We start from the raw sequence: 72089 nt of genomic DNA, 5'->3' as shown, positions 1-72089 counted from the left end.
CCGTCGGCAGGATGTACCCTCTAACACGTCGATAGTGCTACCTGATAAGAGTTCGGTATCGTGACGTTTAACAAACGCCGCTATGCCTCAGGTCCTTGTACAATAACTGTAACTAGGATAATTCGCTGTACTAATTTCTAGCGGTATTCAAGAGGTAGCACTTCCAGAAAAATTCGAGTTGCCACTAAAGTATTGTAGTGAGATGATTGTGTGGAAACTGACTAAAGTGAGTACCATGCTTACCATTAGTGCGGATAAAAATATTACTTTCGTTATACCCAGAGCACTGCAACTTACATGTGGTCCAAGAGAACAAACTGCGCCGGTACAAAGCTTTGTAAGCGCAGTAAACTTGTATGCAAATATTGTGCAGCCATGTGGGCTAAGGAGAATAAAAAACCTGAAACATATGTTACCCCTGCCAATCCTTTGGATCGTTTCACGATTACTGCGACACGCTCTTCACGCATGTTATCAGCAGGAACTGAGATTTTCTGTGCTCAGCATTTACAATAACGTATGATTTCATCGGCTTCATTGCTTTGCCTAAAGAAGAATATTTTTGTCTATAGACAATAAAAGGTCATAAAAATTTCATTAATAAATAAATCTCACACTTATGTTGCACTTTCATGGATTTTAGAACGCTGAATACTATAAGCTACGCTCTTTCATCATCTACAGTGTTTCATTCCGGTGCCCCAGGTGGCAAGTCCTGCATTCAGCAAAATTTTAAGAAGCTTTTGTTCCACGTAAAATATGAATGATTTTATGGGCAGCCCTTCAAAACATATTGCACCTCGGCTTCGCTGTGAAACATTTGCCACACCGAGTGCAGCTGACGCGCAAGAAAGAGTCTATGCGGATCAAGGAGAAAAAAGCGAGGATAAGTGGCTGAATGGTCAGGAACGTGATTTTAGCTCGTGGGCGCACGTGTAGGCTGCCTGTGTATAAGGCCAAACAGACGCTCATGTTTACCATCGTCCGTGCTGTAGTCAGTTCGTAGACTCAGCGATATACGTACTGACAGCTCAAGCATGAAGCAATTACACAGAACTCTTGCATAGACGTCTGATGAGTTCCCTGCAAAGGCGTTGGTTTGATGTAGGAAGGAACGCTTTCCCCTCTAGCATAAAAATTAGTGGAGGAGCAGACTTCTGATAATCGACTACTGATCAGACATTGTGCAGGCATGATCATTCATCTATACTCATAGTGAATAAATGAATGCGCGCGCATGCGGCACACGCACACTATATATATATATTTATATATATATATATATATATATATATATATATATATATATATATATATATAGTCAAACCGATTTACAAGACTGTTTTAATAATGTTTCCGTTATAACAAGGACAAGATAAAAAAACTGTGAAAATGACGGTGTTCCAAGCTTATGGCCGTCAAAGTGACCAAAGGCCGTCATTTTGAAATCGCAGCACAATTTTATCATTTTCATGTGTTTCCCATCATTTCAAAATATAAGCGAATTGTCAAATTGACATCATTTACATCAAAATAACCACATGCCGTTATGTTCCAATGAAGGCACAATTTTAATATTCGATGTGTTTCCCGTCATTTCAAAATAAAAGCAAACTATAAAGTTAACAATTTCGTCAAAATAACTAAAGGTCGTCATTTGCTAATTACGGTACTCTTTCATATTGACGTTTTTTTAGTGAACTTCACACACAACTGGACTGTCGGATCGACAACCTTTGATCGTCAAAACTTGTCACGTTTAGATGAAAGTAATTACTGATTAGTGACATTTAACATGTCTTTGTCGCTTAAAACTATTATTAGACCATCAATGTAGCATTTTCTTTGTAAGGTGACAGCAGGCACTCAATGTATTGTCGATAATGGCTCAAGAAAACAAGTGTATTCTGTGTCATTATGAATTGTAGTGTAGTCTACGTCGCCACGCCACTGTCATTCGCCATGAGTAGCACTGCATAAAATATGCAACGAAAGATTTTGTGAATACTTGCACACTCATTCTTCAAAGTATTTTGAGAAGGCTGAGCACCCTTCGAGCTAGTCCACTGACTCTGCCTTTAACACATAGTTTAGTCGGGATGATCTGCCCCTTGTACCTGGGAATGAAAATAGAATGACCAAATAAATCCGCGCTCCACAAATTGTGCCAATCACATACTTGGGCTTCAGAAGTGAAACACCGGAAATGTGTCAACTGCACTAACTTGTGTGATACAGACACTGCATTATGAAATTACTGAACACCAGACAGAAATTTTGTGCAGCAAATGTAATGGTTTTTGTCATATGCTGAAAATATGGGAACATATAAAACAGAAAACAATATTGCATTACGTATTGCAAAAATGTTGTGCTTTCTATAAAAAACGCTAAACATGCAGCATATTGCAGCTTTTTGTCTAGGCAAAAAAAAAAGAGAAAATGAGTAACCTATCAGAGTCTTGAAAGAGTTGCACCTTGACATTAACGAAAACACTATCATTAAAATTGATCGAACCAGCAATATTACATAAACTATTTTGTGTGACACAGTTTCACTTGGGTGCCTAAAGTTTGAAGTGCCATCTACTAGGCAACACAAAATTTTTTTGCAAAGTATAATGGATAAATAACTACTACTCACATTCACATATACCTGCACAATTCTTTTTTTAGCAAGATCGGAGATGTTCGTAAATTGACCGGGTACGCTTGATATGAAATGACCGAATACATTTGGCATGGCCATCGAATTGGTTTGGACACTTGGCTTAGAATTACCCAGGTGTTACCCTTAGATAAACACATAACACCTGTTAGGGGTAATAGCTTTACAAAGAGATGTTACACAAGAAATAAAAAGAGAACGATGTTGAGCAGCAACAAACTACATATCATTTGCTTCTTGAAAAAGACATCTTTATTAGGAAAGGAAATAGGAATGCAGAATGTAGTTCAAGTTTGCTAGCATGGGCACAATGTTATGAGACAAGTGATTCAAGCGTTAAAAGGCACAATTTAAAGGTGAACGTATTCGACAGAAATCTGTCTGGCTGGGTCTTAAGACCTCAAGTGGCTGGTGAACCTATTTATTCAGATAAGTGGAAAAACACTGAATTTTTGCATTTTGAGGTAGCCTCATTCTCAAATTTTAAGTGCACCCTACCTGTGATACATTAGTGGAGCAGGTTGGGACTGCCTAAAGTCCCTCTCACTATCAGCATATAACACAGTTTACAGATCAAGTCAGGCCATTGAAAAACAATATTTTGGTTGGAAACTTCATCGTCATGCATTGTCGCTTGAGACGGCCTTTCCACAAGCGTATTTGTCAAAACGTTTGCTCCAGTGACACTCCACGTTCTCGAATTTTCGATCTGTATCTTTCCAAAAACTTTTGTTTTGAATAACAAGCTAAGCTACATAAGTCATGTTTTGAGAAAAAAATTTCTATGCGACATACTCACCAAAAACAGCTAGATGAGGTGTTGCTGGCATCCTCTCCAGGATTTCTTCACCTGCATGCTGGGAATTAACAAGCAAAAAAATCAGTTAGACTCAGGAGAACAATTGTAATAACCAGACATACCTATCTAAACCGCACATCATAACCCAACTTCTAAGGGCCGTCTTGCATTGTTTAACATAAGCAGCTGATAATGCAGTTATTATTATAAGCCTACACACTGTTCAAAGGGAGACAATACATGACAAAGTAAAAGACAAAAAGACGACATTTCGACTTCCATAAAGGCCTCCTTCACAATGAGGCCAAGCAACTGTGGCTTGGGTGCATGGGGAGAGTTGGCCTGGACATCAAATTTCAGGTATTAATTTAGAAGACATAATTTAGGATCTGGTCTGCCTTTACAAATGAAATGCACATGCAACCAGAAATGGTAAAACAAATAGACTAAATAAAAAATTGTTAGGTATGGAGTACATACCTCGCTTGGCAGTGTGAAAGTTGCAGTGACATCCATGACCTAATATGCTTGAAGTTGACCCATCTACGCCAGAAGGTGTCTGTTGACCCTTCAAACCAGGCTTGTGAACCAAAGACGATTGAAGCTATTAGCAGTCAGTGAATGATGTCTATTAGACAGTTGCATGCAGGAACTTGCATACAAATTTGCAAGTACTTGACACATCTCCTAGAGTTCTCCTAAACCTACTGCGTTTTAAGTGCTTGTACATGTCGATAACGCTGCACTGAACTCCAGTTTGTCAATTTATACGAAGTGATTTCTGCAGGTTTCATAAGCACTAAATTTTCTTTTAAATAATTCAGTCAGCCCACGCGCATGATTGCTCTTGGTACAATATTTCTCAAAATACACTTTGTTTTTCCCATCTTGGTCTTTTTTCCGCGACGTACTTAGGCTTGCGTGTGCACTTACAAGCTAATGTCACTTTCGATTGCGATTAGCGAATCAGCGTAGATTTGCGCGATCGCAATAAGATACAAACTTCTGCCTTTTATGCCGGGTAGCGGCCATGAACCAGAGTAAGAAATTTCGGAAGAGGTGCAGTTTTCGGCCACAGTACTACACAAAAAACAAAAACTATTTCTTGTTGACGTATAATTTTACGGATTCGCGGCTGTATCGTCCACAGTATTTGGTTCCTCAGAAAAGTGATGACATCATCAGGTATTATAACGCAGGTATGATAAGGAACAGATGAAAAGGAAGAACAAAAAGTGCTTACGAAACATCTTCATCAGGTACTCTCAATGTATCCAGCGGTACGTAAGATGATAACGCGCTTGACCAATCGAGTCTGGTCCTTGCACCATTAAGCACTTTCAATCACGATCGAAAGTGCGCGATAAGTGCAATAAACACGCTAATGCTCCTCGTACTCTCACGTTTTTTTTCTTTTTTTTTTCACAGAAAGTTGAATTTTCTTTTTTTTTCCTTAGACACAAGCTGACGCCTGAAAATCGCTACACGTGGTTCAGCCTCGGTGCGAAAGCACCTCCCAGGGCGGCAGTGTCGGGCTAACTCCAACGGTGCATGCACGTCTCTCGAATGCATACTGCAAGGAGAGAATTCGCACAGACGCGCGAAAGCAAGTGAACTCCGCAACCCGCAAAAACAAGCGCTTGCTTCTTCGCTACTCGCAAACTAGGTGACGTGTTAAAACCATGAACAGCCGAAGGATGCAAACAGACGAAAGAAGTATATAAGCACACTCACCTTGCACCTGAGTTTAGGCTGGAGCGTCGAGCAGAACGCGTGTTACACGGACCCTCGGTCTTTCCAGTACATCACGCAAGAAATAAGACAAAATGGCGCACCAAGCTGCAGGTTTCTTCCCTACGCGGAAAAGAAACCCACACAAAGTTGGTAGGGTGGTGGTAGTGGTTAGAAGATGAGAAAAGGCACGTAATTTCTGCAACCCGGTCGGGAGCACGGCGCAGTGCCTTATTGTATCGTAGGAACAGGTTGGCAATGCATGCACCAACTTCCTTGGCTGTCCCTCTCTCTCTTTCTTGTGCAGCAGTGGCGACATCCTTTCCACTGTCTCGTGGATGGGTGACCTCAAAGGGGCGCGAAAAGAGTGAGGTTCCCCATGACGTGTGGTAGCCAACGGAAGCGCACTGGAAGCTTTTCTCCCTTTTAGTCTCTCATCCCTGCTTCTCTCCGCTCGCTAAATGACGGCGGAGCCCCCGTCTTTTGCGTTTGACGCTGACGATTCGTCAAAATAGATGAAGAGATGGTTGTCAATATGACGGCCCATTGTTACAGTGTTTGTTTTTTTACGCTAAAATAGCAAGCCTACAGCAATAATGCCCGCTTGCCACCCTATCTGTCATAACCATGCGCTCTGGTGGTAGGTTATTCAAGCTGCAACATAATGGAACGCGAAATCCTTGGAAAGAAAGAAGATTATGCGAAGGGGCCTAAACCCAGCCTACAACCCAGCGCCCCTTTGGTTTTGTGGTAAGCTATACCGCATAGTGGTGTGGTACTTCGGTAAAGCTCAATTTCGCCATCCGCTCTGGTGCGAGAACAGCAGTGGCTTCTGCAAATTCTGTTACGTTTGGCCCGGCCATTCGTCTCATCAGACGCCATTGTGAGTGAGCCGGTCCGCGAGAAGGCTTTCTCCCTATCGGCGCCCAGTCGGCTAGACGCTTTCCTGTAGAGGTTCCCGGTAGTGGTCGGGCCTCGCCGAAAGCTTTGTGAGACAACCCTTTTGTTTAACGGGCTCAAACAGCGTGGGACGGCGCCAATGTGGCGGTTCCCTTGGAGTCAACCTCTCGACTCGGCTGTCGTCGCCGACGCGAATTGCCACAAAAGCACCGACAGCCCGGAAGCGTGTGAACGCGTCGAAGAAGCTGTTCTCAGAAATGGAGCGTTTGGACTGCCATGTTCGAGAGAGTTCTGGAAGCCTGTAGCTGAAAGGTGGCGGTGGTAGTGGTTAGAAGTGAGAAAAGGCACCTAATTTCTGCAACCCGGTCGGGAGCACGGTGCAGTGCCTAGCTGAAAGCAGCCATGGACTGCTGCTGACGTTCGGGTCAGCGGCCATTCCCCGGAGGAGCTCAACTTCCCCTCTCTGGACTCTACCTCCTCGCTCTGCGCTGCCTTCAAGGCGTGGGCTGGGTGCGTCATTGTGTGGTGCGCTCGTGCTACCATTGGACCTTTTCGCTCAGCCGAGTAGTGCAATATCTGCACCCTTTCGGTGGATGGACCACTGAGACTGCGTCATCTGATTTGGGGCAAGAGTGGTCACCTCCTTCTCCGGACTGCCGTGTGAAGAATCGACGGGCTATAAAAGCCGAAGCATTTTGTTATTAAGAGCTGAATCATGAACTGAATCTCCGATGTACGTAATGCGGGATCTTCTGAATTTCTGCACAGTTCCTATCTTTCAGCTTTCATGTAACTAAATCTTCGTTTTAGCTCTTTTACGAATGCGTCTCCTCACTGGCGAAGATTGGCTATGCGGACGACGGCGGGAAGCCAGCTACCCCGAAGAAACCCACCATATCTACCTGCTATCTACCTCGAGCCCTTGACATCTGGTAGCAGCGGTGGGATGCCATCATCAACTTCCTATCCTTTACAACTGATTGGCAGCGGTGGGATGGACTTCGCGACATGGTGCTGTGTTGCGGTGAGTTCTTGGTCCTTCCTTTGACTTTCCAGAACTCATTTCGCGAGTGAGTTGAGTATAAGCTGGATTGTTTGATTGTGAGATAGAGAGATCACATAATTTCACTATTGAGTGAGTAGTAGGGATCACCTTAATATGTGTGAGACGCCGGATCAAAGTAAAGCAGCAATCATGGGGTGGAAGTCAATGCTGAGATATGAACTTTTGACTGTGAGTAAGCATCTAGGCATTGAAGTAGTGGAAGGAATGAGCAGGACACCGATTGTGAGGCTGATTTTGCAAAAAGCCAGTGAGGAGGAGATAAAAACGCGGGGGAGACTTTCGAGAAACAGAAAAATGAAAGAGAAGAAAATGAACGAAGGGAAAGAGAAAAGCGTGAGTGAAATAGCGAATATCGTGGGTGAGCACTCGACCTAGAGATTGAACTATTGGAACAGATGGTCAAGGCAATGAGACGGAAGATTCAGCCATCCATAGGTGTAGCGCACAAGAAGTGTGAGGAAAAAATAAGTGCGGTGCAGTTCAGAGCCGTAGAAAAGGCTAGCACGTGTAAAGGCAGCAGCAGGTTCAAAGAAGAACCAAATGCGAGAGCTGCGAAAGATTCTGCTCTAATGAGAGATGCCACTGAAAGTCAGAGCGAGTGTGATGAGGTGCTGCGCCAGTTAAATGTTAGCGAAACAGCTGGAATAGCTGTAGAAAAGCTGGTACAGGCCTCAACTGTGGTTGTCGATGGATCTTGCAAACGAGGTCGAAGAGATCAAGAATATTGGAGAGAGCTCACGAGAAGAAGCGATTGCAGAGAGTAGGGGAAACAGCGTGGTTGTAGTCAGCTCCCATCAATGTGAGCTATATTGTTCGAAGGAAAACAGCGGCACAGTTCCTAAGCGCGTTAAGCTGTCCGCCAGTCAAGAGTGTGAAAGACGTGATTTTTTTGAGGATCATTTAGACTGCGCGGGTGAGACATCTGACGAAGCTGTGAGAGGGTTCACGAGTGTGAGATGCGATCGGGATGCTCGGAAACGAGCTGAAAGAAGCGGCGCAGACGCAAGAGACGTTGGAGAGCCGCGAGCGAGACAAAAGGCACTTCGCATGTTGCGGAAAGCTCGAAACATTTGAGCGTGGCAGGCAAAATGAGGCGTTTCGCAACGGCATCAAAGTTGCTCTGCATGTGTCCGAGCCGCCGGACGAAAAAGAAAAGCGGGTTTTTCGCAAATGCATTCCCGTGTAAGTCGTCGCTACTTCAGTTCTATCGACAACAGAGTTTAGGGCGCGCGCGAGGGCAGGTTCAGCACAGGTGAGTCGGCCCGACATGAAAACAATGCCAAGAAATCGATCTGTCGCTGTGCTATGGAAGGTAGTGCAGAAGCGCCCTTAGGTTTTAATTCCACTGATGACGCAACTCGAGACTCACTTCCTAATATGAAGGAAAATGTTGGTCGCAAACGTCGCCGTAAAAGAGTGAAGCGTACGCGCGACAAAGCGAAGGCATAAAAGAGATGGCAAGCAGCCGGAAAACAGAAAAGAGGGTCGCTCATCGGCCAGATCAACGAAGAGGCCTTTGTGGCGTGAAGTAAGGCGCCAGCGGCGAAAGGGTAGGCCACAGCGCGCATCCTTGCGACAGAATGCACGCCGGAGATTTAAAGCTTCGAGGGCACAGGAGTGTCAAAGGGGTCCTAGAAGAAAAGCCACAGTAGCTAAGCAGCGTACGGGAACAAGCCCAAAGAAGGCATGACCACTCCTTCCCGCGCATAGCTCCGGTCCCATCCGCGAGATTGACAGAAGTCGGCCGAAATCGCGAATGAGGCGTGACGCTGCAGTTCAGCACGTACGTAGTGCAGTCTCGGGCGTTCTCGAAATCCGCCAAGACCGCAATCGCCGTGGGTGCGATTGAAGAGACAGATGTAAGCTGGATAGTGGGACACAGCATTTTTTAAGAAGCATGTGCATTTGTTTATTCTTGGTTTTAAAGTAATATGTCTATGTCATCTCCACGGCTACTTTGTTTAGATACAGTTTTTCCCTTCTAGATTTTTTAAAGCATTGTAAGAGTTTTTAGTTAAGGTGTTAAGCGTTATGCGCAGCACTTACCCGCATGTGTCAACCGACGGCGTGAAATGAGATTTCCTTTGAGATAAGAGCACGTAAGTCGTAACTGCAGTTTGGTACGCCCGCTAGTTTTGAAAGCGCGGTAGCGTTGTCGAGCGGAGCCGGAGTTTGTATGCTTCGTGCCCCTTGGTGTAGCGCAAAAGTTCTATACCGCCTTAAAGGAGTAAATGAGCATTTCAATGAAGGCTTTAGAATAAAACGATGTGCGATTTTTGAAAAACTCATGTTTGAAAAACATTCGGTACAGGGTTTTTAGCGCAAAACATAGGCATGTTTTGTTAGGTGCTCATGACATGTACGGCATCTGCGTTATTTTTTATTGCGTGTTGTTCTATGCAAGCATTTACGTTCAGATGCGTGTTTAGTGGTGCCTAGGTTGTAAGAATATGGCCTTTGGTTATGTGTGTGTGTTAGTATGCTAGCGTTATTTGGATGGGAGTAAGATGTTGAGCTAGGGCGCATAGCTGAGCCCTGTGCCTTCTTTAAAAACATGGGCTGACAAGAGGCTACATTCAATAAATGAGCGTGTAGTATGAGAGGTTTATACTCTTCATTTTGTTATTTTAGTGATTGCTTATAGAGATCATAACATCTCTTGAGCTGAGCGTTACGTTTACCGAATGATGGGGTTAGGGGTAGTTAGGTTTGTTGTGAGAGTTTTATTTGGCGTGAGGGTGTCTTCCAAGTAGGTAATCACGAATACGTTGTGAAAGTATGTTAAGAGAGAATGAAGAATGCGCCCAGTTACCTTGTGTAGGTTCAGGCAGCGTTCCTGTGAAACCATTGTAGTTGGTTGTGTTTCATGAAGTGAGTCATAAAGTTAGCAGATGTAAGTTACAACTCAGTAGTGCGGATGGTAGGAGAAACGTAGTTTTGAAAGAGTGTGTTCATGGTTGTATGTGACCAAACTGTATTTGCCTTTATGTGCTTTTCTCGCACAACAAATTGTTGCATCTTCAATATACATTTCGACATGCATGAATGTTGTAACTTTGGCGGCACAAAATTCTGTCAAAATTTCAGAGTAGAATTTGTTTGTGTTTCTTGAGAAATATGGAGGGTTTTAGGCGAGTCCAATGAGCTTGACTGCAGCATGGTATTGTGTCGTGTGGTTCACCTTGGTGTCGTCGATCATTGTGAGGTGGTTTGGGAGCTAATTATGAGTTCGCAGCTGGAGGTTTCAAGCCAGGCCATCGTCCTCGTCACCAGCCATTCACTTCGTGCCCAGCGGTTGGGAGCGCTGGCCAGCCGAGATTTTTCGGGTGGTGGAGGAGCCGTTACGTTTGGCCCGGCTGTTTGTCTCAGAGACGCCATTGTGCGTGAGCCGGTCTGCGAGAAGGCTTTCTCCTCATGGGTGCCCAGTCGGCTGAACGCTGTCCTGTAGAGGTCCCTGGTAGTGGTCGGGCCTCAACGAAAGCTTTGTAAGACAACCCTATTGTTTAACGGGCTCGAACAGCGTGGGACGGCGCCAATGTGGCGGTTCTCTTTGAGTGAACCTCTCGACTCGGCTGTCGTCGCCGATGCGAAATTGCCACAAAAGCACCGACAGCCCGGAAGCGTGTGAACGCGTCGAAGAAGCTGTTCTCAGAGATGGAGCGTTTGGACTGCCATGTTCGAGAGAGTTCTGGAAGCCTGTGACTGAAAGCAGCCATGGACTGCTGCTGACGTTCCGGTCAGCGGCCTTCTCCCCGGAGGAGCTCAACTTCACTCTCCGGACTCTACCTCCTCGCCTTGCGGTGCCTTCAAGGCGTGGGCCGGGTGGGTCAATGTGTGGTGCGCTCTTGCTACCATTGGACCTTTTCGCGCAGACGAGCAATGCAATATGTGCACCCTTTCCGGTGACTGGACCACTGAGGCTTCATCGTCTTATTTGTGGCAAGAGTGGTCACTGCCTTCTCCGAACTGCCGTGTGAAAATTCAACGGGCTATAAAAGCCGAAACATTTTGTTATTAAGAGCTGAATCATGAACTGAATCTCTGTTGTACATGAACCGGGATCTTCTGAATCTCTGTACAGTTCCTATCTTTCGACTATCATGTAAATAAAGCTTCGTTCCATCTCTCTTAGGAACGCGTCTCCTCACTTGCGAAGATCGGTTATGCGGACGATGGCGGCTACCCTGCTATACTAAAGATACCCACCGTACCTCAATTCTTTCCAACTGGTGGCAGCGGTAAGATGCCATCATGAACTTCCTACCCTTAACAATACGTTTTCGAACATGCAGTTCCTGTAGAGAAAATAAACGATTTTCGTCGTCCGAACCTTCAGACGTTATCTCACGTTGGCTCTATGTGCCTTGTGGCTGCTCGATGAAAGATTCCAAATTTTCAATGATGAACGCAAAATGAGCTGCTTTGTCCCCCCTTATCACTGATGCCCGTTGTCATATCTCATCTGATATATCTTTTTCACTACAGCTGGCTATATTTATTTATTTATTTATTTATTTATTTATTTATTCAATACTACAGACTCGAGATCCAAGCAGGGTGGTAATACACATACGAATAAAATAATTGCAAAACGAAACAATAAAGGGCGAAGAAGGTTGTTTGGTAGGTTAGTTCATTCACCACATGTATTAGTAAGACAGTTCCACTCACACATGGTTCTTGGAAAGTACGAATACTTCAGTAGGTCTGTGCGAGCAAAATATGGGATCAAGGCCTTTGGGTGGTGGTGTCGGGTGAGCCAGCTGCCAAGGGGTGTCAAATAGGGGGATAGGTCTAGAGCTATTTTTTGTTCAAAAGTTGATCAAGGAATTCTAATCTAGCTTTTTGTCTTCGCATCTGCGGTAAGGGAATGTTGTTGACTAGCATTAAATCTGAGGGTGAGTCTTACTTGGAGCACTTGTTGAATATAAATCTAACAGCTTTTCTTTGAATACGCTCAAGGGTGTATATATTACGTTTTGGATAAGGATCCCATACTATGCCCGCGTACTCTAGTTTTGGTCGCACAAGGGCAGTGTAACAAAGTAATTTAATATTCTTGGGAGCACTTTGAAGTTTATGTTTCAGAAGACGTAGTTTGCAAAAGGCAGATGAACAAACATTATCAATATGGAGATTCCATGATAAGTTAGAAGTGAGTGTCACACCAAAGTATTTTTAGGAGTTTACTTGTTGCAGTGGTGAAGACCCTAGTATGTACGTATACGATTGTAGATTCTTTTGGCGAGTCTTTGGAAGGCACATACATTTGTTCGTGTTGAGACACATTCCCCATTTGTTACACCATTCATACATATTGCAAAGACTAGTGCTCAGATTGTTGAAATCGTTAGTGGAACATATTTCTTTCAACAAAACACAATCATCTGCAAACAATCTTATTTCCACACTAGGGTGAATAACATCTAAAATATCATTGATATACAATAGAAAAAGCAAAGGGCCTAACACACTACCCTGTGGTACGCCTGATGTGACCGGAAGACAGTCCGAATATTGGCCCCCTACATCAACGTACTGTTAGCGATTATCTAAATACGCAGAAATCCAACCAACGAATATTTCGAGTGTACCTATTGTTTAAGTTTGGAAATGAGTTTACTAAGAGGAACTTTATAGAATGCTTTGCAGAAATCTAAGAAGAGCATATCTGTCCTACCGTGTCTATCGATGTTTTACGCAAGAGAATCAAACAGTGTGACGAGTTTAGTTACGGTAGATAATCCTTTCCGGAAACCATGTTGATACATGGTTAATATAAAGCGTTTTTCAATACACTAGCGTTTTCAATACAATACTAGTAGCTATGATGTGTTCAATAATTTTACAACATTGTGAAGTTAGTGAGATTGGACGGTAATTTCCTAGTGCTAAGCCGCCCCCCCCCCCTTTTAAAGATAGGTACAATGCAGGCTGTCCTCCAGTCACAGGTCAGCTGGAAAGACAACAAAGAACAGCGAAAAATCATAACAAAACCTTTACTAGAGATAAAGCATACCGTCGTATAAATACGTTAGGTGTGTTATCAGGACCACAGGATGCCTTAGTTTTTAAATTTAGCAACATAGACACCACGTCTGTATAAAAATTAACAGTGCTTCAGCATAAGAAAAGGCTGTAGCATTAGATATACAGTTGAAATCAGAAGTGTTGAACGCACTCTGGAAATATTGATTAAAATACCGGGCAATGTCTCTCTGATCAGTGACGTTGATTCCATCAATCGATATTTGTGATACAGGTTTTTTCGTTTCACTGATAAAATTTCAAAATTTACTGGGGTCATTTGCAATAAAGTTAGGTAATGAGGTTTTAAAGTAATACTCTCTAGAGCTGCGCACTGTTTGAGCGATACTGTTGTGCGCATCATGTATCAAATCAGCTGCTGCCCGCCATTTTTTCAATCGCTTAACTTTGCGCTTCATAAGAATGATGTTTCAATTTATCCATGGTGTTTGTTTGTTAACTTTTTTGTGCTTGGAAGGCACAAAATTATCTAAACAAAAATGACACATTATTTTGAATCGTGTCCAGAGCACGCTAACATTCACGTCATCAAAATTTGATTTGATTGATTTGTGGGGTTTAACGTCCCAAAACCACCATTTGATTATGAGAGACGCCGTAGTGGAGGGCTCCGGAAATTTTGACCACCTGGGGTTCTTTAACGTGCACCCAAATCTGAGTACACGGGCCTACAACATTTCCGCCTCCATCGGAAATGCAGCCGCCGCAGCCGGGAATCGAACTCGCGACCTGCGGGTCAGCAGCCGAGTGCCTTAGCCACTAGACCACCGCGGCGGGGTGCATCAAAATTTGTAAAACATGTTTCTTGGTGTTCAATTATGTCTGCATCATTAGCCCTGGAAAAGTCTTTAAAGCAGCGAAATACTGGGTTTTTATGGCCAGTTACTGGAACAAGAGGAAAGGAAGCGAAGACATAGCTATGATCAGAAAGACCTTGTCCTACTTCTACTGTATATTCGGAGAAATTGTGGTTCAGAAACACAAGGTCTAAAATGGAGGTGGAATCCCTGTGTACGCGCGTAGGCACCTGAGCTACCTGGAATAGGTCATGTATAAGCATAATGTCAAACGCTATGTTAATATGTTTTGAAGTGTTAATGCCGGCGTCAAGGCGCTCCCAGTTTACTCCAGGTATGTTCAGGTCACCAAACAATAATACCTTTTTTACTCTAAAAAATTGGCCATATAATTTTTTTTTCAGTGTGCTAAGGTATTCTGAAGTAACATCTAGGGGTCTGTATAACCCAATTACAACAAGACAATGACTCCAGCATGTAGCCCTAATACATAAGCATTCTATCTCAACAAGATCATCCAACAAAACAGCATCGATACACTGTTTCACCACTATAGCCCCCCCCCCCCCTCCTCCCCTAGTGCGTCTGTTTTTACAAAAAAAAAACTGTGTAGGATGGGAGGAAGACGTCGTCATTTGGCAAATGCTCGTGTACCCAAGTCTCGGTAACAACCATAATATGTGGATCATGTTGCAGCAGAAGCACTGTGAACGCCTCAGTTTTATTCACAATGCTTCGGGTATTAATATTTATTAGCCTTAACTGTTGGTTACATAGTGCTGGAATAAGTCACGAGTGCGGCTTGGAAGATTAACGGTCTCCTGATTTTACTCACCTGTTTTGCAGGTCATCACAATAAATTGTATATTTATCTACTGTCGTGCCTGTCGTGTACTAAGAATACTTTTTTTCCTTGTCGCTTTTCGTTCTTAGCGCTGTCCCACAGCAATTTTCGTTTTTTAAGTGTCAACTGCGAATAATCATTCTGAATAGATACCGTAGATTTTTTCAGTTTTTTAGCATTTTCTAATATTACTTTCTTTTCATTAAAATTTTGGACGTGGAGGATGATAGGTCTTTTACCAGTTTGTTTTCCTAGTCGGTGTATGCGTCCGATGGAATCACATTTCACACCAAGCTTCTCTGTGAATAATTCCTTAACCACTTTTTCCTTCAGGGTTGCATCAGTTTCATTAGGGCACTGAGGAATACCATGAATAATTAAGTTCGACCATCTGGAACGGTCTTCGAGGTCGGTAAGCTTTATGCTTTGCAAGTTTATGATGTGTTCCAGTGATTGTAACGTATTTCCAAACCTTTTCACTGAGAATGCTGCTTCCTTGGAAATTCTTTTGTGTCGCAATGAAATCATGTACCATATTTTTCAATTCAATAAACTGTTTCTTTAGTTCAAGCACTTCATCGTGAATTTTCACTTGGCCGTTGAGCACTTCTTCATATAGTTATTTATGGGTGGGGCCACGGTTTCTTTCCAAGTCACCGCATGAAATCAACCGAAAGGACGAAAACACTCATATGCTATATTCCGACAATGCCGAGGGCACGGCAAGACCAAGATACAGCGATAATCAGTACGGAACGAACCCACGTTGGGACTAACCTGCATGAGGCAGAACATAGACGTAAGTGCCATGGTCGCGCCGGGTCCACCGTGCCCACGAGGGTCGAAGGCTTGTGGTGATCCTTTTATAGCGATGTCCAACGATGAAGTGGCACTGCGCTGTGCACCAGTAGCTACCCATAGGCGGCCTCCTGTGCTGTGCGCAGTAAATGGCGCTGTCGTGCTTGCCGTGTCATTCAGTGGTAATGGCTCCATGCGATGATGCATTGACATCCGTTGGTCCGCATCGCTGATACACAGTTTGCTGATTCGCAGACAGTTGGCTGTTGGGAATATGGCGAATCCTTGAATGCCCTGCATAAGGCAGAACATAGACATAAGTGCCATGGTCGCACCGGGTCCGCCGTGTCTATTTAGATAGTTTTTTTTCATGCACCCGTTTCAGCACTTATTGACTATAACCATGAATTTTTCATAGAACTTTAGTGTCAAATATATACACTACATACGTTCAGGGAATACTGCAAACAGAGGAACTCTTTTAATCTCCCCAGAAGTCTCTAACTCTGTTGGGGAGTAAGGCAGAGTTGGCCGAGAAACTTACACTTTCCTTAAAGGCAGAGTAATGCTCTGCTACTCAGTTGGAGTTCTCAATTTATGCAACTCTCGTGCCGATGAGGCGTGAATAGACTCTGGCAGTCCATCCTTGCTGACGAAGTACAATCTAGTGCTCGCATGTTACCACCGTGACGCCGCAAAGCATTAAACAAATGTATGGTAACTATATGCTTCTGAGCGTAGACGCCCTAGATGTAAGTTTGATGTGTCAAGTCAATATATGAGATAACTTTCAGTGATAACAAAATCATGGTTTTGTTATCATAAATGTTTCGTTCCCGAAGCGCCAACAACAACATTTTCCAAGCAAGAAACAGCGGAAACATCTAACGCGTCGACAAAAGTTAGTTTACGGCACAAACAAATAGCTACTAGAGTAAGGTGTACAGGCTCGACACTTATAGCAAAATAAGTAAAAAAACCTGAATAGTTGGGTTCGTGGTCGCCACCTACGTATGGCGAGTTGGTACTCTACCACTACGCAATGTCATTTTTTTTATTGCAATAGGCTGCTCCGACGCGGTGGTCTATAGTGGCTAAGGTACTCGGCTGCTGACCCGCTAGTCACGGGATCGAATCCCGGTTGAGGCGGTTGCATTTTCGATGGAGGCGAAAATATTGTAGGCCCGTCTGCTCAGATTGAGTGCACGATAAAGAACCCCAGGTGGTCGAAATTTCCCGAGTCCTCCGCTTCGGCATCTCTCATAATCATATGGTTGTTTTGGGACATTAAGCCCCACATATCAAATATTGCACTAGGCCACGTCGTGCTATGCTCGCTGCGTGGTAAAAAACTGGTAGAAGGAAAACACACCATTCTACGTCGTAAGTCAGAGTTTGAACACATACGCGATTTTCGTTTCTAACTAAACACCCGGCCCGTGTGCTCAGATTTGGGTGCACGTTAAAGAACCCCAGGTGGTCGAAATTTCCGGAGTCCTCCACTATGGCGTCTCTCGTAATCATATGGTGGTTTTGGGACGTTAAACCCCACATATCAATCAATCGACTAAACACCCCCTGTCTTCATAATATAAAAACTACTGGCGTCCACGCGTGACATGCTGCTGATTCCAAGACGCCAAGTTTCTGTCAGAATTCAAAAAATGGAAAACATACAAAAGTTACCGAGAACCTGAAGCAGGTTATCAGCTTTTACTGTCGAGTGCAATAATCGTTTCTCACTTTTTCTGCTGGTTGACATGCGAAAAAGTTTATATCAATTGTAATGCTCGATTAGTATGCGCGTAGTTGATTGGACAAGGTGTATTTTCTTGCGCAAGTGACAATATGCTCTAGTGGAGCAGCCGTGTCAGAGTGTATTGATTTGCATCTGTAAACCGAAAGCTAAAACTTCATAGCCGATAGTTAAAAACCAAAGTGCATGTGCACAAACGCGCGTCATCGTGATACTTCATATGCCGACGAGTGCACCTGGTGGCTTTCGGCGGCGGCCAGTGTGCGCTGTGCCACCAGCTGAAGGCGCGTCGCATCGATGCTCATCGCTCCTTGTGCAGACACCGTTCGGAAGAATAAGTTTGCTATTCAAATTACCTGATAGGAAGGCTCTATTGCGCAGTCATTTTTACTCCTCAGCATAGCATAATATTAAACCAAGAAGCGCCGATGACACGTATGACGGACTCGGCCGGTAAGCTGGGCCTACATTCGCTGGGAGTTGTACGGGTCAGACTTAGTTGGACTAACCTTGGTCAAGGTGGCTCGTGAACAGGGGCGTAGCCAGAAATTTTGTTGTGGGGGGGGGGGGGGGTTGGAGGAGGGCTCACACCGATTCGACCTGGGAGGGGGAGGGGGCACATGCATCAGTACAGTTTTCCTGTTTGAGATGACTATCGGCGGTAGTTCGAGCGAATTGTATAAATATATATGAAATTGATGAGACTCCCCCCTTCCCATGCGCATGCTTGTCAAGGGAGAAGAGGAAGTAGAAGTAATCGCAGTAAAATACTGTAAATGATAGGTACAGTGGCCCTTTCGAGCAATGGATTCTCGTCGCGCCACTGAATAGACTAGTCTTCGCCAACGCGTCATTGCGATGAGCCGCCCTATCCGAGAAAACTTTGTTAATCGTGAATCTCTTTGAAGCGTGGACGACGTCCTCGTCGGGCTGAAGGGCGTTTCACTAGTCAAGGACGGCTCCACTTACAACACAGAATCAGAGGTATACACAGCACGTTTTCGTACATTCATAATTACATTTCGGCTTTGCTTACACTGCTAAGCGAATAACTTCTTACTGTTGATGTTTGTGACTGCATGCCGATGAGAATTATTCCAATGTTAAGCTTTATATGTCGAGCAGCCCTGACCCAGTGATTTGTTTTAGTCAATATTATTTACTTCACTGCACGCATCCAAGCATGCTTGCGATACCGAATAAGTAGATTTTTCGTAGGTTACGCTGCACGTTGGCAACAATATTCTGCACGCGTGATTTTTCAGGCGGACTTCCTCGGAACCTTGGTTGACATTACAGTTGCATGGTAATTTTTGATAGAAATGAAGTACTCCAATCGTAAAGGTTTTATCATGCATTCCGCGAAGACAACGTAATGATTGTTGCGAATTGATCACTTGGTCTCAATCAAAAATGCACTTGGCACGAGAGTATACCTGCACACTTGTTTGCTGCGTATATCGGCTAGAAAACTTAAATATCTGCAAAAACGCATAATGCTCTCATTTTTTTATTCCTAGATTTCGTCACTCTGCTCTCTGAAACAATAGCGCTGCGGCAAGGTGTTTTTTGTTGTTTTCAAGCGCGCAGCCGTCATTTCCTTTACGTCAACTGATTAAAAACTGTACAAAATATTTCATGGCGCAGCATAGATAGGCCATGTATACCCTGTTCTGTAACCATAGTACGTGCATTCACGTTTGCAGCACTTACACCAGTGCGAATAGGAGCAGCCTCGTACCAGACAAAATATCAAGTTGTCGGTTCGGTAGTGATGAAGGAATTAATTCCCTTCTTGTTCAGAGCAGAGTTCACCGTAATCAGTTTGTCAGAACGCGTGGACTCCGACGAGAACTGCCAGCGCTTGCAACACGAGTTTACTTACGCTGCATGCACCATCCGTAAATGTCGGTTCTCTGCTCCGGGCATTTTAATGCGAGTCGCTTGAATTTCACTACTGGCATCAACTCCTTCGCGTTCATTCATGTTTTTGGTATGACATCACAATGCAACAGAAACCACCAGCCTTCCGTAGGGGCGCAATCACAAACACGAAACGTTTCGCGCGCAGCCTAAAATAGTGGGCGAGCGCGGCCATACGGACACCTGAAGGGAAGCGGAAGAAATGCATAACCACGAATCTTTCCGCCACTGCGAGCACTAGTGTTTAAGGTGGAACTTTACCAGTCAACATGCAACGTCGGTAAAACTCACCTTTTTCGCATTCGTCACTGCCCGAACTTAGCTCTGCGCGTTGCTTCCTAGCAGGCAGAGCGAAGTCACCCCACTGAATTACGCTGCCTATAGAGGTATTTGCTGAGTAAGTTGTGTTCTGTTTCAATCAGCGCCCTTCTATGAGACTCGATGGCTTCGCCGAAACGCCGTAAGGTAATGGTTGATGAATATTTCTCGAAAGACAACGCTGCTCTTAGTGCACACTCGACAACTGGTGAAATGGCTACTGCAGCCAAAGAAACTATTTCCAGGTTCAGTTCTGCACTGCCTGAATACAACTCGTGTGCCGAAAGAACTTCTGAAAATCAATCAGAGCATAGTGCATGCAAGGAATCTGCGATTCTTGACAACGGCTTTGGTCTTTACGTGTTTAACGGGCCAAGGCGCCAAGAATTGCAAGACGACGTTTGCTAATGACGCCGTAGAAACGAGGCGCTAGCTACAGCTTTCCCTCACTTAGTAAGTGCTAAATGAAGTTCTAACCTCTCTAGCAAGTAATGTTTGCTGGCTATAGTGTATTCCAAACATCAGGAGGGAGCTTTCTGCAAGACATGTGTGCTGTTTCGAAAATAAAGTTCAGGCTATTGGACTGACCAAGTTCTTGGTGCCTTGGTTCTCTCTACGTTTATGTCTTGGAAGAAATCGCTTGAAAATTTCAGAAGCCACAACGAGTGTTACCACCGCAATACCGCGTCTCTATACGCGTGTCAGTAGTCAAATGAAAAAGATAATCAACACTATTTCGCTGTGCCCCGTCTCTGTTTGCTGCGTGAATCATTGCTGCTTGCGCAAAGTTAACTTCATTTATTTATTTTTTATTCTATTCATTTTTACGTACTGCAGCCTCAATGAGGCTAGTGCAAGAGTGGGAAAAACAAAAACAACAGGAACAAACCAACATTCATGAGCAGGCTTCCGAAAATTTTTGAAGTGATAGCGAACGAACACTTCCGGGCAGCATATTCCAAGCTTCTATAGTTGAAGGAAAGAAGCTGTATATTTGACGTATATTTTTCTAGCTTGATGTTCCTTATTTTGGTGCGCTATTTGGTACTGCTTAAAAATAAAACTTGAGCTTACTAGAGCAGCCTGCACTGTATTCCTCCTTATGCTGCTTTAGGTTTATGACCACCATCTTCTTATTTCACAGCCTAAATTACACGATAAGTTCAATAGAAATGTTATTCTCTGACTTGAGTATGTCTTAGCACATGTACGAAGAGTCAAGCTGTAGTATGCGTGAACGTGGCCTATCAGATCTTGGAACTGTGTCTGGCTTTTATCATTAAAGTGAATCGCTGAAGACTATCGTTAAAGATCGACTCGAGGGAGATCTGTTCTAGTGGGTATGACTCCCACTGCAGCATTAATCTTGTCGCCGAGTCAACTTAAAGCGCTCGCGGCTGAGGAACCTCACAAAGTGCCAAAGTCTTTCCAAACACCGCGACACGTTTTTTACGTGTGCAGACATTATTCACCGTAAAAGCACCCAGGAATGACATTGTGATAGTAGCACCACTTAGTTTTTAAATCCTGTCAGCACGAAGCAACAAAAAAGGTAGGTTAGGGAGGGGTGCATCCGAAAATTATCGGGGGGAACAGTTGAACTCCCCCCCCCCTCCCTTGCTTCGCCACTGCTCGTGAAAGTAAGTTTAAACATTCCGCAAGCCTCTCATTGTTTCATTGAAGTGTAGGCGAGGTAACGAGAACTATAAGGATTACGAGAGATGCGTTTGAATTGTGTTTTGTCGACCAGCGTTGTTTTTCTGGCGTACCAGTACACACCGCGGCATCGCAAGTCGACTGGATCGGACGCCGAATCGTAACGTTCGTAGATCATTTCTCGGCCAGCACCGCTGAAAGATTGTCCCAACTGGGCTTGTAAGCGCGTATCCACATCTTTTATATTTATGCTTGTTTCAGTTTATGCGTTTGCTTTATGCTCGGTTTGTGCTTGTAAGCGCCTAGCTACAACCACTTGGTTTTCCTGTGCTGCTTTCATCATCAAGAACAGGCTATTTTTTCATCCATTCACGTGCACTCAGCATCATTCTTGCCGGCCGTCATGTGATGTGGACGTTTCTGAATTGCAGCGTTTGAAGTGCACCGATGCGGCAGAGCTTCATCGCGTTCTGTGGATCGTTGCGGCATCGTGAAATAGCAACACAGCGTCTCTTCTTTGCGTCGTTCGGGTGAACCAAGCATGTAGCACCTTAAGTGCCAACCACTGGCACGCGTATGCACGCGCCTACGTGTCAAAAGCGTCTAGTCGCGCCTGTGAAGGAAAATGGCGCGCAACCACTGGCACGCGTCAACCGCGTCCAGGGCCGATGCACAATGTTGCTTGACCTTTTGGCTTAGAACTGTGCAAGTTCAGCACAGAAAAGCACGTTCCTAACTGCAGCGGGTTTATATGTTTTAGAGGATATGAGAACACGTTAAAAAATTGATAGTGCTTCACCCACCACAGTTTAGACTATTTTAGAAGTAATTGACATTCCAGTGCCCAAAGTAACTACAGCGATATGCACCAGAAATCAGCATCGGTGCGTGCGCCGCTCCCGCAAATGAACATTCGCGTCTAGCGTACTGTACGTCTATCATAGGCGTGTGCAGAGTTCTCCTTAGGAGAGGGGGCAAAAGTTTGTCTCAGTGCGCACCCCACTCCATCTAGGGGCGGACTTAGCGCCCCTTCCATATTATGGTAATATATGGAGTTGACATTAGGCTCTCCCCCCCCCCCCTCCTCTTCTCGGTGAATGAGGCAGCGGCTGCACTCCTAATCAGGTTTACAAACCACCGGGTTTCTATACCTGCACTACCAAATTTATTAACAATATATTGAATATGCTGGTACCTTCAGTTTATTTACACATCATATTTTATAGAGCTCAACTTAATAATCACACCTGAAACTTCATGATCTGACAGATTTAAGTCAGTCAAAAGACTACAATTGAGTTCGTATCCCGGCTGCGGCGGCTGCATTTCCGATGGAGGCGGAAATGTTGTAGGCCCGTGTGCTCAGATTTGGGTGCACGTTAAAGAACCCCAGGTGGTCGAAATTTCCGGAGCCCTCCACTACGGCGTCTCTCATAATCGTATGGTGGTTTTGGGACGTTAAACCCCACATATCAATCAATCAATCAAAGGCCAGAGTAGCAGGCTTTCGGTTGATGTGTGTCTTAAAAATATCCTCTAATGCAACAAAGCACACCTGGTGCTTAATGATACAACAGATATTGGACATAAGATAGGAACCAAATACTGCGTAGAATGCCTTTGGGCATTTTCCATAGTTGGAATGTGCTCTAATGCAACTAACTGTGCCTGACACTTCATGGTGTGACAGATATTGGTCACATTATTGCAACTGAACCTTGCATGGAAGACTTCTGGACGTTGTCTTTAGTCAAAGTATTCTCTAAAACGACAAACGACACCCAACCGTTCATGAAGTCACAGATATCGGTCATAATATTGGAACTGAAACCGGTATGGAATACTTCTGGACGTTGTCTTTAGTCAAAGTATTCTCTAAAACGACAGACGACCCCCAACTGTTCATGAAGTCAATATCGGTCATAACATTAGAACTGAAACCTTAATTCAAGACTTCTGGACGTTGTCTTTAGTCAAAGTATTCTCTAAAATGACAGACGACACCCAACTGTTCATGAAGTCGATATCGGTCATAATATTAGAACTGAAACCTTAATGCAAGACTTCTGGACGTTGTCTTTAGTCAAATTATTCTCTAAAACGACAGACGACACCCAACGGTTCATAAAGTAACAGATATCAGTCATAATATTAGAACTGAAACCTTAATGCAAGACTTCTGGACGTTGTCTTTAGTCAACGTATTCTCTAAAACGACAGACGACACCCAACTGTTTTTAAAGTCACAGATATCGGTCATAATATTAGAACTGAAACCTTAATGCAAGACTTCTAGATGTTGTCTTTAGTCAAAGTATTCTCTAAAACGACAAACGACACCCAACTGTTCATGAAGTCACAGATATCGGTCATAATATTGGATCTGAAGTCTGTATGGAAGACTTCTGGACATTGTATTTAGTCAAAGTATTCTCTAAAACGACAAACGACACCCAACTGTTCATGAAGGCACAGATATCAGTACTAATATTAGAACTGAATCCTTAATGGAAGACTTCTGGACGTTGCCTTCAGTCAAAGTACTCTCTAAAATGACAGACGACACCCAACTGTTCATGAAGTCACAGATATCGGTCGTACTAGAACTGAAACCTTAATGCAAGACTTCTGGACGTTGTCTTTACTGAAAGCATTCTATAAAACGACAAACGGCACCCAACTGTTCATAATGTCACAGATATCGGTCATAATATTGGAACTGAACTCTGTATGGGAGACTTCTAGACGTTCTCTTTAGTCAAAGTATTCTCTAAAACAATAGATGACGCCCAACTGTTCATGAAGTCACAGATATCGGTCATAATATTGGAGCTGAATCCTGTATGAAAGACTTCTGGATGTTGTCTAGTCAAACTATTCTCTAAAATGACAAACCGCACCCAACTGTTCATAAAGTCACAGATATCGGTCATAATATTGGAACTGAACCCTGTATAGAAGGCTTTTGAACGTTGTCTGCAGCCGAAATGTTCTCCAACCCAACAACCCACACCCTACTCTTCATGATGTGACGGATTTATGTCATGAGGCTGTAATTGTGCCCTGTGCGGAGGGCTTTTGAATGATAAGCGTATTAGGAAATATCCTCTAATTCAAGAAACCGCATCTGGCTCTTAATGATACAACAGATACTGTTCATAAGAATGGAACCGAGCACTACGTAGAATGCCTCTGGGCATTTTTTGTAGTCAAAATACGCTCTAATGCAACTAAGTGTACTTAAAATTTTCATAATAAGACAGATATTAGCCATAGGACTGTAACTGAACCCTATATGGAAGACTTCTGGACGTTGTCTGTAGTTAAAGTATTCTCTAAAACGACAAACTGCGCCTAACTCTTCATGAAGTCACAGATATCAGTCATAATACTGGAACTGAACCCTTCATGGAAGGCAGCCAATATGTTCTGCAATGCAATAAAACACACCCGACACATAATGATGCAACAGATAATAGTGATAAGATTGGAAACAAGCACAGCGTAGAACACTTTCGGATGGCATATTTATTTATTTTCAAATACGGCAGCCCAATGTGAGACTACTGCAGGAGTGGTGTACATACATACAAAATGAAAGCATTTAAACAGTAATATCACAGTAAGTGTTCCAACGTAAACAAATATCACTACCCCCTGAGTGCACCTCAATAAGAAATGAGAGAAACAGAACATTATTATGATACAAGTGCCTCCAAAAAGTGACACACTGGTATGACGAACCAAGCCAAGTAGATTATTCCAGTGTTCGATAACTTAATTTGAACGCGTTGGAGAGCACGACAAATGACTTCTAAGCTGGACTGTCATTGCAGATCAGTGCTGTGTTGTAGGTTTCTGCACTTTGCTGCTAGTTTCAATATCTTTTAACATCTACAAAGTGCATCCGACACTTCTTGATGAGACAGACATTGATTTTGGGACTGCAGCCAAGCACTGTGTAGAAGGCTGTCACATGTCATCAATAGTCAAAATACCCTATAATGCAATAAAGCATGCCCAAAATTTTTTATCGGACAGATACCGGTCATAGGATTGCACCAGAGCACCGTACAGAAGTTTTAGCAAGTTTCTTAACATAGCTAAACTGAATATGTTTAAGTGCATGCATATATAGTCCAAGTTAATGTGTATACTAAAAAACTGAACAGAAATGAAGCAGTCATTGGAAACACTTACAAAGATTCAATGTTCGAAACCATCTGATAATATCTTCAGCTCATTACAGTCTAGAGGAACAGATAAATACATGCACAGTTCTGAAAGATCTCATAGGTCACATGAGGTACTTTTTGCATTTCTTCTATGCAAACTGCAGTACAGTACTAGTGCATTTTTATTCATTCTGTGCATACATGCATGTGGTGACCTTCTCTTCCTACTATCGTGTCATCATGCAGCGGATTTCAAATCAGGTGCTTCTCACAAGGTTTTCAGTTATTTGTCCAGCTGTAAACAAAACTCGCGTTATATTATAGTGAACTGTAAAACGACGGAGAAGCGCCATTGTATGCCTACAGCTATGAGTATCAGAATGAACTATAAAATAAGAATGTGTGTGTTAGAATGCCTCCAAACAACGTATGTGCAACTGAGCGTGGCCGAGAAGCAAAACAAGCGCGAAGTAAAATAGCAGGCAATACCAGCAGCACCTAATCATGCAACTTTCTTTTTCGATCACCACAGCAACGCACGCTCGAGTTTCTATCTTGGACATGAATGGACATGAGACTGCTGACAGCTGAATGTGTCAGCGTCGCTGGTACCCGACACGAAAGAACACCACACTGCTACCAAGCAGCGCACGCTCGTTATTAGCTTGGCAACACACGAAAACGATTTGCACCGAAGCCAAAGAATGTTTCAGCATCATACAATTCGCGAATACACTTGTATAAGTACGTACGATTTCACATCACCGAAATGTGCTGGCTAGTGCAAGGTTCACTTTCAGCGATGATGAATACCGATGTTGAAAACAAACACAGTGTAGATAAAAACTCCTCCGTATGCACTACGCAATGTTTCGGGCGTCGTATACGGTGTCTATGTTGCGACGGAAACTACCGTAGAGCTTTTTCAGCCGATGTTCCTCGCATGTGCTGGTTCATACGAACTATACGGTAGGGGCCTACGCTGGATGCAGATGACACCGGCCTGAATATCATCCGTGGTAGGCGAGGGCTCCCGCTCAAAGCTTCGAACCTCTGAAGTCTGTTCACACTTATTTTTAGCACAGAAAATCACAGATCAAAGCACAACAACACCGAGTTGCTTCAGTAGTCTGTGCGATGTTTTCGCTCGGCCGACGATCGCACTTCGGGACCGGTGCCGGCATTCGGTGGATTTGTCGGCGTCGCTCGATCTCGGCATGAAACCGCGTCACGCTGGAAGCACTCGCAGTCATTCGTCGTTTCATTGTCGTTCCAGATTACGAAGCGGTCATTCAGGAACGCTTGGAGTAGTTTACGTGCTTGCTTACAGCACTCGGCCGTGCCTTCGAAGCGGCGGCCATTAGGCATAACATTCAGAGACATCGCGGCCTCTGGTTGGTTGGCGCCGCTGTACGCGTGGTGACGTAGCGTACGCGTGGAAATAATGTCAAGCCCGGCTTGATCCCACGCGCCTCCTCGCGTATGCCGCTCCGATGCCGACGCCGACAGGCGCGTTTGATGCTTTTGACGCGTAGACGCGAGCATACGCGTGCCAGTGGTTGGTACTTTAGGGTGACAACTATCAAAGATTGTCGTCGCGGTCATTCGTGGGCAGTAAGATGACGTTGAAGTCCGATTGTGTGAGTCTGTGATTTGTAGAATGTGCACATCTGTGATTAACAACCCACAAAAACCATGGTATCAACGTTGCGAATGTGCGAGTGTGTTGGTTGGGTTTCACAACGTGCGAATTTAGGTGATGTTTTGCAATGTGTGTTGTGCTGTTCGCCCATAAGGAATGTAAGTGCAGGTGAGGCGTGAGAAAAAAAGCATATAATAAAACCTGCTAGCGCGGCACTTATGTGTAGCGCTAGCAGGCATCAAGCTAGCAGGCAGCAAGCATTTTCGCATTGCAGTTCGAATGAAAACAAAAGAGGTAAGGAAATATACTTTGGTATATGCATTATAAAAAGAATTTTAGTGATTCAATGTGCGCGCACAAGGGTTAGTTTACGTGTGTCCATTGGTGCAGCTGCGCCATATTAACGGAATTGATTTACACCGGCTCAAATTATGTGCCACATTGAAGTGCCCGTTGCGTAAGCGCTTATCTCGGCATCTATGTACAAACGTCTTGCATGAAAAACACCTTGCGAGGTTCTTCAAAGCACAAAATGACGCGCGCGCACTATGTAATATCGCTGCATCGATCAGAAAGAATCGCGATCAGTTGCATTGATCATCATCGTTACTGAAGTGACGCCGCTAAAAGAACTATTAGCAAAAAATAAATATTTGGTTTTTAAGGCGTTGTATCATACTTAGCGATATCTCATTAAGAAGTCTTATTTTTGTTTAACGTGTTTTTTGTTGGTTTTTCGAATTTCACCTGTATTGCGTACAAATAATACGTTGCGATAACTTGTTTATACTAAATTAGAGTCCCGTGAACGAAACATCAAGGATGCTCTGCACTCCTCTGTGAAAGCATAGTCTGGCACGCAATCCACTTAAATTGCTAAATTAAGAGAAAAAACCACCACACAATTTTTCAGCACCCGTTCAGCCACCTACACAGCCTTAAAATTACCTTAAGGACAACGTAGGCACTGGCCTGTTGAACACCATGTGCGTTAGGTGTTTTAAATTTGATGAAACAATTCATTGGCGTTTACGTAGAACGTGATGACAAGCATGGTGGCGCAAGACGCAAGTCGGGTATTTATGGCAGCTCAAGAATAAAAATTCACCAAATTAATCTCAGATCACTTCTTCATTGTGTCACTTCTTCAGAGTAGAAGAACTCTGGCAGTGAAAGTTTGGTAAAACAACAAAAAAATTCAAACGACCTTAAAAAGTGTGAATAAAACCACAAAACAATGACTCCTTTTTTTTTAAAAATTACCTTAAATGTGGCAATATTTGTTTTAGTACCATCACAAACACCGCGCAGAAACGTCGCCTTCGAGAGGTGTACAGTACCATCCACTGTTAATTGGAACATTCTGATGAGCACCTGTCATATTGCGGGCCTCAAAACCGCACGTCGACATAAAGATATTGTTTGTGCTAGGCGCTATCTATCAAAAGGACTCAGAAAAGTCAGCGAGCAGTAGTCCTATGCAGATATAAGCCACTATACTTTTGCCAGAGAGCGAAATCTGGACGTGGTGCGCATGGAGGCGTTCCCTTTAACTGTGAACCCATCTGTACATCGCTTCGTCGTGGACTCCGAGGGGAGCGTGGGGGGGGGGGGGGGCGATTTGAACAACAGATATATTGCTAAGTTGACACTTAATTCTATGCTTTTTCCAGTTTATTTATCGAGCTTCGCTTTGTTTTTTTCAATACCTATAAGTATTGCACGATAATGGTTGTATGCCTGAAAATTATTGCCATTGTTTGGGAATTACTTTCACTGTAGCGTGGAGGCATGGAAAATAAGACTATTGTGGCCTTGTGGGTGGAGCTTATATTTATTCTTAGATTGCCACCCACTACAGACGGTTTCAAGGTTGCGAGCGTTGTACCCCGAAAAACTTCCGGTTACCTCATTTACCAGCTCCTGACGTCGCAACTAAAAGCACGTTTTAAAGATAATTTCAGAGATAAGAAAAGTGAATCTTTCATTTTTCACATAAAAGTAACGTACGTAAAGTAGTAGGGAACCTTTTATAATCTTTAAGTAGCTGAAGAGACCATTTATTTGAATATATTTCACGTAATGAGGGAAGGAAACTGTAGAAAAGTAGCGGGCTATTTTCTAAAGCTCTTGTTCCCCGATGCCATTAAAGCACATTGGTTGGCAAAGCAGGATGTCATGAAGGGCCTGTGTTTATAAACAGTGAGAGAGTCTATAAAATTGTTTGCTAGAGAAAGCTGTTTTATGAACGAAACAGTAGATGAAGAATAGAAACAAGAGCACAAGCGTAGTGGGTGCTGGTTCCCAATGGCGATAATTTTAACGCGATAGCGTGATATAGCTAGTTTCGCCGAAATTCTGGCGTCGGCGTCCTTGATTGTGAGCGAAAAAACATCATTTTAAGCGCAACGTCCAAAGATTGTCCAGTTAAACAGAAGGCTCTCAAAGCCCGTCGCCAACGCAAGCGCCGCCAGCGTTCGGTGACACAAGAAGAAAGGGACGCCGACATTCCGACTAGCAACCGGTTTGAACTGTTGTCCCCCTCCGAAGAGGACACACCAGCGTTGGTAGAACCTGAAAATGCTTGCTATGAAGTCCCCACGTACAGCGACGCCGTCAAGCGGGGCAAAAAACGTGTTCAGCAGCCTGCGAATACGCCTAAATTGAGCGTTACGGGTACAGACGATCTGGCGAAGCTTGACCAACAGATACAGCAGCTCCAAATGGAAGTCAAGCGCCTCGCTCAACGCAGAACCCATCTCGCTCGACCCGCTGGACCAACTGCGATGCGCGGTACAGACGTGTCGTACGCTGCTTCTGTGCCTGAATTATCCTGCGCAAGCGCGTCAGCACCAGTCAAGATGACTCCGGCAGAGCTCCTCCACTTTGTTGCCCGGCAACTGCAAGAGCTTTCAAAGGTGGTGCTCGCCAACCTTCCACCGCAATGACCACTCCTTTGAAAGCAACGCGCCACCACTGTGTCCTGCAGTGGAACTGCCGGGGACTTGCAAATAAAGTTGGTGAGCTTCGCTATCGCCTTGCGCTGGGGAAGCTCCCCGCTTGGTGCCTGCTTCTACAAGAAACGAATTCGCTTCCACGCATCCCTGGATTCACTGCGTATGATTCCCCAACCATCCCTGATCGACGCTGCACCAATGCGTTGGGACCTCCAGGCAAGGCTGCAGTGTATGTTGTGACTACATATCCTCAAACGCAGGTTCCCCTGCTGCAGTGGTGTAACCAGTGGCAAGAAGTGGTGGCAGTGCTCGTTAGACTTCCGCGTACTGACGTGATTGTGGTTTCAGTTTACGTGCGTCCGTATAGTGGCAGCGCTCCCCGACTGCGTTTGGGGTGGCTGGCTCACCTGCGTCAAACCTATCCTGGGTGCCCAGTACTAGTTGGGGGAGACTTCAATGCACCTCATCAGTCGTGGGGCTACCCTTCTTCCAGTGCTAGAGGCAACATCGTGCTAGACACATTTACAGACGCGCACTTTGTCCTTCTGAATGCCCCGGCTACTTCTACACGTCGGTGGGATCATCCCTGTGCTCCACCTTATGCGCCCGATCTCTCGTGGTGGTTGGGCATGTGGGACGTTTCGTGGGACCTAGAACCAGACTGCTGGGGGAGTGATCACCATCCGTTGAAAATTGGTTTGGCCGCGTATAACCAGCGCCGCCTCCGACGTCGATGCTACACAACCAACTGGGACTTATTCCGCAATGAACTGAACGACTCGATTGCTGATACATCGTCTGATCCATTGCAGGTGTTAACCAGAGCTGTACAAGCCGCCACGCAGTCAAGCTGGGTAGAGGAGAACCGACCACATCCAAATTTACATCTTCTGCGTCTGTGGGCAGCACGCCGTCGTGCAGAGCTGGCCTTAAACCGAGATCCGGCAGCCGCTGAGCTTCGTGATAACCTCAACAGACTCACCGCTGCGGCGCGTCGCTGCGAGAAGCGTCTCGCCCGCGAACGGTGGATGGACTGGTGTGCGTCACTCGGTCCATCGTCTTCAACCGCCTCAATATGGCGAACGTTCCGGAGTATGGAACTAGGCGCCCGTACGCCGGACCCAGCGGCCAGTGCGTGTCTGTCTTCTGGATGCACGCCAAGCCAGTTCGCTCCAGAAATAGTTAAGGCTTTCTTCCCGGCCTACAACCTGGCCCCACCACAATTCGACTGTCCGTGTAACCTGCCTCCGGAGGTTGGCGTGACTCCCAGTCCGTCGGACATCGAAGGCATGCAAGCGCCATACACGATGGCGGAGCTCCAGGCAGCAATTGACCAGGCAAAAGTACGCAAGGCACCAGGACCAGATGGGATCTCCTATGAAGTGTTCAAGAACATGGATGGCCCTGCACTGCAGTGGCTGCTGGACACGCTTAACGCAGTCTGGACGACCGGAGGGCTGCCTGAATCGTGGAAGCATGCCGAAGTTGTGCCGATACCTAAGCCGGGAAAGCACCCGAACAGCCTCTCTAATCTTCGGCCGATTGCTCTAACGTGTACGTTGTGCAAGCTTCTTGAACGCATGTTGGCGTCGCGCATCTCCTGGTGGCTGGAAAAGCACGCCTGGTACCATCCGGCCCAGATTGGCTTTCGACCGCACCTGGGCACGGAAGATGGCCTAGATCATTTGACGTCCATGGTGCTTGTGGGAAGAAGATCAAGCAGCATTCGAACCCTTCTCGCCATGGACGTTCATAAGGCCTACGACAACGTCAGCCACTCTGCGATCAATCACATAATGCAATGGCTTCAACTTCCGCCTCGCGTCTGCGACTTTGTGGAGTCTTTTCTGGCACACCGTACCTTCTGCATCAGAGTAGGCAAGGAACGAACCGGACACTTTGTAATGAAGCGGGGTGTACCGCAGGGCTCGGTTCTAGCCCCGATACTCTTCAATATTGCCCTGTTGCCCCTCGCGTGGCAACTAGCACGCATTCCAGATGCCTTCTTCCTCCTGTATGCCGATGATTTGACTGTGTGGACACTACATCCAGACCTTCAACGCCAGCAGGAGGCACTCCAGAGTGCTCTCGACAAGGCGTCGGACTGGTGTGCGCGCATAGGACTGACACTATCTGCCACGAAGACTGCATTCATGTCTATCACCAACAGACGAGGTCGCCGTCGCCTCCTGCAGACGCCGATATGTTTGAGCCTAAATGGCCATACCCTCACCCCTGTATCCACTATACGTGTGCTCGGGGTCGAATTGGACGCATCTGGCTCTGCGAATGCGTGGGTTCGCTCTGCTCGCCGGAAGAGTGCTAATACCCTCCATCTCATTCGTCGCATCTCTCAAAAGACGGGGGGTGCCTGTTCTCGAATGGCACGTATCTTGGTGCGATCAATCCTACAACCTCGGCTCGTTTATCAAGCTCAGTTTCAACGACTGACTTTGAGAGACTGGGACTTGCTCGAAACCGCCAACCGAGATTCCATGAGGGCGATTACATGCCTTCCCCGTATGACACCTATCACGACCCTCCAGGCGGAAGCGCAGCTCAACACCATCGACGAAATTGTACACCAGCGTCGAGTCGCTCGCTACCTAAAGAGTCAAGCTGTTCCTGCGGCGGCAGCTCTAGCTCACTACTATGGTTCAACGCTGCCACAGCCTGACGCACCCGTGGCAGAAGTTCCACCATGGCTCAAGGCACAGGCCAGTGACAACCGACCACTGACCCGCCTGCGACAATCCACCCGACAAGCGGCGCAGGAGGGCATCGTCACTACCACCGAGAACTCACTAGCGGTATACGTAGACGCAGCTACCGATAATTGCGTTCTGCACACCAGTCTCGTATGCCCCGCGCAACCTGAAATCCAACATATCTGCTCTTACGTACCAGAGGCACCGTTCCCATCCGTATTAGCGGAGCTCACTGCTATACGGGACGGGTTAACAGTTATGATATCCAAAATGGATTCTTTGTCACACGATAAATTGCTTGTATATACGGACTCCACGCAGGCAGTTCGAGAGCTGCGAAAAGTGACCAGCTCCATCGATATAGCCTCCGATATACACCGACTGATCCACTCATGTGCCTGTCCTGTCCGCGTTCTGTGGACCCGCCGGTCTGCACCGGCTCAAGTGGAAGCAGATGCCGCTTGCCATCCAGCGACTGTTCAACACCCGCTGCCTCTACTTCGTTTGTCCCCGAAGGACAGCTTGCTTGTGCACAAAGAAACCCTCCGGCGCTCCACGCGTGCTCTCATTCCTCCGCGTGGATCTGACCTTCCCGGCGGCTTAACTCGCCGAGAGGAGGTTGCGCTCAGGAGGATTCGTGTGGGCGCCGCCTTGACTCCTGCAATCCGGGCTACATGGACATCTGGTGCACAGCCTCCCCCAACGACGTGCCCATTCTGCGTTGCCCCAGCCACAGAGGCAACGCTTGATCACCTATTGGGAACCTGCCCGGGCCTTCACCAGGCTCGCACTCGCCACCTACGCGGCCTTCACCACCACCCCGGCCGACCACCTGACTTGACGCGCTGGACGCACGGTCCACTGCATCGACAACTCCTGGCCTTCATACAGGAAACAAAACTTTTCCTTTTTATTTAACTGATGCCGTAGGGCATACTAGCGCCAATAAAAAAAAAAAAAAGCGCAACGAATAAAGAATCCTAGAGCAGAGTGGGGACTGAAGCGGGTTTATTTGGGTCTAAGTGGTATCGAACCCGGGTAGTTTGTGTGGTAAGCGGATATTCTACCACACGGCCACGCCTCTGCTTGTCAACTACAGGGAACTTAACTTACTCTGCTTGAAAATGCAGTGAAAGTAGCTTTGATGCTTCACAAACACACGCGTCCTGTATACATGCTTCGCAGTGCAACTTGATTGATTGATTGATTGATTGATTGATTGATTAATTGATTGATTGATTGATTGATTGATATGTGGAGTTTAACGTCCCAAAACCACCATATGATTATGAGAGATGTCGTAGTGGAGGGATCCGGAATATTTGACCACCTGGGGTTCTTCAACGTGTACCAAAATCTGAGTACATGGGCCTACAACATTTCTGCCTCCATCGGAAATGCAGCCGCCGCAGCCGGGATTCGATTCCGCTACCTGCGGGTCAGCAGCCGAGTACCTTAGCCACTAGACCACCTTGGCGGGGCAGTGAAACATGAAGTATTGCAGTTATATGGCGTGGTGCATGCGTCCATTGCCTACGGGCGTCAGATTATGGAAATATCTTAATGGCTCTGCGGTTGAAAGCCAGTACCCCACTACAAAAGGCACACACGCTTCTGCGCCTATTTCCTTCAGGCCACGTAGTGAGTGCCTAGCAAATTCAAAAAGGTTTTATGCACTAAGTGTTTAAAGTACGCACAAGGAACAGGATGTCGCTATCGCATTCAACTCCTAAAGGTGAACCTTTGGGAACGATTTCAACGAATGGCTTACATAAACAGCTCCACGGTCAAATCTTTACTATTGATACCAATCCCGTTCTATTTGGCTTCAAGTATGCAATAAACTTATGGAATGGATACTTTGGTGACCTTTACATTGAATTTGTACTTCTCTTGAAGTCCAACAAAAGTCAACTCTTGCGGACCTTTATATAGCAGTGTGCTGTGTTTCCCGGCCTATTTCAATGATTACATGTAACTCACCCTACACCTTTACGGGTGAGCTCATTCTTGAGGCAGTCATCAACGTTTCGAAAAATACAATGGGCTTGAAAACGGACAAGGTTTGTTGGTTTAAGGGGTTTCACGTCACAAAGGGACTCAGAAGAAGATGATGGAGACCATCACAAAATAGATTAACATCTCCAGTGAGCGTCGAAGATTTATTTTTGAAGTATCTCTTCTACAAAATAAAATGAAGAGACAAAGAAGTAAACAAAAATGTGTGTTGCGAAGACGACTGCAAGAGCGAAACTGTTTCCGACTGAAAAAAAAAACAGAAAGGAAAAAGACGCCTTGGTCTAATAGAGTAATGAATAGCATCATCACACTTTGTTTTTTTTTGTTGTTGTTTTCTATTTCTCTCGCTCTCCATGTTCTTTTTAAAGACTTTGCTATGGTTTTCTACTGTCAGAAAGGCTCTTTCAATGTCACCAGTTTTTGCAGAAATGCGCATCACAGCGCTTCAGTTGCATGCGAGCAATCATGCCTAATATTTCCCAAAAAATGGCGTCAAAGGTTCCTTCGCCATGCTCTATAAGTTGACCTAGAACATCCGCGTACGAAGCAAACACACTCATCTTTTCCATGTTTGTCGGCTTCGGCTTTCATGACAAAAGCATCCTACGTGCTCGTACACAATGGTACGTTTGAAATAAATCTCTTCTCTCAAATTCGCACCACACAGTCTTCCCGTTACCACTCCATTGTACTTCAGGACCGTCTTGCACGCATTTATTAGGTCACTGGGTGCACATGCGTTTTCAATACGCTGCAGCATGTTCATTCTGGATTAGTTCCTTAGGGGTAGAAAGCACCTACGGACAAGATATGCTCTATCATTACGGGGCATCCGCCTCCCGTGAACAGCTATAGCTATCAACTGTATTGCTACCACAGAACGCTGTTTTGGAGCGTTAACAACAACGCCGTACCAGTACATAGAGGAAAGGGAAGAGGGTGTGAATGTCTTCGTGCCCTTTAGAAGTATTAGTTTTCTTACTTTTTTGTTCCTTTTTTTTATGCGTAACCCAATTGACAGCGTTAGTGGATACACTATTGGTTTTTGCAAACTTCTGGAAAGCACGCTAGTCTAGGAGGAGGAAATTAACTACAACAGAAGAACGAAAACAGAAAATAACACACTGAGACGAAACGGCGCTGCATGTGTATTCTTTAGTGAGAGCCTACCTGCACAGAATAACAGAGCAGTGAAAAAGGTCATAATTGGGAACTACCGGTATTGCATTTGTGCGCTGGCTCAGTCACGACGTGAACTTCTCGCCCACCGTCGCACTACACGTCTTATTTTCGTCGTCACTGGGCCAATGGGCGGAACAGCACTGGCGGTAAACACAGTCCCCAGAACAATGCGGTGACCGGGCGTAGCAAAGCTGCAGCGCGTAGCCACTCAGTCTATGTCTCGTGGATGCCGCATTTCTCCGGCTCTCTGTGGTTCCCTTACTCCCACCTGTATACTTCACGCACCCTGCGCAGTCGCACTTTTCATTCGCCGTTAGGAAGCAGACAAAGAAACTTTCGCCCTTCTGTGCCGCTCGCTTTCGTCCTGGTTAATAACACGGCGTGAAAGCGCGACCCTCGTCTGAGCACGGGCTAGGGAAATTCAATTTCAGCAATGAATAACCGCGCGGACTGCAATCCCTCCGTGCTAGCAGACAGGCACTGCGGCGTTTATAATGACACAGCGACGACGGAAATGCGACCGACTTTATTACGCGTGCTGCGGCAGATCGCTTGAAAAGAGCTGCGCGAACTGACACAGCGCTTACAGGGGCGGGCGGTCATGTGCACGCTGGGGCTTCTTCCAAACGCCCGCGCCACCCACATCAGGCGCGTTTGTCAGGTGAAGATTGCGAGTCCGCATTGTTTCGGAGGCAGTGAGTATTGTTTCACACTCCTTGCACGCAAATCAACCAGCTTCTGCTATATCGTTTTTTTTGTCGTTCTTGAATTCCTTTTCGGACTCTTTCACGGTAGTGTTTTGGCAGGTGCACTATGGCGCTCCAAGACAGGATACTGCGTATTCTTGCAACATGGTAGCAGCTAGAACGATGTGTAGTTTTACACAATCATACATGTGAGCTTCATTTGTCCCAGATGAAAGGCATTTGTCAATGACGTTAAGTTGAACCTTTATTGACCGACTTCTGTCGCGAGTGTAGGTCGCTACACGTAGTCCTTCCCAAATGTTAGTCAATACCGCAACCCAAAACAACAATGAGTTTAATCATAGAGCACGGTAATCAGCTTTTTTTCTATTGAAGTCTATAAATATATTTAAAGGCTACACTCTTGCACTATTGTTGAATGCGTAGTAATTAAGCAGCACAAGCTGTATGCTCATTCGTATGTTTTTATTGAACTTCACATTAAAAGATTATATTCACAAAACATCTTTCACGTAAGTTTCCTTCGCTAATGGTGGTTATCGTGACTTGGTGGTGTCGTAGCCGGCCTGTCATTATAGCGCCCCTCTGACGACAGGATTTCATCTAAAGAAGAAACGGCACTTTGTATGCGAAAACTTAAATGTTGTATTCACAAGGGCTCTATAGTTTTTACGAACTGTTTGGTATTCGACTCAAATAGAAGGACGGGTTGGTTTAGCCTTTACAGATGACATGGATGGCAGAAAAGACACTGGAAAGCATCTCCGGCTGGAACTTCAGTGCGTGTTTCGAGAGAGTAGATCCACCACCGACCACCTTGTTTGTATCGAGGCACAGATAAGAAACGCTTTCGCTCATAAGCAATTCTTTCCTTCTGTGTTCCTTGATATCCAAAAGGCATATGATACAACATGGCGCTTTGGAATACTTAGAGACCTGTCCCACTTGGCGTGCGTGGCAGAATGTTTACTATAATCAAAAGCTACCTGTCAAACCGGACATTCCGAGTTCGAGTAGGCAGCGTACTCTCGCAAACATTTGTTCAAGAAACAGGCATGCCGCAAGGTGGTGTACTTAGTTGCACACTTTTTCTCGTCAAAATGAATTCTTTACACTTGTACATCCCTCGCAATATGTTTTATTGTACATATGTCGATGACGTCCAGCTTGGCTTTAGATCTTGCAATCTGGCCTTGTGTGAGCGCCAGGTTCAGCTTGGTTTGAACAAAGTCTTCAATCGGGCTGAAGAAAATGGCTTCCGGCTGAATGCACAGAAAAGCACGTGTGTCTTGTTCTCCTGGAAGAGAGGTATTGATCTCAGACCCGATATTGAACTGCATGGGCAACGTCTTTCTGTTATTACCGAACACAAATTCTTTGGCCTAATCGTGGACACCAAGCTAACCTTCATATCACATATCAAATATTTGAAAAACAAGTGCATAAAAGCTATGAACGTTCTAAAAGTGTTGTCTCGCACTACGTGGGGAAGCGACAAAAAGTGTTTAATAAATGTGTATAAAAGCCTCGTACGTACCAGCCTAGACTATGGGGCGAAATCATATCAGTCTGCGACACCTACTGCCCTTAAAATGCTTGACCCTGTTCATCATCTAGGCATCCGGCTCTCTACGGGTGCTTTTCGCACTAGCCCCGTAAGAGAGCCTGTACGTGGAATCGAAAGAATGGCCGCTCCACCTACAGAGATGGTACATGTCTTTTAAATATTATTTTAATGTAAACAAAGACAAAGATCACCCATCACATTCCACAATTATTGGCATGTCAAGCCTTGCTGTGTTTGGAAAACGGCCTTTCATGAGACAGCCCTATACTCACTCCGTGTGAGGGGCTTAGCGAAGGAAACCGGTGTTCAACTCGAACACCACTTGATGGCTCCCGCAGTATGCCTGCCACCATGGCAGTGGCAGGCGATAGCTTGCGACGTGTCTTTCTTGGAGGTAACAAAGCATGCACCAATCAAACATATCCAAACATACTTCCTTGAACTACAACATACATACACATGTCCTGAGTTTTTTACGGATGCTTCAAAGTCTAACACTTCTGTCTCGTATGCAGCCGTCGGCCGATCCTTTTCGGAGGCTGGCGTTCTGCACTCTGACACAAGCATTTTCACTGGCGAAGCTTATGCCATACTTGCGGCCGTGAAACACAATAAGCAAATAAAACTAGAGAAGGCAATATTATATACAGATTCCCTAAGCGTAGTAAAAGCTCTGAAAACACCTAAAAAGCACAAAAACCCTGTCTCTGTCTCGCTTTATTCACTGCTATGCACAGTATACTTCTCCAAGCAGCATGTTGTAGTCTGCTGGGTGTCTGGACATCGTAAAATACAAGGCAACGTTCTGGTGGACCAGCTAGCTGGATCTGCCAACAAAACGGCTAGCAATACACCGATACCAGTTCCTGCACTCGACTTGAAAGCCTTTCTAAAACGAAAGCTCAGGGATTACTGGCAGAGCACATGGGACACACACACAGGTAATAAATTGCATATCATCAAGCCGCAACTTGGTCATTGGCCGCCAGTATCAAAATCACGCCACCCAGAAGTAATACTCACGAGGTTAAGAACAGGACATACATACACTACACATTGATTTTTTCTGTCTGGTGGCGATCCACCTTTGTATGAAAGATGTGGAGAAGCGCTCACCGTACTTCACATTCTGATCCAGTGTAATAAGTTAGGCATGCTAAGAAGACAACACTTTCCATTACCTTACCGACAGCAGATACCCCTTCACCCTGCAATGTTTTTCGGTAGGGAATCACTTTTTACACATACATCATTGTTAGCTTTTTTAAGAGAGGTTCATGCTTTTGATATTATATACCCGGGAGTTCCGTAGAACGACCTCTCCCGAGAGGTCTCCGCTGCAGTGGTTACACTCAACAAAGCGCTTGCCTCACGGCCCTCGGACGCAAGGGTGTGAATGATGGAGGCACTTGTGCTAATGCCATACATGCCAATCATTGTTTTTCATTTTCACAAACTTTTGTAATGCATTAACACCGCGCGATTTTCACGGCATGGTCATGTTTTTATTACTTCTATGTTTTTACCCGGCTTAGAACGAGGGATTTTATGGCCCATATATAGCCGCTTATCACAACCATTGTTCATATCTCTTGTAACATGAACTGGCGGTCTTTGGCCATGAAATGGCCCTTGCGCCACAAAACATCAAACATCATCATTTAATTGCTATCCAAGCGGAGTGAAATTTTTAGTATATATGTGTTTCATGTTAATCAAAACGCTGCGTCTTTACTGGTGCAGTGTAACCAAGTAAGGCCGAGGCTTGTCTCTTAGGCATATAACTTTTAACTCAAGAGAAAATTATTTGTTGTTGCAATTAAACGTCAAATATATGGGAGGTAGCTTCACTGTTTGTGCGTAAAAGTGTATGAAAGGAAATTGATGGAAGCTTCATTATTTCTTTGTTTTGCATGCATTAGCTTGTTTCCTCTAGAAAGTTGTGTGGTGATGTAGCAGTTACGGTGCACCTCTGCTCACCAGAAGGTCGTGGGTTCAATTCCGACAGCGGCGGTCGCATTTGACTGGAAGCGAAATACTCTGCGCCTTCTGCGTCACTAAATGTCGCGGCGATCGGTGCTGCGGTGACTGGGTGAAGAGGATTTGGCTATTGTTGTCTGCTAGGCTGTGCCTATAGAACAGCTGCATTGCTTTACTGATCGTTCTCGTCCCATGGCGCTCCTCAACTGTAGCGGCATTTTCTTCTGGTGATATTTCTTCGTATGAGGGCCAATATTACAACAGGTCACTAGGTTAAGAAAGGTTAACATTAAACCTACCTTTTATACAAACCAACGGCCATCGCGGTCAAGATCATGTCATTGAGTTAGTAGCGTTACTCACTCCGCAAAGCGAGTTAACGAGAGTCTACGCAGCTTTGCAAGAGATGACGATAGTTATAGCGGTAAAACACAACGACTAAGGGACAAGAAGGAGACGACGATAGGTGCGATCAGTTTGAGAGCTTATTCGAAAAAGTTTGTATTGTGTAAATTGCCTGAGCAGCCATGAGTTGAACGAAAATTCCTACTGCTTTTCCAGTTGTAGTCATGCGGACCAGTGTACACAAAACTTTTGCCGAGAAAATAAAATTCATAAGTTCACCGACCAGTAATGCGGGTAAATAACGTAGATTAGACGATTTGGGTGCACATCGAAAACTTCTTACACGTATCGGCTTCGAATGAAACACCAACAGTGGTGCTCGTGACAGAGTTCACCCCCTTATGATTAGAAATACACTCCTGCGGCTTGTCGCTCGTGAACCCCATTTATGCTTTGAATCGCGCAGCGCTGCCTAATCGGGTGTGTGGGCCTTTTCATGGCGATGACAGGATGGCGTGCACTATACCGTTCCTAAAGATTGGGCAACGCAATCCGCTGTTTGTGTTTCATTTGACACTGATAGTACAGCTTGGAAAATCAGTAGAACAAATCGGTGAAGGGGTCCAGGTAGAGATGAAAAGAAGTTATTTTCTATCAGTCTTTTAGCTTCTTTGGCTGGTTATTGCAATTTATTACCACGATGTACCAAGAATGAGAATTTTCAGGCGGAAGTTTCGGATTCATCATCAAACGCTAAAACTGACCGTCGGCGTCTCTTGCAGGCAGTGCATACAGGAGTAAGGCAAAAAAAATGACACAATGACGTCCCCATATGACGTCATCACAACATTTCAGACCACCAAATAGTGAGACATTATGGCGTCAGGTGATGGCATCATCTCATGGCATCGCCATTTTGCACTGCCTCCATGATCAGCCCACCAATCATAGAGGCAGTGCAAAGCCTGGTGATGTGTAGAAAGCTTGCAATCTCTCCAGTCATAGAGGCAGTGGGGGAAGAATAATACATCGACTAAAGAAAAAGAAGGAAAACATGACTTTTACCTTTGAGTATTCTTAGGCAAAAGCATAAAACATACCCTGTGGGTCTTTAAAAATACAGTGATCACGCCATATGCTATTGAGGTCGACCACTGAGAGTGATTAAAACTATTTTATTGAATATACATCCTATAGTGACCTACTGATGCAAAAGTCGTGCATTCATCTACGGTTGTAGAATTTTACATATTCTGTTCAAACTAATTTTAGACGACCGTGAACGAGTCAGCCAATGCCAATTTATTACATAGAGATCAAATATGTTGCAAAAAAAGAAACAAGTCCGAACAACCTGGCAATATTTCATATCACCGTCATGCATCCCATTTGACTCGTGCTCAGAACTTTCTTTTTCTTGCTTAAATTTTAAGTACTTACGACACGCATATATATAGCCTATTCAACAGCTGCTGAAAATTTGAATATAATGAATAGTCGTTGTCAGTAATAATCATTTATTTATTGTAGTGACACCACACCGCGTTTATGTGCTTAAAACTCGGGACAACGGAACTGAACCCAAGGAGCTGGCCAGAGAACATAACACGTGCAGCACGCGGCGCAGACAGGAAAGCCGAAGCCCGAACTGTGAAGTCGGTGATTCAAAACTAGCCAGATTTTCAGTGTGCCCCGGCCTCAAAACAGTCAGAAAAAAGTCCTCGGCTTACATTGGTGGCCAGCAGACATCAGGAGCAATCGATTCGTACTCTTGACGACAACACCACTCGAATTAACCGGGCAACACGCTTGAAAACTCTGTACAAAGTGCTTCGGGAACTTGCGCACGATTCTTTCAATAACTTAAGCAGGACAGACTGGCCGGCAGCGTCGAGTAACCTCAGCGTTGCAAGCACGTGCTCGAAGAGTGGCATCCAAGTCCTCCTATAACGTCACACGTGAGAAGGTGCCACTCTAAGATCTGAAGACGAATAGGCCCATGTACCGTACGATGTAAGTACACGTCGAAGAACAACTGATGGTCCAAATTTCCGGAGCCCTCCATTACGGCACACCTCAATCATATTAACGCAAAAGCCCCGCCGCGTTGGTCTAGTGGCTAAGGTACCCGGCTGCTGACCCGCAGGTCACGGGATCGAATGCAGGCTGCGGCGGCTGCATTTCCAAAGGAGGCGGAAACGTTTTAGGCCCGTGTGCTCAGATTTGGGTGCATGTTAAAGAACCCGAGGTGGTCGAAATTTCCGGAGCCCTCCACTACGGCGTCTCTCATCATCATATGATGGTTTTGGGACGTTTAACCTTACAAATCAATCAATCAATCATATCATAGTAACGCAATAGGGTGAAAACGTTCGTTTTGCAGATAATCTGGCATCGCCGTCACTGGTGGCACAAAATCTGGCATCGGCGCCACGAAGAATCGAACCGAGGGTACTTGCATGGCAAGCAGGTGTTCTATCGCAAAGCCAAGCGCCTGCTTTGAAATTTATTGGAAAGAGCTTCCTCTGCCTAAAAATGCAGTGAAAATAACATTCATGCTTTACTAACACACACGTCCTGCATACAGGCTTCAGAATACAACATGCAATCTAACAGTAATATTGCGTGGTACAAGCATACCTTGCACTCTTTACAGAAAAACGCCCATAGCAGGTGGGAGTTTCTGGCTTGTCCTCTAGAACACTCACATCTGTGCGTTTTTCTATGCTTACACAATCGGGAGTAAAAAGAAACACCCACAGAAGGGCATATACAGGGCCAAGATTGTGCAAAAACTGCGCTCCAATTGTGGCATCAGGGAAAGCAACACAGAGTTTTATCGTTCTTGAGAGTATATTTCGTGTAATTAGGGCATTATTTTATTCTCTTCTAGGCGTCAAAACGAGAGTATTTTAATCACGTGACCACGTTGTTTTTACGTTTTTCAAATTCAATCTCGGAGTAAATGGGTGGAATCTAAGCCATTTTAGCTCACCTCTCTTGGGAGTAATTGTGGTAATAAACGGGAGTAGCTACAGCAGCTGAAATAATTCTCTCTGAGCAAGCATTTTTCCAAGACTGCATTTCAAATAAATTTCAAAGGTTTATTTATGACCCAAACATCAAAGCGAAAAAAAAAACTTTTGAGAGCTCCTATTTATGTACTACGAAAGCACGCTGAATGAAGACTGATAAAATATTTATTATTAATGTCAAATTGCAGAAATAGCACAGTTCTTGTTCTAATTTTTCTGGAGTGAGCGTAACTATTAACTATAAGACTTCCACAGCACAAGCACTACGCCACAGTGCCAGCCGAAGGCCCCAAATGCCATCACATAGAGTACCTAAAGTACAAAAACAAACTAAACTTAAACATATTGGCACGATACTATTTCAAAGTTGAAATCAACTGAAATACAGACATTAAAGCACACTTTGCCGATCACACTATTGTATCTGACTGGAAGTCTGCGAAATTTCCAAGAAAAAAAAACACCTAATCTATTAGAGTGCGTTTCTGTAGCTCTGGTGCTGTAGATGACTATGCATAATGAAAAAGAAATATGTACAACTTAACTATAATGCATCAGAGAATAACTTATGGTACTTGTTTTAATTGAACACCATACCCGTGACTAAATATCTCTTTGAGGTTTATGAACGTTTTTACCATTGCACACATGTCTAATATTTCCAAAAGGGTAACCTAGATGTCCTCATATGCATTACATGCATGCGCCCTTATTACTCTCTAACAATAAAAAAAACGTGAGGCCGTCAATCCACTAGCCGTCAAGTTCCACTGAAGCCATTTCCACCCGACTTTGCCAAATCAGCTTCTTCAAATCAAAAGAGCAATGGAGGTTTTGACGAGTATATAAATTCAATTTGTTCAGGACTGTTGGCAACCATATCAATCAAGCTCCACAAGATGATAAATTTAAAGAAGGCACCCATAAGCAGATAAGAAATGCACAATCCGCAAAACTGCGTAATGCATTAAAAGTACTACAAGCTTACAAAACGGGATCGAAGAAGCAGACGCAAAGCGCTTGCTTGTTTTGTCCCATTTCCTTAAGTATGCTCTGGTAATTCTTTCTAATGAATACATTCACAAGTTTGTAAGCTAGAAATTTTCGAGGAATATACATTTAAAATGACAATAGGGCAAATGAGCACACACGCAAGCAATTAAAAACAGATTGCAGCATTGCAAAACTGAAAACCACACTACGCATTGATTAAAAAATTGTCGCTCACTTCAGCTAGCAAACTTGCAGTCATGATGTGCTGAACATTTTTGAGAGTATCATTTCTTTGTTTGACACAAGAGCAACTAAGTTGAAAAATAGGCTAGGGAAAGCATTGCGGATATGATCTCTATTACCTACAGTGTATTAATTATGGTGTAAATTAAATAAATCATGGCAGGTGAACATCACTGCTGCAGGGGAATGTAAGATACCAAGCTTTTACATTTACCGAAACTTCACATTACGTTTTCTTGCAGTGGTTTCTAAGGCGCAATATATTAAACATTTGTAAGGAGGTCAATGTACTATTTGTCCCCAGTAGTTGAGTAGAGAGAAACCATGACACCATATAAAATCACAATGAGTCATCACCCATACAGCACATATGTGGTGGTTTATACACCCTGCCTCCCCTCTTGCGGCGAAACTCTAGTCAAAGCAAAGATTACCCTTAACACCAATGAAACTTTTAAGAGTAGTAGTAAAACAAAAGCTATTTTGAGAAAAAAAAGAATGCACCAGTGCAGCTAAATCTCCAATAATTAAAAAAAATCACGCCGAGAGTTCAGAAAAGCAGCTCTCTGTATGAAAGTCGAATCATGTGTGCTCTGCTAACAACGATACTCTTTGTGATTTCCCTGTGTATTCAAAATGAAGCGCAAAAGGTAGGCTATTCTATAAAAGGTTGATTACACTTTATAACCAACTCTCTGTCACAGTAAAGTGCAGTGTCAATATGTCCGTCTGCACCAGGTATGCGGGTAAGCAGGGCTCGTTCCTGCGATAGAAGAGAAAAAGAACACTTTAAAGAGTTCATAATTTTGCGAAATAATGTTTGGACATAGAAGCCAATGCAACTAGCGCAACTAGAGAGGACATCAGATAGAAATAACCATGCACAGGCAGAACACTACAACAACACTAAACAACACAAACGAGAAAAATTTTACCATTTATTATTGATGCTGTTGAGCCAATCAAAAAACAGATTTTGGCAGCGCAGTGGCCGCTAAGGAGGCAACTTTCTTTATGCAGCCATTACATTATATCATTATGCGTTGATTAAAGCTCATTTGATCGTTTTACAACCAAGTGCGGACACGCAAACGAAAAACAGATGAAGTGACATCCCAACCTTTTGGCCGCAATGCTCCTACAACAGATGTTTCAAATCACCGCTAAGGATGAGCTACTCAAATCGCATCACTTAAGGAAAAAAAATACTAAAGATAACTATGCCAAAAAATATCTTATAAATTATAGTTCATCTTTATCAGACAAATACATTGGATTGCACGCATTCTGAGTGATCGCACGCTGCAGCAACTCAAGTGCGCTTGCTCCGTATGGTATAACTTTCTGGTCGGGTGTTACATGGTGTCGCACCAAACACCAAGAGTTAACAGCACCAAATAGAAACACAGCAATAGCAATACCAGGTTCGTGGTGACCTCAAGTGATGTTGCCATTATCACGTGGCAGCCTTGGCAATAGAACTGCACATTCGCGTTACACACAGTCCTATCCACATGATCACAACTATTGTGTAACGTATCCCTAATTTTTCTTTCCCTCAAATGCAGCTACCGAGTGCACGCGCTTGAAACATACAGATCACGAAGTATCACGGATTAAACAAGTGCTTCAGTCATCTCTAAGCTGAACCCAGCAAGAGCCTTTCAACAAGTGATTAAGTTATTAAGCACGCAGACACACCAAACAATAATTCGCAAAGTTCATTTGGAATAACTTACCAGGTGTCTCCACTTCAAAATTGTGGGCAACACCAACAACTTCGTTCCGGCCACAGCCATCGACGAACAGAAGCGACGCATTCTTACCGCGCACCGAGGTCCAGAGTTTGACGTGTTTCTTCGCCGTGCGTGCGCGTCGTTCTTCATCCGCAGGAGTCATAAGGCGTGTTTCACGAACTAAAAAGAAGAGCGTTGGTGCAGTTCGCGGTACTTGATATTTGCCTACTGACATAACTTTTGCGATGTTGATGCTGAGGCTGCAAACGATTATGCTCGCTTGTTTTTTTGTGTCCGAATGACCATACTTCAATATACCCTTCTATACCCCACGCCAAACGTTTTTCGGTTACTCCCATTGTACATGTGTTAAACTTCCATATTTTCTGACTTTCTATGATCAGGGAAATTAGTGGTTTCAGCCTATTTTACCTCCTGCCAAGGTAGGTTACACCTCGGGCTTGGATGGCGCCTCAAATAGGGGGGAGGGGGGTGGTTGAGGGGCGTCTGACACCCCCTCCAATTTTTTTATTCCTTTAACTTTTCGGGTGATACTAAAGTGCTTACATGCCTTCATATCAACCATCAGTTGACAAAGTTAGCCGTTTTACACAAAAACACCCCTAAAATATTCTTGAGTACGACCTTTGCTGGTAAAAACAGATATCCCATGCTAAACATGCCCTTATGATGTTATTTGTGCTTAGAAAGTGCCACCTGGCATCAGAACATGTGATTATCATAACTACTTTGTGGCTTAGAGGCACACACTCATCAGAAAAGGTGCACACGCTACTGCACGGGTTAAAACCCTGTAGTGGGTGAACGTTCGAAACTATTTCAGGTGCCCATTAGACAAACTGCAGGCATGTGCGAAAACTTCACCGACACAAGCAGTTTTCAACTTCATCAATTAGATTGAACTTAGCCACAATCTATTCTTCTCCAGTAACATTACACAATTAAATAGATGCACTAAGTGGTTGAAGTACGCACTCGGGTCTGCACATCGCTATCGAGTTCAAGTTAAAGGTGAAGCCTAAGGGTGTCCCAATTTTTTTGTGGTTTCGGCATGTAGAACCCCTGGCGTTACTATTGCAAGTAATATTATTTCTATTATTATAATATTATTTAGTTGTAGTAGTAGTAGAAAGATAAAATATTTACGTGAGAAGGTTTGCAATACATTGAACCTATCAAGATATGTCAAAAGCATAAGTCACACTAAGAATAGGGCAATGATCGGAAGCTTTAAAAAAAAAGAAGAGCTGTTGAAGCTTCATGTAAAGCAAACTGCCACAAAAATCTATCATTATCATAAACGGACATGTGCAACAGAAACTGGAGTAATCCCACTGCTCATCACTGGTCCACTAAAGCTGGATGAGACAACAGTTGACCCAAGAATTAGCTGCGAAGCGACGGCATTGAGCTGAAGACCCCCGAGTGCGTGGGAGAGAATACTTGGGAATGGAAATTGCAATGGTGGCTGCGAGGACCCTGAAGCGATGGAAGATTTAAGCCAAGGATCACGTGCCGGAGTACATCTAGGAGATGTTTGAACATTCGGGTTCCATGCAAATTAGTCTTTGGAGTTTGCACATCTGCCGCGTGTCTGTGACTGTCTGCTCTTTTCCTCGAAGCTCTCTGCGCTGAAAATTAACGTACAAACAACCTACAAGATCGCCTCCAGGCAACCAGATTAGACTTCATAGTCGTCCACTGTCGTGGTTTCAAGCCTTGTGCGACCTGATTGAAGCTTCGAAAATGTATGTATGTATGTATGTATGTATGTATGTATGTATGTATGTATGTATGTATGTATGTATGTATGTATGTATGTATGTATGTATGTATGTATGTATGTATGTATGTATGTATGTATGTATGTATGTATGTATGTATGTTTGTGCGCGTGTGTGCGTGTATGTATGTATGTATGTATGTATGTATGTATGTATGTATGTATGTATGTATGTATGTATGTATGTATGTATGTATGTTTGTGCGCGTGTGTGCGTGTATGTATGTATGTATGTATGTATGTATGTATGTATGTATGTATGTATGCATTGTAGTGAAGAAGAGGGGCCTCAGTGGCATTTATCTGCGCCTCAAGGGGATTGCCATCAGCATAAGCTCGTGCTTGCTGCGCTTGGCCAGATGCTGCTGATTGCTTCGCCTTCTGCGTTCTGCTCTGCAAATAAACTCCGCTACAAGTGGTGGAATCTGCTGGGTTTCGATCAACCTGGAGCTTTGGAATCGCATCTTACGGTCCATTATACCTACCGACGCAAGTGCCACTCCAACTCCTCCACCGGCACTGCCTACTGTCCTCGGCGCAGGTTCTCTGCGTCTGCGAGATCCACCTGTTATCTCAGGCACAAAAGACAAGGACGCTGATGACTGGATTTCTATGTACGAGCGAATGAGTACTCACAACAAATGAGATGACGCCGCCAAGTTGCCCTACGTTTCCTTCTACCTGTCGGACGTGGCCAAGCTGTGGTTCTTAAAACCACGAAGTGGAACTCCCTACATGGTCCGTCTTAAAAACGAGCCTCACACAAGTTTTCGGACTGCATGAGGTGCGCAAACGCCGTGCCGAACAACGCTTGCATACTCGGTCCCAGCAGCTTGGCGAGAATTTCACAAGCTATATTGAGGACGTTGTGGACCTTTGCAAGCGAGTCACCGGGTCGATGTCTGAAGAGCTTAAGATCAAGCACATCATGAAGGGCATTGAAGACGACGCTTTCCAAATGTTGCTTTCTAAGAGTCCTCGCGCTGTCGTAGAATTGACTGTTATGCCAGAGGTTCGACGAGTTGCGCAGGCAACGTCTTTCCACCCAACGTCCCTCGGTGCCTGACGACTCTTTGTCCTGCCTGTCCACCCATGGACAGGCAGGATGGCATAGGAGACGACCACGCCCCTCTTCTCTCAAAGATCAAAGAGTTCAGCCGCACTGAGGTCGCTCTTCAACTTTTTGATGTCCTGTGTACCCGATCAACTACGCAGGTTGACGTCTACACTCCGCGACTTTATTCAAGACCAGGTCGCACAAGCTCTTCCTCCCGCCCATGAACCACCACCAATCGCCGCACCTCTCACGTACGCCGAGGCCGTTGCTCGGCCTCGACAGCCTGCGTTCCATCCAGTGCATATGTATTCGCGCCGCCCTTTTCGCCGCTGACCCATTCACTGCCGCCTATACCGATACCACCTCGGCCGCAGTTTTCTGCCCCCCAGCCTCAACTCGGTGTCTACTCCGACCAATGGTAGACCTACAACAACCATCCGATATGTTTTGCTTGTGGGGATGTTGGCCACGTGGCGCGTTATTGTCCATGATTAAAAACACAGCGCAAACAACGGCAGGAAGAAAGGAAGAGACAGGACAGTCTGTCCTGTCTCTTCCTTTCTTCCTGCCGTTGTTTGCGCTGTGTTTTTAATCATGTATTTGAACCAACTCGCCCAAGCTTTAACCTTAGCGTTATTGTCGTCGTCGCCAGGCTGCTCCGAACATTTCACGAATGCCCTCTTTCGACCGTCAGTTTTGTTCAGCGCCTTCAAGCCCTCCTTCCTCTTCCTTTCCCCCTGATCATCCACTTGGCCCCACTCACCACTCTCCATCTCCATGTCGACGTTCGCCTTTCCCTATTCATCGCCGTTCCGGACCCACCGATCAGGAAAACTAACGGCCACAGTTCCCGAGGCACGAACTGCATCCCCGTCGCCATGCACAAGTCCTCGCCCCTGTCCAGCTAATGTAATTTAAGTGTCAGTCGACGGTATCGTCGTCATGGCACTTGTCGACACCGGAGCTGTTCTATCCGTCCTTTCCATCCACCTGTGCCGCAAACTCCACAAAGTTCTGACGCCATTATCCGGTCTCTCTCTTAGATCGGCTAACGCACAAATTGTAACACCTCTCGCAGCTGGTACTACACAAGTCGTCATCGAAGAATTGTGTATATCATTGAATTCGTAGTGCTGCCCTCGTATTCTCATGACATGATACTCGGCTGGGACTTCCTTGCGAATAATAATGCCGTCATTGACTACTGTCGCGCTGAACTTGAGCTGTCTGCACTTCCCGATGTTGATGCTGTCGAAGCCCCCCTACCGTATTATAAACTGTCTTATTCTGACGACACCACCATACCACCGCACTCTTCTCTGCTGGTAACTGTGTCGTGTGACGGTATTTCCGACGGTGATGTTCTATTTACGCCCTCTGCCCTGTTCATTCAACGCAGATGTTCTCCAATGGCCGTTGCTCTCCTTACTCTCCACTATGGTGTCACAAAGACGCTCGTGTACAACACGCTAGAAGGGCATTTACCTTAATTCCATAGTGAGTGTCTCGGTTACGTGCATCCAATCAACGCTCGTCACATTTTTTACGCTCCGTATAGTTTACTTTGTACGGACCTCAGTTCACTCATTTCTGACCCTGTTGTTGACCAGTCCCTCCTTGACGCTTTTCACCGCTCCATCGATGTTGCAGCGTCTTCTTCAGAAGGAAGCCAGTTGGTCAACCTGCTGCAAAATTTTCGCACTTCTTACGACAGCCACGCTTCTGGCCTAGGTCGCATATTGAGCATATCTCACAAGATTGACACAGGAAGCCATACGTTTCTGGGGCAGTGTCCCAACCAAGTTTCAGCGTCGGATCACCGTGTTATGGACGACCAGGTTGCTGACATGCTCCAGCGGAGTATTGTACAGCCTTCTAACAGTGCCTGGGCGTCACCGATTGTTCTTGTTAAGAAGAGGGACGGCTCCATTTGGTTCTATGTCGACTACCGATGCTCAAACAAGGTCACCCGTAAGGACGTTTACCCGTTACCGCGAATAGACGACGCCCTTGACTGTTTGAAGGGAGCAGAATACTTCTCTTCGCTGGATTTACGTTCTGGATACTGGCAAGTTCCTATAGGAGCATCTGGCCGACCGAAAACAGCATTTGTCACACCCGATAGATTATACGAATTCACCGTCATGCCTTTCGGCCTTTGTAATGCTCCAGCCACTTTTGAGCGAATGATGGACACTATTTTAAGAGGCTTCAAGTGGAACAAATGTTTATGCTACCTCGATGACGTAGTTGTCTTTTCCACTGATTTCTACACCCACTTACATCGTCTCGAGCACGTCCTCACATGCCTCACTGACGCCGACCTTCAACTCAACCTCAAGAAGTATTGTTTTGGTACCCGGCAGCTCACCATTCTTGGCCACGTCGTATCACGGGACGGCATACTTCCCGACCCCGCCTAGCTGCGAGCAGTCGCTGATTTTCCGAAGCCAAAGAAACTAAAGGAACTTAGAAGTTTTGTCGGCTTGTCGTCTTACTTCCGACGCTTTTGCCCTGCCGCGGTGGTCTAGTGGCTAAGGTACTCAGCTACTGACCCGCAGATCGCGGGTTCGAATCCCGGCTGCGGTGGCTGCATTTCCGATAGAGGCGGAAATGTTGTAGGCCCGTGTGCTCAGATTTGGGTGCATGTTAAAGAACCCCAGGTGGTCAAAATTTCCGGAGCCCTCCACTATGGCGTCTCTCATAAGATATGGTGGTTTTGAGACGTTAAACCCCGCATATCATCATCATTACTTCCGACGCTTTATTCGAAATTTTGCTTCCATATGTGCACCCCTTACGGACCTTCTTAGCGGCAACAAGGACGTTTCCACCTGGTCACCAGCATGCGACAATGCGTTCACCAAATTACGCCGCCTGCTAACTTCACCACCGATCTTCCGCCAATACGATCCTGCCGCTCCCACGGAGGTTCATACTGATACCAGTGGTGTTGGACTTGGCGCAGTGCTCGCGCAACGAAAGGCAGAGTTTGATGAATATGTCGTCGCCTACGCAAGCCGAACTCGGACGAAAGCAGAGGCTAACTACTCCGGGACCGAGAAAGAGTGTTCAACTATTATTTGGACCCTTGGAAAAATTCGCCCCTACCTGTATGGTCACGCATTCGACGCCGTCACTGACCACCATGCCCTTTGTTGACTATCCACACTTAAAAACCCTTCCGGACGACTTGCTCGCTGGACGCTCAATATTCAGGAGTACGACATCCATGTTATTTACAGATCCGGTCGTAAGCACACGGACGTCGACGCCCTTCCTCGCTTACACATATCGGATGAAGGTGTTTGCCTCTCTTCCCTCGAGCCTGCACTTGCGTCATCCACCTTATGCAACATGATGGTAGAACAACAAAAGGATCCCTGGATCAGTGGCCTCATAAGCATTCTTTCTGATCCTCTCACTCATTTGCCATCTCGCGCTCTCCGCCGCCAGGCTATCAATTTTTGCGAAAGTGACGATCTTCTTTATTGACGCAACTACCTTTCCGACGGTCGCAAGGGTCTCCTTGTGATACCCCGCCATCTCCTAATTGTTATCTGCGAAGCTTTCTACGCTGACCAACAGTGTGCTCACGCAGGCCTCTTCAAAACATACGCTAGACTTCGGCTCAAATTTTATTGGCGTGGCATGTATAACTACGTGCGGAAATTCATTCGCTCGTGTGCACAGTGCCAACGGCAAAAGTAACCTCATGGGAAAGCCCGTCACAACCACTTCCTTGTCCTAGTCTATCGCGTCAGCATTGACATTTACGGACCACTACCATCAACTCTAGCTGGTATATGGCGGCTGAATTTTCGATGGAGGCGGAAATGTTGTAGGCCCGTGTGCTCAGATTTCGGTGCACGTTAAAGAACCCCAGGTCGTCAAAATTTTCAGAGCCCTTCACTACGGTGCCTCTCATAATCATATGGTGGCTTTGGGACGTTAAACTACGCATATCAATCAACTGTAGCTAGTAATTGCTGGATTATTGTTGCGATGCACCATCTCACACGCTATGCCGAAACAGCCGCGCTGCCTACTGCCACATCCTGTGAATTTGGAATGTTTCTGTTGCGACGTTTCGTTCTTCGTCATCGTTCCCCTCGCGAGCTCTTAAGTGACAGAGGCCATGCCTTCCTTTCTGACGCCTTGAAGGCATTACTCAACGAATGCCGAATCCTGCACCGCACAAGTACCACGTACCACCCTCAGACGAATGGCTTGACGGAGTGCCTCGACCGTACTCTTGGCAATGTGCTGTCGATGTACGTCACCTCAGATCATTCAAATTGGGACCAAGTTCTCCCGTTCGTCATCTACGCATACAATACTGGCGTACAAGCTACTACTGGGTTTTCGCCGTACTTTCTTCTATACGGACCAGAACATTCCAATGCAGTAGACACTATTCTTCCACATAAACCTGATGAGCCCGAAAGTACAACTCTGTCCGAAGCTACCCGACATGCTGAAGTATGCGCCCAGCTTGCCCGCTCTTTTTCTACCGAGGACCAGTGGCAGCAGCAATCCCACCAACCTGGACACCGTTCAGCTCCAAACTTTCCACCTGGTTTAGTGGTATCGCTTTGGGCACCTGCTACTGCACCTGGCCACTCCGCAAACCTTCTTCCGCAAACCTTTTCCAGTACCTCGGACCATACCACGTTGTAGAGTAAACGTCACTCCTCAACGACATCGTGGAGCCCATCATGCCATCCACAGACCTACGCTACCACGGCCGCGACACTGTCCACATCACTCACCTCAAGCCATACTATGACCCATTAGTCGTTTCCTCTCTAATCCGCCAGGATGGTGCCTTTTTCTGCGGAGGGCGATTGTAGTGAATAAGAGGGGCCTCAGTGTCATTTATCTGCCCCTCAGGGGCATCGCCATCAGCATAAGCTCGTGCTTGCGGCGCTTGGCTGGACGCTGCTGACTGCTTCGCCTTCTGCGTTCCGCTGTGCAAATAAACCCCGTTACAGTTTGTATGTATGTATGTATGTATGTATGTATGTATGTATGTATGTATGTATGTATGTATGTATGTATGTATGTATGTATGTATGTATGTATGTATGTATGTATGAATAGTGAAGTGGTTTATTGGTTTTCCCGGCACGTTATAGTCGTCAGTGACGAGGCAGCTCGAAGAAGCGTCCAGAAGCACACAGCGAGCCGAAGCACGAGCGAGGTGCTGGATGGAGGCGCATCTCCTTCTTCACAATCTTCCGCCGAAAAAGGGGCCATCATGGTGACCTAATGTGTTTCAGGCTGCGGCTCATGATACAGCTTGAGGCGGAAAATATAGATGATGTCACGTCCACGCCGGCGCCTGTCATTCGATGGCGAAACTAGCTCAATAAAAAATTAACCAGAGAGGCTTTCTTCAAAACGGTGTAAGGCCTCCCGTACCGGGAGACAAGCTTCGAGGACAGCCGCGGTGTTTGGTATGGGACAGCCAGGCTCAAAAGAGACTGTAGGGTAGAGCTAAGGTCTGGAAGGGAGGCATGGCACTTTTCTTTCTGGCGTTGCTGTTCTTGCGAGGTGAACGTGTGGTTGAGCTGGCGGCACTCTTCGGCTTGTCGAGGAGCTTTGGAGATGGGGGGACACGCAAGATAGGGGGACACGCAATTAGATAGGGGGACACGCAAACGGAGTGCATTGTGGTGTTGAATGAGAATGCAACTAGGCAAGCCAACTTCAACGTTTCCCATTCACAAATAAATCAAATATGTGAAGGAGATACGGACTATAATAGATGCAAATGCACCCTATCAAAACCCCATTAACTATGACAGGCAAAGTAGAAGTACTTTAATTGCGTCAAGCAAACAAACACGACCTTCTGATGTCGAGCACTGAATAAGAAGAGGAAGAAAGGGGTCAATAGGAGATAAATGCTAAGAGCGCTTCGGGGTAAATTATAATGCATGAGAGAAGATCAGCCAGATGAATGAGTGCCTCAGTTTTTGACCGAATGGAATCGCTACACGTTCATAAACAAATGCCTTACCCGTGAAGCCCTATAGTGCTGCCTAATGTGAATAATGAGGTGGCTGTATAGAGTAAATCCACTCACCTCGAAGCGGATATAGACGAACTCCATGTTGGTGAAAGCCAAACAATCAATCATAAAACAATGAAATGACTTTTGTAGAACTTATGATAAGGTAGGTTGAAGTAAGAAGCGAAAGCAACTGCAAAAATGTTAAATTTTGAAGGACTAAGCCGCAAGACCTGATTGAAGTGGAGAAAGAATGCATGGGCATGCTGTCTATTGTTCTGTTGCCATTTCCTTGTTCAGGAGAAAAAAAAATAAAGATTGGATTGATAATTCTCTTGCGTGTTCTTTTGAAGATCCTTGCTAAACCGCCTCTCCGAGCGAGCAAAGCCCAATGCTACGACAAGCAAAAACATTCAGTTCGTGCTCAACGCATTTTTTTTTGCTGTTGGTATGAACAAGCGAATCACTACGAAACAAATGGCAATATTTATCTTATTCTCATTCTTAGCAAAGTATTTTCTTTAGTATGAGCCATCCCTATGGTCGTTTTCCTGCGTACAATTACACAATGCAATATATTGCAGGTTTGTATGATGGCGAACCTCCCTTTACTTTCGGGACTATGCTTTCGGTGTTATGGCTCGTACATGATTTCCTTGTGTGTTTACGTTCGTGCCTTTGTCTGTACAGAGTTCTTAAAATTTATTTGGTTGTTATTTAATAGATCACTCACTACTTGACTACCCGGCTACACCGTAATCTACACCTTCTCATGTTTTATTTAAAAAAACTTGAGTATTAGTAAAACAGTAATTGCCTCCGCAGTAACTTTAGGCTAATAAATTTGTTTTCCTGACACAGTGGCACTAATTTTTCAGAAGAGGACTATGCATGAAGATTTTTTGTGGGCTTGAGCAGGAGGTTGACAGGTTTCAATGTATGGTATGCGAGTATTACTGCCGCACAGGTGTTAAGGAGAAAAATAAATGGGGTCCTTGAATGTACTAGCAGATGTCAAAAATGCTCATGTGATTGAACGTTGAACGGGCTGCCGGTGAAAAAATGCCAACCGTACTCAAGAGATATATCAATTGAAAGAAAAATACATAATAATGCGTCTGAAGACTGAAAAGAAATGACAGTAACATTATTAAGGCGATAACCTTAGATGTCTCATCCAACCTGAAAACTGACCGGCGTCCCACATCGGTGGCGTCTGCGAGAGGGATGCAACGATAGGAACGCAAAACGAGAGGGATGCAAAAGATCACTCGCAAGTGATGACGTCATCAGATGACATGATGACGTGAGAATAGCATAACTAATCACTGAAATATTTGACGTCACACTGATATCACGTGACCTAGCATCCCAGGATGATGTCTTGGCATGACATCATAGCAATGTCTCCAGTCGGCAGATAACGGAGGGAGTAAAAAAATGACAGCATATCCACGGAGTGAATGATGGGGAGTGGGGCGAAGCATTCGTCCGTCCACTCGTTCTTGTTTCCGTCGGTTCCTGCGTACGTCTGTGTAACCGTCCATGCGTCCATCCACCCGTCCGTGCGTGCGTCTGTTCGTGCATCCGTCCCTGCGTTCGTCCATGCATCCGCGCCTGCGTCCGTTCATGCGTCCATCCATGCATCTGTCTGTGTGTCCGTTCGTCCATCTATTAAGCACTCCAAATACCACCATCTCGCATCTTTTCATCATATATTCTCCATATAGAAGCACCACCATCCAGCGGACATTTCAAGGACTAAACGAGAGGTGGCACATGCACACTTTCTTACGGCTTGCGCTTCGGGTTTACTTCCCACCTTTAACCACCTCGAGTTCATGGTATATACTAGTTCACTGTATTCATGGCTATGCGGCCCAACGCTCGCTAAACCTTTCTAAAACCAAGGAGGTTACACCCAGTGAGTATAACGTAGCAACCATTTCTTGTCAGATCGTGCTCAATGTACATGCCAATTGCTGCTAATGGGGATCGCAGCGTGCGCGTTACCTAAAGGCCGAATGCTCCTGTCTCTCATTCCCCCTCAGCAGCCATTAACATGTGCATTGAGCACTATCTTTTATTGTTCAACAACGCACAGAAGAAATCTCTCACCGTAACCACCTTGGAGGTCAAAATCATAAGGACCGCTATTTCGGGTATGTGCCACTGGTGGTTACGTATTACGAGGGACGCACAAGCCACGCCATAAGGAGCTTCGCCCCTAAAACTGGGTAGAGTGTTTCCTATCTTGGAGGCAATGGAATACTATTAGGTACACAGAGATTTCGGAAAGTGGCGCGGAAGGAACCATACATCAATTGAGAAGAAAAAGAAGGCGTTTACCATTTACTCGTCTTAAGAGAATGCATATGGGACCCTGTGAGTTGTTTCTGACAACTGTGGAAGCACCCTGTTTTTGTGAAGTAGCAAGTCAGTGCTGCAGTGTTGAATGTCACACGTGAAATTTTGGCGATGTGCGCAGTTTTAAGGTGAAAGCCTTCAATGCCTCAAGAAAAGCAAAGAAAATTGCCGGCGTTCCTAGCTGGCGTGTCACGTCGGTCGCGTCCACAAGAGTGATGCGAAAAATCCTCGCATGACATCAATGCTTGGTCAATTGGTGGGCTGAACCCGGAGGCTGTTTAAAACAAGAGGATGTACTTGAAGCTTGCAATATTCCTCCGATCATGAGCAGATTGGAAAAACGACGTTTGTCGGAGTGTGCTCGGGGATGTTCAATACATTGACTTAGAAAAAAAGAGAATGATGGATATGTGGGGTTTAACGTCCCAAAACCACCTTATAATTATGAGAGAATCCGTGGTGGAGGGCTCCCGATATCTAGGCGATCTGGGGTTCTTTAACGTGCACACAAATTTGAGCACATGGACCTACAGCACTTTCGCCTCCATCGGAAATACAGCCGCCGCAGCCGAGATTCAATCCCACGACCTGCGGAAGAAAAAACAAAAGAGAAGATGGCTTTTGACTTCGAGTCGACCGAGGAGGATGCACTAGGGAGACTGAGTTTTTTTTTCATTCTACATGTGATCAAAGGAAATGCAGTTTCAGCGTGTTTCGGTATTGTGATACTTTTACCCTCGAAACAAGCTCACGACGCAAGTGCAATAATATTAAAGAAATGTTATTTTGGAATTGTCCTATAGGCAACTCTTTAAAGCAGAATAGAACCTAGAAAAGGCTTTAAGTAGTATTGATAGAGGCTGCCTAGATAAGAGGTCTGCCTGGGAATGAAGAATGCTCGGCTGACGTGGTTTCCTTTATGGTGGTGTCTCACAAGTCTGTGAAACCCAGCAGATAAGGCAAACCACGGAAAGTTGAAAGTAAATTACACGCTTTTTATTTATTTGAAACTTGTCACTGCTATCAAGCATCAAAATTTAAAAGCAGAACGCTTGATTCCTCTGTCATAAGAATCAGTAACAGTGAGACGTACACATCTTTGCAAAAGTATAGCGCTTCTCGTATAGTGATATATATGAGATCTTGTACAATGTCTACTGGTGTTAGGCAGCTACAGCATCATTTGACTTGGACGCACCCGCGTTTATTGATGCCTTGTAGCACACCTACATCATGATGACTAATGTGTTTGATAATGATTTATTATTTAGGTATTTGAAGTTGTTAACATATACCTGAGCATGGCGTATTGTGAATCACGTGACAATATGGCATCAGCAAGGACATAATAAACTTGATGTGCACTTCTTGAAAGTGTCCTCAAATAAGGAGAGAAAAGGCATGGTGTGTGCTACCAAGTAGTAGTGTGACCAATACGCCGACGCTAATGCATGCACTATCACACTGCGCTTCAGCAACAAGGGAGGTTAGCAACTTGTGCTGCAAACGCGTGCAGGCGTTTTTTAGACGTCACGCTGGCCTCTTGCTCCACCCAGGTGCGAAATTTGTTCGATGGTATTGTTGCCTTTCTGCAGCGCCTATTGCCGCAGTTTTATTAGTCGGTGCTATTGCACTCGAAGCACTTGCCGGCGGCAAAACAGCGTTGGTGCATGTGGACTGTGCACTACTCCGGTAACGAGCCGTCCTACACTAACACGAAGTGAAAGCCAAAGAACGTAACTTTATCTAGGATGACTGCCCAATGCCTGCATGGCTAGTGTTCCTCGTTGGTATTGAGACGCTTTAACCACGACGTCCGAGAGTGCGCGCAATCTCGGAGCTCTCGATTAAACTGCGTCACTGCCAAATCGTTTGTCATCGATAGTAAGTGTGATGTCATGGCGATTACTTCACTTCACGACTCACAGACGGTGGGACCACACCACCCCGCCAGCAGGCAGCACTGTGCGAGCGTGAATATGTGAGAGATATAAGGCACGTTTTGGGACTGCGGTGCTTGGGCCTCAGTGGTTTAGTCGGCCGAGCCTCGGTCGCATATTGCCGCGGACCGAGAGGTGGTGAGTCTGATTCCCGAAGGTGGAACTTTTTTCTTTAAGTTGTTCTTTTTGATACGTTAGCATCCAATTTATCAACGTCACATCGGTGTACGAACGTCCGTCACTGAGCCATTTCTGAACTTTACTATAAATCTGCGGTTTAATGTAAAGAAGCAGACAAATGAGATCCATTACGTGAAACGAAGAACACACATCGTATATGGTTTCTGCGTGCAATGGGGTTACTGCATTTTATGAATAATAAGACAAAGTTAACTAGTACAAATTTTATAACTGAGAACTACTAACCATATTTTTAAGTCAGGTTTCGGCTGTAATGTTTAAATGACATAAAACGGGACAGTCTATATCAACGTACTACAAGTGCATGCGCACTAACTTTCTTTTTACAATTTATAAACGAAACATGCAAACTGAAAAATACTACACTGCAAATCATTTCACACCCTTAAGGGTGGATTTTTGAATAAATCACCCATCTTACACCTATTATTCCTGCCAAACTTATCCGCATGGGTGTAAGTTCTGCAATTCCACCTTTTGTACGCCCATTTCTCATTTTTAGGTGTATCATAGGTATATGTTAGCAAATTACACCCAAGGGTATTTCCTTGAACGTTACACCTATCATATATGTATATAGTTGAGAGCATCAATACATATCACATCTCAACGGATGCAATCAAACCGCATGCCAAAAGTCTGGTGAAAAGATCGATGTTGCGGCATTCGTTTTCATTTCCCATAACTCATTCGCCAAAATATATCGTGCTATGTATTATATATATTAAACCACCCCCTATTTATTATATTCAGAAGATTCCTCACATGTTCAATGACTTAATTCATGGGTTAACTTTTTTGGGATTCCTACTAAAAATATTTTGCTACCGCTTATGTTCATTCTTCCCTAATTCTCACAAAGACATCAGTAAAAAAGATTATGTTGCACTTAAACATAACATGAAACGATTACACACGGTTTTCGACAGGCTATCGTGCGCGCTTTCTCATTTGAAATCACACTAAGTTTTTTGTACCAGAGGTCCTTATTTATTAAAGACGATAGTCTTTTTTGGGGACCTTCAACGCAAAAATTTTGGTCTGCCTGCCTGTCTGTCTGTCTGTCTGTCTGTCTGTCTGTCTGTCTGTCTGTCTGTCTGTCTGTCTGTCTGTCTGTCTGTCTGTCTGTCTGTCTGTCTGTCTGTGTGTCTGTCTGTCTGTCTGTACATTTGTCGGTTTGTCCACTCTATACGGCATTTGGTACTTGAAATGGCCGACCTCATCTGCAGCGCCCACCAGTGTTGCTCAAGATTGAGCGTTCATGCTTGTGCAATCGTCAATTAAAAAGCCATGATTGCGCATGTCTGTGGCACCATAACAACACGTATATATTCTGCATGTGCGTCTTTTGCTAGAAAAAGCATACATTAGTAATATTAAGCGCCGCAGCGCTTATCACGCTGCGCTGACCATGCAATGCTTGCACGGAACAGGGAGTGTTTCCAACGCTTTGCTAAGGTGGTGGAATCTACCCGTCGCCTTGCGTTCTACACCTTATCACCTCAGAGATGGGCGGGCACACCCTTATCAAAGCCACACGCTTTGTTTTCTAGGAAGACTGCCAGATGGCGCTCATGTCTCACGTGCGACATGATTTGATGTTCTTTTTCGCCTTAGCTGTACGCTCGAGGCACTCAAACGCAGTGCCTACAGAATACCACTCACCGACTTTATTGCGCAGAACACCAAATAAATGTCCTGTTCACTCTCTCCACACGCAAGACTATCTTCTTTTGACGACATTTGCAGACACATGAAGATTCGGGGCCAATTTTTTACAATAGGGGTCCATATATTTCCTCCCACTGAAGTATTTCGCATCAATACACGGGTCCCTGATTTATTCAGTGAGTTATATTTAGATCTATGAACATGGGTCAGTTCAAATTGAATGTTTGTAGTATTCGCATTGCCACGGAACTAGGCATGTTTGCAATTAACAGGCTAAGCTTATTCTGATGCAGCTGCTGTGCACGCATGCTGCGCCGCAGGACAAGCTTGGCGCACATACGCTAAGCACGGGTGAACTCTTCCAATGGGTCGCACCACTCTGTGCGCACTTAGTGCTCTTTTTATATTTACTTGAAATGCACGCTTGCGCGTCGTATAATATACACGTGAATGATCGTAGACAACACTAGCGCAATGTACCCGTGCCACAAAGATGGAGAGTAGTTGACTACTTGCAGCATTGTAATTGACAGTTGTTACTGTCACGTTACAATGTACTGATAATCGCACATTGGTATGCTCACACAAAATTTAAGACTTGAAATAAAAGCAAGCGTCCTTTATACTTTGTCGGTAAAAAAAGCAAAGCCCCCGGTTCTTGCTGAGTGGCAGAGTGTTATTTAAAAGAAGCTAGTAGCACAGCAGGGGTGTTGCTAGGATTTATGCGTGCAAGGGAACAGAAAGAAGAACAAAAGGGGGCCTGGCGCAATTTGTATGTACATTTTTGCCTGTAGTTGCATACGTGCGGATCCGAATCACAAGCTTTCTTTTTTTTTTGCGAAATGGGCCAAATCCTGACCCGAAAGTAGCTCAAATGACACTCAATTGGCTCATACATACGTTCACGTTTCCTGTAAAACAGTAATAATTAAACATTATTTATAAATATTACTGTTCTAGAAGAACGTTGATAGTATGTATATGTCAAGGCAGCGTTAGTTGAGCTTGTTTCGGTTCTAGATTTGCCCCATTTTGAATTAAAAAATATCTCCTCAAACGAACATAAAAAAGGATGGGAGAAGTGTCAAATATGGAACAACCTCCTTGCCACCCTTCCCTAACTTTTTATTTATATCTATGTTCGGCAAATAACACATTTTGACTCCGAAATGTCGAAACAACGCCGCAATAACGCCTCACCCGGGAAAAAAAATGTACAATACGAAGGCTACGCATTTGCCACCTGCACACATCAGTGGCAAAAAAAAAAAGACTTTGAAGCTCTGCTAGCAAATAAATATGTTGTCAAGCATGAAATATTACACTATATCTTGGAGGCTTGACATAGCTTGGAAATTATATCATAAAACGGTACTGCTATGTGTTTCGGTTTCGGTTTTGAGGTCTCGGGGCAACTGCGCATCGCCATCGTCAACAGGCAGACTTTGAATTGGGTGGTAACATGTCGTGTGCGTGTTTGCTGCAGGCTGACGGTGGTTTATTATTTTACTATTCACTTGCTTTGTCAGGGACGCGTACTTATACGGCTTGCACAGTTTAACTTGTGCTTACAGTAGATACAGTACGTGTCACTGCAATCTGTGGCGTGTCGGCTAGTACAGAACAACTTCGGTGCGGCGGAGTGTGTGTCCTCTGTCAACGGCTTTCGTTGAAGCTTGTGCCCGCCGCAAGCAGTGTTTCCGATCAAGCAATCAACGGACTGTACGCTGGGAGCTACATGGAGAACGCTTTTGGATTTAGTGCTATTGCTGAAAAGGTAAGCTTTCGTGTATGCGAACAACGAAGTGCAGAAGTGCGTGCCCGCCTGCCAACTCCCGATTTGCCCGCGATACTCGTAATTGCAGGAAGCGACCGTCTCATGGCGTCGGTAGCTTCGTGACCTTCGCTCGCTGTGTGCTTATCAGCTGCGATGTCTCAACAGTCGCAGTGTTCGTGAACTTCGCTTTGGGGCATGGTTAAAGAAAACGGGGGGATGTGCCCCGCGCAGATAAACCTTACCGCATTCGGCAGCGGGTGAGAAAACAAGGGGGGGGGGGGGGGGGGCTGAGCGAGCCGAGGTGGGCGAAAGAAATGGCATAATAATAATGATAATAACGAAGCAGATCAACGGTAAAAGAGGCGCCAGTTGTCAGTTAGCGGGACTGCAGTGGACAAATGGGGCGCGTTTATTACGCGGGAGAAAAAAAAATCCAGATTTTAATGACTGAAGATAGGGGTGCGTTTTTAATGCGAGTAAATACGCTATTTAAAGCAACAATTGGAAAATACTTAAACTTTGTATCAGTACCCCTTTGATGCCTGCGCTTTGCAGCGGCGTGACGTGTTTTGTTAAAAATCGTGCAGCTAACCAAAGAATATGTACCTTGTTTAATCAGTGATTCGCGCTTTTTATGCCTTGTTAGGTTTGTTTATATTTATAGTAGTATATCGTAAATAATCAGGATATAGAAATATTGATCTGCTTTAATAAGGGATTGAACAGCCACACTCAATTGCACACATCTTTTTGCATTTTTGCACCATTGTACTGCGGCACATAGAATATTGTAGAATAGAATATTTCTGTATATTTTGGTGTAGGGTTTTGCGATGTGGTTACATATGAAAGCTTAGCCAAAGTGTACCAACAAACACGCACACAAAACTTTCAGTTAGACTGATACAGCACAGATGATAATGGTGTAGCCATAGTTAGCCACTAAAGAACACGCTCGCGAAAAACAAAATGAGGATGGCGACACAGGTGGCTGTAAATGAAAGCAGGTAGACCTAACAGCTCTTGTCTGTTTCATGCATTTTGTCTGTGCAGGTTTCATCCTTACGAACGTAAGGACACTGATCCAACTAATAAGCCCTCCATGCATATATTCCTGTTAGCTACTTCTCCAATATGTCGTGCATTTTTTAAATTACACATATTTATGGTCCAACAGTTCAGAGCTTATTGAGCATATATTTAACTTACTTGTGATACATTATCTGTTGCATGGCTGTTTTTATGAATTAAAAAAACTCAACTGCGAATGAGCTGCTTATGCATGCACTCGAAGAATAGGGTTAGCACGTCTTATTAATTCTTGAGAGTAGTCGGTTTTACTCGTGGCCTAAAGTAATCATTTTGTTGACCAATAAGCAACCTGTGAAAGACATAAAATTATCGGGTACACCAAATTCATGTAACTGGAGAAGAAATTTAGAGGTGAGCTCCCACAAATACACAGTGCTGTTTTTCCAGCAGCAGTTGTCATATTGTAAGTGCTGTTGATCCTTCTATATTGGGGCTTGCTCGATGTTTTACACTATTTTCACACAGTAGATCGTACATCTGTGATGTGTACATGTCTACACAACGATCCTTCAAAGTAAATGATGAATATTGCTACTTTTCTGTCTGAATGGGTTTATATAATTTTTTGTATCAACCATTGTAGTTGGTTAGGGTATTCTAGCTTAGCAAGAAAACTTGGTATAAACGCTGAAATTTGAGCTTCCCAGTATATTTCAAACTTCTTGGCGCATGATTCAAGAGAGAAGCACTTTTTCACCACCACCACGGTGGTGAAAAAACCATACTCAAACATGGCACTTGCATTCGTACACTAATATGCACAGATGCTTGTAAACGTAAAAGTGAATAGTGGTAAAGCTGAAAGTGGAGAAGCTGGAGCTTTTTATTACATGACACATAATAATGAGGTTCTGATTGTTCCCAGTATTTTTAAATGCTTAGTTGAATGTTGTGCATCTCTTACATGCAGAATGTTGAAAGGAAAGCACACTACGTCTTCTACGATGGACTGGGTGCTGACAATGCAGTGCACTCTTCATCACAACCTGAAAGCAGCTGTTCCGGGCTCACGACCTCACTCAAAGGGTCGCAGCAGTGGTGGACGCTACTCATAGGGTGCACCAAATATCTCGTACATTTTAAAAACATTCCTCTGATAGGAAAGGCTTCATCTCAAGCTGTGTGTCCTATATACCTATTTATATTTTCTATATAAATATCAGTTTGCCATCAGATCAACAGCAGTGTGTGTAGAAAACTGTGTACAATGCATAATGTTACAGTTGTATGAAAAACTGGAGATGGCCTACATGTCGCCAGCTTAAAAGGTTGATCCACTAATGGGTCAATCCACGCCAAACATCCCAGCTATTTTAGCGACCATCTCAAATGTATTAAAAAAATTGTGATGATTTACTGCATTGAAAACAGTGAAACAGTAAAATAACTTCAAAAGAAAAAAAATTTTCGGCCACGTAGTTGCCTTCTGAACTTACTGGAATATCGCTTCAGTGTGGTTTGTGGGAAGGTAGTTTAAAAGTACTGCTCATTGCTTCAATACCAAAATTTGTCTACATGTTAAGTACAAGTTCATGTGTAAAGTGTTTGAAGCGCAGTAATATTAGTGCAATTTCACTGGCACATACGCCTCCAAGACTAACAATGTGCTTGATACGACTGGTTGGTGCTGTATGGTAGACAAAGAAAATGCTTAACAGCGCAAAGGACAAGAAGGGAAAGAAGAAACGAGAACAGAGCCCTGAACAAACAATCAAAGTTTATTGCAAATCAACTGCAATATATAGAAAACAGAATCTGCGCATAACCACGCACCATAAGCAGAATCGCACATACATGCACCATACAGCCTACCTTATCAACAACCGGTCATGTAAATGGACCCAAGATAACTAACTTCCCAGCAGTTCAGAAAAATTAGGGTACGCTAACACAGGAAGCACCAAGTTGTTGAATATAGAAAGCTTCACTAATCTCGTGCTCGCGCCGATTTTTATATCCCCTGTGATCAAACACTTGTTGAGAATTGGCTGACAACAAGACTTATTACAATGGTCTGCCAAGTGGCTGGGAAGGAAACCTTTTAGAGAGTTAGCGTACCCCTCAACCGATCATTCATGCATCGCCGTGTTTGGCCAATGTAACCATGCCCAAAAGTAAAAAAATATCTTGTAGAGAATCGCTAAAACACATTCAAGATGGCACGTAGCGTGTTTCTTAGTGCATTCCTCTTTCTTAGGTCCTTCGCTGTTGACCCTGTGACATAGCCCAGCGAGTTTATCGCGTGCGCAGAACACAACTCTTACACCTATTTTTTTTGCCAGTGACTTTCTTTAGCCTTTGGGAAACTTCGTGTATGTAGGGAATAACAGCCTTGCTAGAATAAGGCTTGTTGAGTTAGCTGTTGCTTTGTCTCTTATCAACCACTCTTAGTGACGTTAGGAGAGTCTCGGCAATGGAAGTTAGCTCGGGATTAGAAAAGCCTCCTTGTTGAAGGCGGTGAACTTGGAGCGAGAAACTGCACTCTATCTGGCGGTGACAAGAGCCAGTTAAAATTGCCTTTAGGCAGGAAAAAGCGATGCTTCACTTGACCAGCTTAGAATGGGCGGACGTAAAAAGGAGGTTCTTTCTTGAGAATGACTCGTACCGCCAACATACATGATGAACAAAAAAAAGCATTTCTAATTCTAGACATCGTAGCTTGTCGTCAGAAATAAACTCCGACGTTATTTCTAGTTTCTTCATTTCACACCCGAAAACGTCAAATATCTCATCGGTGGTTCGCCGAGGGTCAGATTGATCGATGCGGTAAAGCACTAAAAAGTTGTCAACGTAGTTGAACACTTTAACTGTACTCGTGTGATCAAAGTTAGCCATGAGACTTCTTTCATACCACGCGAGTAAAAAGTCACAAAGAACCGGTGCTAAACTTGAGCTATTGCACACATCTCTACCGATGAGTTGCATTTTTTGGCGTGAAATGATGCAACTGGAATTAAAGTCGGGGTTCGATTCATGACGACAAGTTACGATGCCTTGACTTGGAAATGGTTTTTTGGTTGACCATGTATATTGGCGGTACGAACCTTTCTCAAGGAAAAGCCTTCTTTTTACGTCCACTAATTCTAAGCTAGTCAAGCGAAGCATCGCTTTTTTCTGCCTAAAGGCAATTCTAACTGACTCTTGTCACCGCCAGATAGAGTGCAGTTTCTCGTTCTAAGTTCACTGCCTTCAACAAGCAGGCTTTTCTAATCCCCTGCTAACTTCTATTGCCGAGACTCTTCTAATGTCACTAAGATTGCCTGATGAGACACAAAGCAAGAGCTAACTCAACAAGCCTCATTCTAGCAAGGCTGTTATTCCCTACGTACATGAAGTTTCCCATAGGCTAAAGAAAGTCGCTGGAAAAATAGGTGTAAAAGTTGCGTTGTGCGCACGCGACAAGCTCGCTGGCCTATGTCGCAGGGTCAACAGCGAAGGACCTGAGAAAGAAGCATGCACTAAGAAACACGCTATGCACCATGTTGAATGTGTTTTAGCTATTCTCTACAAGATATTATTTACCTGTGGACATCGGCCAAACAGGGCGATGCATGAATGATCGGTTGAGGGAGCACGCTAACTCTCTAAAAGGTTTCCTTCCCAGCCTTTTGGTAGATCATTGTAATAAGTCTTGTTGACAGCCAATTCTTGTCAAGTGTTTGATTACGGGGGATATAAAAATCGGCGCGAGCACGAGATTAGTGAAGCTTTCTATATTCAAGAACTTGGCGCTTCCTGTCTTAGTGCACCCTCAATTTTTTTAACTGCTGTGAAGTTAGTTATCTGGGGTCCCCTTATATGACCGGTTGTCGATAAGGTAGGCCGTATGGTGCATGTATGTGCAATTCTGCTTATAATGCGTGGTTATGCGCAGATTCTGTTTTCTGTATATTGTAGTTGGTTTGTAATAAGCTTTGGTTGTTTGTTCAAGGCTCTGTTCTCGTCTCATCTTTTCTTTCTTGTCATTTGCGCTGTTAAGCACTTTCTTCGTCTACTACGCCTACAAGAACTTAGCCAACATGTGTTATGAATGTCTGACTAATGAATACCAACTACACAAAAAGTATATTTTGAGGAAATAATATTATGAGACTTCTTAAGCTGCTAAACATTACGAGAAAAAATTACGAGTTTCGCAGAATTGTCATTTTCGTTTATATTGAGACCCGATTTGCACTGTGGAGTGGTCCAAATAAATATGACCTTCAAACCTGAATCGAAAGGAAAAAAAAAAGGTAGTTTCATGTGCCAATTGTTATCATTACATTTTTTTTGTTTTAAGGAAGAAAATAAGTTTTGAACTTTCCCATTAATGAAAATAGAAAATTTCAAGGTGGCAGCTGTCGTATGACGAAATGGGAAGATAGGCACCAATGGGAATGCTAAAAAAATATTTTCTTCCTTAAAACAAAAAAATCAATGATAGTATATGAAAAGAAGTGTTCATTTGCTTTCAATTTATGTATAAAGGTAATTTTTAGTTAAGCCACCACAAGGCATAAATCGCACCTGAATATGATCAAAAATTACGATTTTGTAGAATTTATGATTTTTCTCATAAAGTTTTCCAGCCTGATAAGTCTCAAAAATTTTTTTCTCAAAATATACCTTGCGTGGAGTAGGTATTCACTACACAGATATTCATACGAACTGCAGCATTGCAATAAAGAAATTGCAAACATAGCACATTTTGGATAAATTCTTAGAAGCTTATGTGCCAGTATAGTTGCAATAATATTACTGAGCTTCAAACACCTTACACAAGAACCTTTACTCAACATGTAGACCAAGTTTGGTGTAGAACGTACTTTTAAAATAAGTTTTTTCACACACACCCAAACGACATCCCGGAAAGTTCCGACGGCAACCTTGCGACCAAACATTTTTTCTCTCCGAAATATCCTACCGTTTCACTGCTTTCAATACAGTTCATCAGCACAATATTTTTCGAATGCATTTGAGATGGTCGCCAAAATGGCTGGGCATTTAGCATGAAATCACCCTAACAGTGTGTCATGAACACAGAAAAAGGTCCTATGCTTATTAAGCCCTTTATTTACCAAAAAATATACTGAAAGTGCCTCCTCTGAGGCACTGTATAGTGCCGCTTTTTTCACAGTTCTAAGGGAACTAACTGCACGTGCTATTGTTGTTTACATGTGCAGCAGTAGCATCAATATGTAGTAGAACTTGCTGTTGGGATAGTTGGTGCATGTTTGCATTAAATAATAGTCAATTTTGTGCCAAAATGACGACCAGACGAACGAATAAAACACATAAACGGATTGGGCACTCATTTGCAATTGTTGATTTCTTGAGGAAATAGGCTGATATAAACCCACTTTTTGTCAACGCTTGTGCAACCAACTCGGGCCGTTCCTTACCTAATCACGCTATAGGACACATGATCGCTAGATACCGTGCTTCCAGCTCATACATAATGAGTGAAGTTTTGCTAACGTAATTGATACCCCTTTTCTTTTGTGAAAGCCCATCAAAATCGCTCTTGGTGTGAATCCACATGAAGGGACATGTGCTCTTGAACGGGCACCGTCTTTATTCTTTGCCGTACGGGCGTGTTCTCTCGCTCGATCATTGACGCAGCGCCTCGTCGTCTGGCTAACATGTGTCTTTCTGCACGATAGGGGTATTTTGTAAACTACTTCAGTGGCAGACTTCGTGAATGACCACGCATGCTTCTTTTTACAGCCTTTCAGCTGCTCAGCATGATTTTCAGCGATGCACCGGCGCAATTTTGCTAGTTTGTTAGGGGCACTAACACAATCAGTACTTCATGCCGACTCGCCACTTTTTTAAGGTTGTGTGTATGATTATATAGTATATTATGAATATAAGGTACAAACAGCTGCTAGTGAGCACCCGTCCTGTTCATGTGTTTTCTTTGTGCGGTCGTGGTTTTGACGTGAAATTGACTATTCAATTCAGGCATTCATGTCTATTCACAGCACATGTTTAATGTCTGTAGCAAAATATTACATATTTTCGTATTCATATTTGCATGTTCAAGAGAACAGCAGCCGTGCCAATTGTGTCAATTGGATACAATTTCCTAATTCTGCACAAAACCATTATGAAATGCCCAACCAGCCTCAATTATTTCTCAGTATTGTTAATTTTATCAAGAAACATAAGATCCATTATTCAACTTAAGTTTGTGCATCACCATCCAATTGATTGATGTGTGCAGTTTAATGTCCTAAAGCCACCACTTGATTATGAGACGCTCTAGGGGAGGGCTCCAGAAATTTCGGCCGCCTGGGGTTCTTGTGCACCCAAATCTAAGGAAATGGGCCTACAGCATTTCCGCCTGCATGAAAAATGCAGCTGAGTACTTTGGCGACTAAGGGCCAAACAACGAAACGTTCCTTTCCTCAGTGAGGAAGCCTTCATTTTTGTGAGGCCGCCTTATGTCACTCTGAAAGCTTCCTCACTGAGGAGCCCTCGGTGAAGGCTTCCTTGGCGCTTCCTCAGCTTAAGGTTGCTTTGGGGCTACCTTCATGCGCTGTTAGGTCCGCTCCTTGCCCTGAACGAGCGCTTCGCCTCACAGCTAGCCCACGTGATGTTTTCGTTTTCGAGGCAACCCTCCCACCCCACCTCTGCGGGAAGACACGAGCGGCGAGCGTGCGTGCACGGTGCCAGGCACGACGGCGCGCAGTGTTGCTAGAGAATGCACCACGTTTTGCGCTCGACTACGGTGGCTTTTCACATTCAGTAATCGTTGTTGGAAGAAAGCGTACACGCGTCTCTATATTAACACTTCAATTTGGAAGTGATGTGGTGACCCAACTTTTTTTTACAGAATAAACGCTTGTGAACAAAGCTTATATTCGATAATCTCGAACTCAGGAGCGCGGCAACCATTCCTCCCGCGAGGACGGGTTAAGGGAGCTTTCAGAGTACGCTTGCTTCCTCCGTCGGTACTTGGTTGTAAGGAAGCCTTACGTAAGGAGAGGACGCGGTCAAAGGAAAGGAACGTTTCGTTGTTTGGGCCTTAACCATCGAGGCGGGGTCATCATCATCCAATCTATTACAGATGTGCCAACCGTAATTATAACTTTTAATTGACTATATTCTAACCTCACAGCAAAAGAAAAGAGTAGAACGGTTTAAAATAAAGTTCTACCCCCCCCCCTTTCTATGACGTCCATAACGCTTTTTAAGTCGCTTTTGCCAGAATACGCTTTCGCTCTACGGAAAAGTGCTTTTTGATTTACAGGACACAAAATATTTTTGTCCCTATATTACTCTGCCATGCAGATGCCATTCAATAACGAGTACTAGTATAAGTGCTGGCCGTCTTTCAGAGTGATTTATGAGGTTTTTGCAGCCTTAAGCGACGATAAAGAAAATCGTATGCCTTTTTTTTCTTTTCGCCACCCCCTTGAGCTCCTCCTTTACGAATATCTGGAATTTCTGGGTCGCCTGTCAAACAGTTGGACAAGCTCACCAAATGCTACTGCGAGTTTTACACCCGTATTTTAGAACGTCCCTTCACTAAATGCTTCACCTTGACTTGAGAAAATTGATTCCAGCGCAGTCTCTAGGCAGAG

This window comes from Rhipicephalus microplus, chromosome X, assembly GCF_043290135.1.
Source record: "Rhipicephalus microplus isolate Deutch F79 chromosome X, USDA_Rmic, whole genome shotgun sequence".
Lineage (NCBI taxonomy): Eukaryota > Metazoa > Arthropoda > Arachnida > Ixodida > Ixodidae > Rhipicephalus > Rhipicephalus microplus.
Note: the sequence above shows the minus strand (reverse complement) of the source record.